Source organism: Pipistrellus kuhlii, unplaced genomic scaffold (assembly GCF_014108245.1).
Source record: "Pipistrellus kuhlii isolate mPipKuh1 unplaced genomic scaffold, mPipKuh1.p scaffold_m20_p_12, whole genome shotgun sequence".
Lineage (NCBI taxonomy): Eukaryota > Metazoa > Chordata > Mammalia > Chiroptera > Vespertilionidae > Pipistrellus > Pipistrellus kuhlii.
Genome location: NW_023425427.1, coordinates 719,235 through 791,323, shown reverse-complemented (window position 1 = coordinate 791,323; position 72,089 = coordinate 719,235).

The window sequence follows — 72,089 nt, the reverse complement described above, 5'->3', positions numbered from 1 at the left end:
TGGGAACATTTTGTAAATGTTAAAGCAATTTGTAAATATTAAGTCAACATAGAGTTCCTGTTTTTCTACTGAGGTACCCAATTTATTATGATTTTTTTTTTAACCAGAGGAAATTGGCAGATGTAACTACCAGAAAAAGAACACGTTTCTTCTCTCTCTTTTATTCCAAAGTCCTCCCGATGGCAGACTCTCTACTTTCCCACCCCCAGCTTTATAGAGGTATAATTGAAAAATAAAATTGCATGTTTTTAATGTGTACAATGTAATGATTTCCCATGCACATATATTATAACACAATCAGATTAATTAACACATCACCTCACAAAACTACTTTATTATTTTTAAATGTGTTAAGAAAAGTTAAGGGGTTCTATCTTAGCAAATTTTCCTCTGGCTTAATATTTAAGATGCACTTTGGCTCATTATTTCATTGCAAGGCTTTGGCATATTGTTGGGCATTTTAGAAATTATTTACTGAAACCACTTATGAATTGGAATGTTTGCTATCTAGTTACACATGAGTATTTGATCTTTTTTTTTTTTTTCCTTGAGTGTGGAAAAAGTTCATCTTGTGCATCCTTTCCTATGTATTCTTTAGATTCCTCATGGTTTCATAGTTCTCAATAGTCAGTGTATTGAAATTAGATTGATATATTGCAGATAGTCCTCAAGCTGCACACATGTTACCAGTGAGTAGTGGAATGTAGAGGACCTAAGTATGAGTATTGGACCTCCTACTTTCTGGTTCTGTGACACTTGGCAGGTAGAATTAATTCCTAAAATGGAAATATTTGCACTAATGCAAGCAGGGGAGAAATAATATCTTAAAATGTCTTCAAGTTAACTCATCAATCATCTATTTGACACATCCTTTCATGAATTAAGCATTTATTATATGCAAGTCTTATACTGGTATGCTATTGTGAGCAAAGCAGACATGTTCCCTGGAATATACCCAAGGCCCACCTATCTCTTAGAGATTGGACAGTGTTTTAGATTTAAGAAGTTTGTGATTTAGATATATACTAAAGTATTCTTTCCAATAATGGATTGAGATCTGCTTAAACACCTTTAATTAGAGTAAGTCTCTCCCTCACATTTTCTGAGGAATCACTGCATTTTTAGATAGTTCTTTCGTTTTGTGAGATCAATATCCCAGGGATTCCTTTGTGTTTGACAGGACAAAGTTTCGACCTAAGTTATATCACTTATTATGTGGCTCTTAACTCATAGGCAAAACTGAGACAAGCGAAACCAAAAGATCCTGGAAGTCAGTGGGAATTCAGGCTCAAAACAAGTTTATTTTCAAAACTATCCTGTCATGGTTAATTCTGTGTGTCAATTTGACTGGATCATGGGAAGCCTAGGCATTTGCTCAGACATTATCTTGGGTGAGTCTGTGACAGAATGCTGGGTGAGATTAATATTTCCATTGGTAAAGCAGATTTCCTTTCTAATGTGGGTGGGACTCATTCAATAAGTTGAAGGACTGAATGGAATAAAAAGACTAAGAGGGTACTCCTGCCTGACTGCTTTGAGTTGGGACTTCATTTTTTTCCTACCTGAGCATCAACTCTTCCTAGGTTTCAAGCCTGCTGACTTTTGGGCTGGAACTTATGGCATCTGTCCTCCTGGTTCTCAGGCCTTCATACTCTAACTGGAACTACACCATTAGCCTCACCTGGGTCTCCAGCTTGCCATCTTGAAACTTCTTAGCTTCCTTAATCATGTGACTTTATTACATATATATTGTATTTATACACACATATGGCAGGAAGTTTAGGAATGAGTTGACACCCTGTTACTTAGGAATAGTGTTTCTCTGCAGAAATGTCCACACTAGGCAGGAAAAAGTCTATTCGGATAGGAAACTTACAGGCTTGTCACCAGGTAAAGACACCTGGGACTATCTCCTCAAAGCATGGGAAGACTATGGAGGGTGTTAATCAAGGAATAGAGTAATAGAAACATTTCCCTGGCAATTATATGGGTTATGGATTGTAGGGAACTAGATTAGAGGTATTTGATATTCCAACTTTAATACATTGATTGATTAAACATATCCTGAATACTATTATGTGATGGGCATGTTGCTGAGTATTAAGGTTGGGACAAGGACAAAGAGAACACAGGAATAAATCAGGTGATTTTTCTGCCCTCTATGGATCCACCATTTAAGACAGTAATATAATTGTCATCTTTTCAGAAAAGATTTTGATGTTATTTCCAGGTTTAATCCCAAGGTCCCAGCAGTTTCTCAATAATGTGTGTGGACTAAATGATGGAGCAAATGACTAAATAAATTAAGGTATAGCTATCAGAGTCCTAACTATTAAGTGAATCAAAACTTAGCCAACAATTTTCAAACTTGTTTCCATTTACAAAAAATTCTCTTATCCTCTACCTCCCATGATTCTCAAGGAACACTACAAAGTAAATAACTTTTGTATTATATCCATTTATTACATAAGATAACTGAGGGTTTAAAGTTTTGTTATTTATTCATTACATCCTCTAATTTCAAGTCCATTTTTACTTTTATTAGTCTCTCTATGGCAGTTAGTAATATGCATCCACAGAGGGTAGGTTATAGAGGGACGTGAGCCTGGTAATGGTCTCCCCAAGGAGGCACAAAAGCAGAAATAGACAGAGGAGCCACTAGTCAGTGAGATAGCCCAGCACAGGTTGCTGAATCATGCCAGCACCACGTCTTCAGGCAGGTGACTTACTCTTCTGTAGCAGACTAATAAATCTTTTAAGAACTTAAATGGCTTCTTGACATAAACTCTCTTTATGAATACCAAGCTGTTCATTTATTCATTTACCTACTCATTCATTCAGGATGTCACCTGGCATATTAAAGCAGGTCAGGCCTGAAATTATGATCTCACCTGTCTGGAGTGCACAGACCCTGGAATGGGATCTGGCAGGTTTTTGATCGCCTGTAAATGTGGGTCCGGCAGTCTGAAAGCCAGCAAATCTGAACACTATGTGCTTCATACGTCTGTATGTCCCAAGTCTCCTCTGGTGTGGGGCAATGTGCTTGTCAGAGTTCTGGAAAGAGGAAACCAACTCAGATTCCACCTTCCTTGCACTAAGAAGACTCAGTGTAGTCTTCAAACAGATCCACTGATTCCCAATTATGTGAGCCACAAAGGGACATGTTAATAATGAAGAAAAGGGCTTTAAAGGGAAAACAATGTTCAAATTCCATACAGAACTTGGTGAGTGAACTTTACCAAATGACTTATCATCTTCAAATTTTAGTTTGCTTGTGTGAAAGATGGAGTAAATGTTATCCTTACAGGATGGCTGGGACTATTAAATGGAAAAGTAAAAGGATATTAAGAGCAAAATAATTCTGTGTATTAGGCCTATACTATTTATAATTTCTAACTGAAATCATGATATAAATCATTTTATGAAACCTGAGACTGAAGGATGATCCATGACCTTCCTAAAGGTTGGAACCATATAAGTGGCAGAATCCAGAATTCAAAGTCAAACCCGGTTCTGGTTCTACATCCCTGCCTATCAGCTTTATGATATATGTAATCTGTGTGCTCTTCTCTTCTACTGTTTTGCTATCTTTCCCCCATTCCCTACATTTTATTTCTTCATCACTGAAAATAATCATTTGGCTCATTTACAGAGAAAGACACTTTGGCTGGTTGTCTAAATCCAGTGCAACTGGACACAAATGTTCTGTGGTCTTCCTGCTACTGAGTCACCTATCACATGTCCGTCAAACAGTAAGTGTTCATCTTTAATTCTTTACAGTTGACTCTAAAGTAAAAGCATATTTGAGATGTTTCCCTTAGATGCCAGCAGATGGAGAGGATGAGCAGGTACTGGGCCATGTGGGCCACGTGAAGTTAGATTTACCATCTGGAATGTTCATTGCAGTTGGCATGTGTGTATCTGGTGGTGGCATTTGCCATCTGCTATCTCTCCTCCGTGTTTGGTTCACCAGCCTGCAGAGGACTGGGTAGGCACCCATACCAATCTGCCCTTAGTGCAGCTATAAGCTACAATTGATGAAGACCCACTCCACTCTTACTGGCACTTAAGGTGCAACAGGAAACCTTTGAGGGGAGCTGAACTCTTTGGGTACAGTTCCTTCAGCAAAGAGACTGTGATGGCAATTCACATCTGTTTTAACTGCTGGCAAATCCTAGGAACTGTGCTCTTGATGGTTTTCAAAATCCCTGACTCTCCAGGGAAGCCTTTCCCAGAGTGTGAACCACCAGTCCTTAGCATATCCACTCCTCCCACCTAAGCGACTGGCCTTGAACCATTTCATCTTGGTTCTGTGCATGGAGACTCACAATGCCGCTTGGAGGGTGAGACTGTCAGAATGGATATGGCTGCCTTAGCGATGATAGTGACCTACAAGGATTGGCTGTGGAGTCAATCAGAACCAGGTTGTCTGAGGCCCAGAGTTTCCATCTAACCTATTGGCCTTTGCAGGTGCTGCTTCCTATGTTTGCAGTACTATTTATTTCTTTCTCATTTACTAATTTTATTCATCTCCCTGCATTTGGCATTGAGGATATTTAGGTGAAATATGATTACAGTCTAATCATTGCTGGACTAGTTTCCAACATAAGCTGGAGGGTGGTTCTTTACACATTATCTTTTGAGAATCCTCTATCATTCACACACAGCATGTCATGTGTGGGTACTAACTGCCACAGGTTTAAAATGAAATATTCAAAATAACAGAACTGCGATTCGTGCCTCTGTGGCCCAAATACATTTAAAATACTACTGTGACACGGAGCATGTGAAAGAGGTGTCAACTTTTGGAGACAGACTTTTGAGCCTGGGTCAGCAATTTCAGCTTTAGAGTTCTCAGAAGGCTCTGTGAGTACCCGTGTCCTTTTTTTTGGGAGGGGGGGAGGAGAAACAAATGTGTGTCAATTTATCTGTAGAAGAAATATTTTAAAATAATCACTGTAAGTAAAAATAGGGCTTAATAAAAATATATATGTTAAAGAAATAATAAAACAGCCTATTTTTGGGTAAAGCATGGGATCGGGTATTTGTTAAACATGATCTAATTTAATGTTCATGAGAAAGATATTGTTTCCTCTACCGATGTGGAAATAGTCACAGACATTATTGCTCAAAGGAACACTTCTCTGAAAGGTATATCTGTCAGATGCCTATTCTGCTGTCATTTAAAGCCATTTTTCCAAAGCCCTTGAATTTGTAGCTCTGTGTAGAGAACAAAAGAGGAGGCAGAGAATCGAGCTGCTTTCCAGATGAATACTCTCAGACAAAGAAGTTGCCAGCCAAGGCTAGAAATAGATACCTGCTGTCTCAAGCAGGCCCACCTCTTGGACAAAGTCCATTCTATTCTCCAGTAGCTTCCACCTCCTTGATAACTTATTATGTCATAACCTTGTCAAAGAGATGCCCGGGCACCAGGAGTGCTGGATGAAGTTGTCTCGGGAGCCTGAATGCATGCCTCAGTGGTTACTTTGAAAGGAACTCCAGAGGCAGGGGACATGGGAAGATCTTCCCGGATATAAGGAAGACAGTGTGTCTCACACTGTTGTGTTGTCCCTCCCCTCCATCTCAGGCAGCATGCGCATGTACCAGTCTCCCTCAGCCAGGGGGACCCAGAATGTTAGCCTTAGAGGGACCACAGGAGGAGATGTTTGGCAGGTCTTTCCCTATCTTTGATTGCTAGGAAGTTGAATCCTGTCCCTCATCAACGTTGTGGTTTTGGAAACAGTATTATTAACTTTAAACTGGCTTTATTTTATTTATTTATTTATTAGCCTTTTCTAAGATTCATTAGGTTGAGCAGTTTGTTGGACATTGTTTATATCCTTGTTCAAAGCCAAATGACTCCAGAGGTTTGATGTGTGGCCCAGATTTTTATTGTTGCTATTGTTGTACTTTTTCCTGTTTTTTTTTGTTTTTTTTTGGTTTGGTTTTTTTTTTTTTTTAGTTGTTGACACTATTACAGATATCCTCCATTTTCCCCACCTTTGCCCACCTCAAACAAGCCCCTTCTCCCCTTCTCTGGCCTTCACCACACTGTTTTCTGTGTCCATAGACTATTCATATACGTTTACTGACTAACCTCTTCAGTGCCTTTTATCCAGTCCCTCCCCTCTCCTCTGACAGACTGTCAGTCTGTTCCAAGTATCCATGCCTCTGGTTCTATTTTGCTCATCAGTTTATTTTGTTCATTTGATTCCACATCTTAGTGACATCATATAGTATTTATATTCCTCTGATGGGCTTAGTTTGCTTAGCATAATACTCTCCAGGTTCATCCATGTTGTAAGAATTCCTTCTTTTAGCCACAAAGCATTCTGTGAAAAAGTAGCACAGTATTTTTATTCACTTTGTCTGTTTCCAGTCCTGGCTATTGTAAATAGCAATTCTATAAACATAAGGGTGCATACATTCTTTCTGATTGGAATTTCAGGACTCTCAAGATGTATTCCCAGGAGTGGGATCAGTGGATCAAATGGCAGCTACATTTTTTAATTTTTTTGAGGAAACTCCATTCTATTTTCCACTGTGGCTGCATTCCCATTAACAGTGCACTAGGGTTCTCTTGTTCTCCACATCCTCTCCAGCACCTGTTGTTTGTTGATTTATTGATGGTAGTCATTCTGGCAGGTGTGAGGTGATACCTCATTGTACAATAGTTTTAATTTGTGTTGCTGATGACTAGTGACATTGAGCATTTTTTCATATGTCTTTTGTCCATCTGTATGTCCTCTTTGGGTAAATGTCTATTCAGGTCTTTTGCCCATTTTTAAATTGTATTGTTTGTCTTCCAAGTGTTGAGTTGTGTAAGTTCTTTATATGTTTTGGAAATTAATCTCTTAACAGATGTACCATACAATGGGTTCCCTTTTCCTTTTGTTCATGGTTTGTTTTGCTGTGCAGAAGCTTTTTATTTTGATGTAGTCCCATTTGTTTATTTTTCATTTGTTTCTCTTTTCGTAGGAAATAAAATGGCAAAAAATATCGCTATGACAAATGTCTAATCATTAGACTCTAATGTTTTCCTGATAATATTTTCTTCTAGGAATTTTATGTTTTCGTGACTTATATTTAAACTAGGGGCCCAGTGCACAAATTCATGTACCAGTGGGGTCCCTTGGCCTAGCCTATGAAACCAGTTCTGTTATATCCCCTGAGGGGTCCCAGATTGCAAGAGGGTGCAGGCCAAGCTGAAGGAAACCACCAGTGCATGATCGGGGTGAGGAGGGACGTGGGAGTTTGGCCAGCCAATAAGGGACTGCAAGAGAGCTCTAGGGCATGTCTGGCCCATCTCACTCAGTCCTAATTGGCCAGACCCCAGCAGCAAGCTCAACTACTGGTCAGAGAATCTTCCCCCTGGTGGTCAGTGCACATCATAGTGACTGGTCTACAGTTAACTGTCTGTCCCCTGGTGGTCAGTGCACATCATAGGGAACTGTTGAACAGCTTTAGCAAATCAGCATATTACACTTTGATTGATTGAATGGCCATCTGGACAGCTGGACACTTAGCATATTAGGCTTTTATAATATAGGACATTTTTATCAATTTTGAATTTATTCTTGTGTATGGTGTAAGTTGGGGACCTAGTTTTATGTTTTTTGCATGTACCTATCCAATTTTCCCAACTTATTGAAGAGACTGTATTGTATGATCTTGTCTCCTTTGTCAAATCTTACTTGATCATAAAGACATGGGTTGATTTCTCAGCTCTGTTTTGTTCTATTGATCTATATGCCTGTTATTGGGCCAGTATCAGGTGGTTTTGATTACAGTGGCTTTGTAGTATAGTTTGAGATCCGGTATTGTGATCTCTCCAACTTTGTTCTTCTTTCTCAAATTGCTGAGGCTATTTGGCACCTTTTTTTGGCTCCATATAAAATTTTGGAATATTTGCTCTAGATTTGTGAACTAATCCATTGGTATTTTAATAGGTATTTCATTGTATCTATAGGTTGCTTTGGGTAGTATGGACATTTAAATGATATTAATTCTTCCAGTTCATATCTAGATTTTTAATTTGGGTTTTGAAAGCCATTATCATTTTCCCGTTGTCTATAAGAGGATAAGTAGAGAAAAAAATTAATATGGTTTCCAATTGCAAGTGAATTAGACAAGGAAGGTGCCAGGAGGCAGTACTGCATGCTAGATCCTATGTCAGAAGAGACCCTTATTCAAGACTGCTAGCTCCCTGCCTGTGCCTGATACCAGCAGTGGAGCCAGACTTGCTAACAATAGGGAAAAGAGCAAGGTCTATTGCACACGCATGACAGTTTTAGAAGAAAAGGGGCAGGGGTGTTGAGAAAAGTCTCTCTGGGAGCTTAGAGACCAGTAGATCCAGCATACTTATTTTACAAATGAAATAACTAAGAATCTATACAAGACACAAACAAAATGATCTTAAAAAGGCATGTACACATCCTGGGTGGTGTTGCTCAGTTGTTAGAATGCCAGTTCATACACCAAAGTGTCATAGGGTCGATTCCTGATGAAGAGCACATATCTGGGTTGCAGGTTTGATCTGGTTAGAGAGCATGTGAATGGCAATTAATATATGTGTCTTTCACCTCTCTCTCTCTTTCTCTCTCTCTCTCTCCCTCCCCCCTCCCTTCAATCCTCTCTCCCTCCCTTCTTCCCTTCTGTCTCTCTAAAGTCAATGGGAAAAAATATCCTCCAGTAAGGATTAACAACAACAAAGTAATGGAGATACATAAGTCATGCAGATACATGTGAGGATTTTAATATGCCTCCTTTATTAATACTAGTACATTCATTCATTCAACCTCATGGACCCATAGTTAATAAGATAGAAACGGTTCTTAAAGTTTAGTAGGGATAACAGACAAATAAAAATAAACAAATGAATAATAATCTATTACAGTAATTACTGTGAAGGAATTAAAAATAAAGCCAGGGTGCTGAGAGAAAATATTGGGATAAAAGAAATCTCCCTAGACAGAGTTGTGGATGGGAGGCATCTCTGAGAACTAAGGATGCGGGGGGAACAAAACACGGTTCAACCTGCCTATTCATTGTCGGTTTGATTCTCTCTGCCTATATTCTCAGATGTGCCAGGGGTTGGGCACTCTCAGGGAGGACTCCTTCTTTATCAAATAAGGTTATTCTAGGCCAGGCCCTATGGTCTGTACTGGATATTCAAGGATGATTGGGACATAGTTCTTGACATGTTGAAATAATCCATAGTGAAAAAAATCTCAAAAGTGCACAAATATAATCTCTCCTTAAAGAATTCATAAAAGTTATTTATTCATTCTTCAAATCTTTATTGAGCACCTACAGAGGTTCAGGCTCTGGTCCAGGTCAGGGAATTCACTGGGAAACAAAACAATCAAAATCCTGGCAACATACAAGAAAGTGCTTACCAGTGGAACCTAATAGATTTCAATAACTGACAGTTGAATCTAAATCAGAAATAGGTTACTAAGGGTCAACTATATGTTTAATATTATTATAAGTGCTATTCCTGCTCTCCAGAAATATCCTAACAGATGTAGACTGTCCCCATTCTGTAGGAGAGATATTTGGGTTGCATTGGTCCACTAGATTTGAAAATTCCAAGGCAAGAATCCACCTGACTTTTCTATTAGACCATTTCCAGGACTCAGGTAGGTGTCCACTTAACTATAGGCATCTATAATAGACAATCAATACTTTTGAATAAAAAGAGTGAAAGTGTCCAAAAATTTTAATTTATTTGATGCCTTTGACTTCCCTATCACATATTCTTCTGAAATATTGTTACTAAATGATTTTTAAATTTCCTCGAGCTAGCATTTGGCAAAACCAGTGATTCTAACAGCTCAGAAATCAGGCATGACCTCTGTTAAAGGTCTACTCCTTGGAAGTGCTACAGGACACCCCATACTTCTCAGCACACCACTCTAAAATATAGAGAATGTATGTGTCCAAGTCAGGTCCTGCCAGCTTCTAAAAGCCTCTGGGGGATTAAGAATTTATTAAGATATACTCATGGAGTATCTTAGAACTCTTGCTAAGCATGTCCTGGAGCATATGAAAACAATTAATGGAATATATACCAAATTTTACCTACTCTAGGTATTAGGTTTCCTCTAAAAAAGAATTCCAGGATGGCTGGTTTGGGGTAATTTCTGTCCACTTTCTATAAAGAGAAGAACTGTTCTTTCTAGTGTTACTTGTCTGAGAGGCAAAGGCTCATCAAGCAATATTCTCAGATAGGAGAGATATGTACACAATTTAAAGAGCACCAAAAAAGCAAAATTATCTTTATTCACCTTATATTTCAGTACCCTGATGATCAGAGCTTTCTTGGATATTTTCTTCAAATGAAAAACATTAGGAGGTGGTCTCTGAGCAAAAGTAGGAGCATTTCTCCCCATAAACTTTACACAACACCTCATAAATATCAAATCAGAATAGCAGAACCATCCCCCAACTCAGGTGGCCTTATGGAAGGACTTGTTGCCAGCTATATTTATTTATTGTACTTTTACTGTCTCTACAGAAACAATGTTGTGTGTTGAGTGAAAGCCTGGGCATATTTTGCCAGGATCTCTGTGGGGTTCAATGCTGTTCCTTATGATTATTGTTTACATTGGCAGTGCAGTTAGATTATTACAACCAGAACTTGCAGTGGCTACTTGCTGTTTGAAGAGACTAGACACCTGGAGACTGAAGGCTTGGGCTCTTGCCCTGGCTTCCCTACTCCCAGCCCTTAGACCTTAGACAGAACTCCTACTCTCTCCTAGATACTGTGTCCCCCTCTTTATCATGGGCACGATAATGCCCACCTCACAAAATTGTGAAAGTTAACTGATTTATAATGATGTAAGAGAAATCTCAAATAAAAATAAAAGCAACTCATGATGTTATTTAAGAATTTAATTGAATTAAGGGCTCCAAGCTACCTGTGTTATTTGCTCAGGACTCATGAATTTAAGCAAATCAGTGTGCATACTATTAATATTTCCTCTCTCTTTCATAGTCTATTTCCTTTGCGCAATAATCATATCTTTTCTCCCCCACCCCCTTAAACTGTGATGCCCAGAATCTGAGAAGTGTGTTTTCTTCATCTCAATGGGTGCAGTCATGGGCACCAAAACACATTTTATGAATGTGTGTTTAGTTTGCATCTGCCATTGACCAGAGTCATAGACAAGCTAGTAAAAAAAAGTAGAGCCCAGATTTTCTAAGCCCAGTTCTGGTTCTCTTTTCATTGGAGCTTGAAAGTTGACTGACTTTACTTTTGACCTTGAGTGAGGACACCTCTCCTGTCCCTGGATGTTATGAGCTGTCAGTGAATGGCTTGATGTAAAGCAAAGGATAATACCATCCCCACTTGTCCTCGGTACTTGGGAGGTCTCACACTGCAGCCCCAACCGCAAAGACCAAACACTCCATCTGCCTGTGTGTCCCATCTGGCATTTTGAAATCCATAAATGCCTTCATCAGCCCAAACTTCTGCTGGACAAAACACAGTTTCCACACCACACCAAGTTGTCCCTCTTATCCCACCCATCCAGTTCTCAGAATAGTCATGTAGCAATAATTGTTTCTCACATCGCCTGTCGCCATCTGAAATTTAATCATGCCCAGCTGGCAGGGACAGACAAAGATGCAGAGCAATTAGATGCAAGACAGAAAGACACATTTGCCCATGTCCAGTTCTTAAGACTCAGTACTAAGCCTCAGTATCATACCTCTTTTAGAGGTGTGTGGGATGTTGACATGAATCATGTGCGATTTGAAATTAAAATATTTGCAGTTTCTAGTGGGAATACTATTGGATTTGCCTGAGAGATATGAAGAATAGTCACTCTTCTCTACAACTGTAGCCCCAATGTTTGCGCTTCCTGGGTTTTGGAGGCTGGCTAAAGACAGGTTTGAAAATATTCATATGAGGTCCTTAGAATTTTTGTCTCTTGACAAACCTAGAAGAGGCTTTTCCACTATCTGATATTTGGTTCCCCCAGATGACTTCTTGAGAGTATTACTTCCATGGAATGTTAACAGGTACTTAAAAAAAAGTAATGATACTAAATACATGTGGAAAACCCTAGGTTAAGCCAAGTCTAACCATCTTTGATGCTATTTTTTAAGTGAGGAAAGCCCATATTATGATAATACTAGAGGCCTGGTACAGGAAATTTGTGCACTCGGGGGAGAGGGAACCCCTCAGGCTGGCCTGCACCCTTTCACAGTCCAGGAGTCCTCAGGGGATGTCCAACTCCCCTGGGGAGTGGGCCTAAGCCATCAGTCGGACATCCTTAGTGCTGCCATGGAGGTGGGAGAGGCTCCCACCACCACTACTACATGTGCTAGCCTTGAACCCAGTGTCTGGCTGAGCAGTGCTCCCCTGTGGGAGCACACTGACCACCACAGGGCAGCTCCTGTGTTGAGCTGTCAGTCTGCCATTTGGTCGATTTGCACATTAGTCTTTTATTATATATGATAAGGTATGTTGTAATTGCCCCAGAGAGCAGACTGTGTGGTTTATTTGACCATTAAAACACTTTCTAGATCTTTTGGACTGATTTAATGCTTCCCATAAGGGCAGCCAACCTGGATTCCTGATCCCTGTGGAATGAAAGCACAGGGCAAGTCATGAATATCCTCAAAGCAGTCTCTTCATTTACTTCCCTGTTTTGTATACATGTGATGATGATTGACTCAGGTCGCCCTGATGTGAAGCCAACTAGTGAAACACATTGGCTAATGTCATCCTATCAATAACAGAGTCATGATGGTACGTCAACACTTCTCAGATGATCAGTTTAGATACTTGAGCTTTATTCAAAATCAACAAAGTTTCAAGCTCTGACTAAGACTCCTTGTTTGGGGGTGTAGCTTAAGAATCATGCTTCATTAGGGAATGAGATTAGAAAGCCTTTTATATATTGAGATAATTAGATTTTATATATTGTCTCCAATATTTGGCTAACTGCTTGACCCTGAGCTTTTGATTCTCTCATATTCCCACTTTATAATTCAGAAATAAAGACTAGAGCCTCTCACATAAGTACCAGTTTGCCACTGAGTGGGAGGTTGAGGTCTAAAAGGCAAACTATGGAGAAAGTTAAAATTTCAGGGAAACAAGGAAGTGGCTGAATGGCTCCCTGGTTCTTGTGGCTTGGTTTGTGTCAAGGGTTTTAGAACCAAAGGGTCTAAATTAAAACCCCATCTCTAGGTCTGTTGCTGAGCCCTGGCTATCCATGCACTACACTGAGATGGTAACATGAGCAACTCTGATGATAAATGTGGAAAACATTTGCACATGGGAAAGTGCTGTGAACATGTGAATTGCTGTATTCTACTGGTCTGGATTCAGAAGACAAGTTTGGGCAAATGGAAACTGAACCAAAAAAGCAGCTCCTCCAGCTCGGGCCTTGCTTTAGGCCCCTTGCCCTCCCCATTTTCCCATTCTCACCTCAGGGCTCAGACCAAGGGAATAGGCCCTAGAGACCGGTGGTTTGCATTAGAACACAGGCTCCATGGTCCACGGCCTCAGCACACATTGGCCTCAGCACACATTGGCCCAGGCTCTGTAATCTCCCACACTGTTATCAGTCCCCACGGGCAGGCTTCTTGCAAAGTGTTGTTTTGTCTGTCCCCTGTTACTGCCACAATCCAGAAAAAGATTGGTTCCAATTCTCTAAAATGGAGACATCTGCATACAATTTTTAAAATCTTTGTCAGGGTTCTCATTTACTGTTTTGACCAGCTTTCTCTGACATGTGGACAGTCCTCAGAGCAGTTCAAAGGGAAAAGACCTCTCGAGGCAAACAAATGCTCCCCGTAAAGGCAAACAGCCTGGATTCTGTCCCCTGTGGAATGAAGGCACAGGATAAAGCCATGAATACTCAGAGCCTGAATTCAGACCACGCCCCAGCTCAAGAGGGAAAGTGGTCAATTCAAAAGGCTTAGGATAGAACCCCTCGAAGTTCACTTCTGGAAAAGGGGTTTTCTCCTAAAAATTATGTTCCTTACACATGTCTCATTCTGAGAAGTGACAGGAGGTGATACTGGACAGTGGGAATCTTGGATTTTGGTTTTCATTGCAATTAACCATGTGAGCTTCTATGTAAGAATTATATTCCGGCGGAAACCGGTTTGGCTCAGTGGTAGAGCCTCAGTCTGTGGACTGAAAGGTCCCAGGTTCCATTCTAGTCAAGGGCATGTACATTGGCTGCGGGCACATCCCAGTAGGGGGTGTGCAAGAGGCAGCTGGTCAATGTTTCTCTCTCATCGATGTTTCTAGCTCTCTATCTCTCTCCCTTCCTCTCTGTAAAAAATCAATAAAATATATTTTAAAAAAATTATATTCCAGACACCAGGTTCTTTTTGCCTGACATTGTGCTGAGTATAAACGTGTATTTAGTCCTGTTACTTTTTATATTTACTCTATGAAGTTTGTACTATTATTAGCCCCTTTTCATATGTAATGAAATAAAGACTTAAACAAAGGAATTGACACTTTTCAAATGACTAGCAAGATTCATTTTTTTAAATATATATTATTGATTTTTTTATTTTTAATTATTTTTTTACAGAGAGGAAGAGAGAGGTTTAGAGAATTAGAAACATAGATGAGAGAATCATCTATCAGCTGCCTCTTGCACACCCTCTACTGGGGATGTACTCGCAACTAAGGTACATGCCCTTGACCAGAATCAAACCTGGGACCTTTCAGTCTGCAGGCCAATGCTCTATCCATTAAGCCAAACCGGTTTCGGCAAGATTCATTTTTTAAGATTGCCCACTATTTCCTAATCTTCCAAAAGATTGACTACTCCAGGGTTTGGACACTAAACCTCTTCCTCCCAGTGCAATAGGTTTTAAAACTATGTATATACTAAACATCCTTAACCTTAAATCTACAGCCTGGATCTCTCCAGAATACTCTACACTCATATCTAACCACCCAGTCATCACCTTGATTTCAAGGCCCATTAGATATATCCAACTTGTAAAAGCCAAATGCCATTTCCCATTCCCCATTCCTCCCAGTCTGCTTCTCCCATCTCCAGTGATTTTTATCTTAGAAAATGTCACTGTCATTTAAGTGGGTTACCTTTTACACCCTGCGTACTGTCAGCATTAAATCTTAACCTCTTTACTCTCATAATATATACAGAAGCTTAGCACTTTTTACCATGTAAGTCTAAACTGGATGGCCAATAGAAACATACCACGAGCTGCACATGTAATTTAAAATGGTCCAGTAGCCACATTAAACTAATAAAAAGAAACTTCTGAATAACATATTTTAATAACACATTTTACTAACATACTAGAGGCCTGGGACACAAATTCATGCAATGGGGGGGGAGGGGTCCCTCAGCCTGGCCTGCGGGATCGGCTGATACTGGCTTTCTGACATCCCATGAGGGGTCCTGGATTGTAAGAGGGTGCAGGCCAGGCTAAGGGATTCCACGGGTACACAATTGGCAGCCAGGGAGGGATGCAGGAGGCTGGCTAGTGGGGGAGGGGCTGTGAGAGGTCTCCAAGGTGTGTCCGGCCCATCTTGCTCAGTCCTGATTGGCCAGACCCCAACAGCAATCTAACCCACCAGTCAGAATGTCTGCCCCCTTATGGTCAGTGCACATGATAGCAACTGGTTGACCAGTCAACTATCTGACCCCTGATGGTCAGTGCATGTCATAATGAGTGGTTGACAGGCCTTAGCATATCATTAGCATATTACTCTTTGGATTGGTTGAACAGACAACTGGACACTTAGCATATTAAGCTTTTATTATATAGGATTTGATAATATTTATTTGAGCAAAATGTTATCCTTAAAGCATGTGATCAATACAATATAAATATTAGTGAGATACTTTACATTCTTGATTTCCTACTAAGCCTTTGAAGGCTGATGCCTACTTTACACTTGCAGCACATCCCAACTTGAATAAGCCACATTCCAAGTGCTCAGTATCCACATCTGGCCAGTGGCTTCTGTGTTGGACAGTGCAGATCCTAGATAATCCCTCTGGAATTCTATAATAGCTTCCTAACACATCTTGGTGCTTCTACTTTTATTCCCGAGTCTATGATTCAAAGAATAGCTTCATTGATACTTTTAAAATGTAAATTAGGTCATGCCACTGCCTTGCCCAAAATATCTCAGAGCCTTCCCATTACCATTAAAATAAAAGTCCAAAGTCTTTCTATGATCTGGCCCCTGGCCACCTCCTCGCACAGGTTTCTATCCCTCTACTCTTCCTCACTGTGATCCCTATGCTGGGTCCAAAAGACGCAGTGGTGCTCCACCCAGATCACCTGGGATTGCCCTTCTGGTTCTCTGAGCTCATCCCCCATCTCCAGGAGCCATATCCTTTCATAGCTGACCCCTGCAACCTTTTTTAAAGCACTGCCCTTGCATGCCTGGAAAAGCCCTCTAGCCTATCATGACAGAGTCCAGAGAACTTGCCTTCCTCCTTGGCTCCCTATAGTGTAGTCTGATTTCCAGGAAAGATCAGGCAAAGGCCAGGATCTGGACTGAATTCTCATATCTTCTATCGCCCCTATTCCCTTAGAGCAGGGGTAGGGAACATTGGGTCCACGGGCCATATAAATCCAGAGAATTCATTTGGTCTGGCACTGGCAAGACAACCGAAGCCGGGACAATAAATTCAATAAAGCTAGGAGCTTCTTTTCATAGCAGCATAAATTGATATTAAGTGAATTATATTAAGGGAATGATGTTATAAATATCCAAATGGTCATTGGCAGAGAAAAGGTTTCCCACCCCTGCCTTAGAGGTTCCTCCTGAGAGCATTTCCTTCATGGAATCACTTCCAAGGGAATCTAGGCCTAAGCCACTGCCTATGCCAGGGCTGCCTCTGTGTTTGCTGCTTCTCAGCTTGGAAGTCTCTTCTCCCAGAGAGAAGCTTGGCCTTTGGTCTTCACTCTATTCAGGTCTCCACTCAAATACGATGGCCTCAGAGAAGCTTTCTCTGATGCACCCATCTGTTCTTCTCTCCTTCCCTGCTCTGTTTTTCCACGTACTTATCACCATCTGAAATGTATTCTAAAATTGGATTTTGTTGGTGTTGCTGCTGCTGCTTCAATCTGTTTCTTTCACTAGAATATAAACTTCATGAAAAAAAGGACTTTGTTTTGGGCATAGGAGCCCAAATGTTCAGAAGCGTGCTTACAGATGCTGATAAAGATTTGTTTGTAAATGAATGGATGAGCAAACTGATGAAGACAGGACCCAATTAGACAGTCTGATTCCAGAGTTCACACTGTATGTGTTTGATTAATCAGTCTAATTGTTAGTGTTCTAGCTGGTGTTTCAAGCTATTAGTTTGCACACATGCTCATTAGGAAACATCTGGCCTCATTCATGCTATAAGCCCTGGTGCCTGTTTCTGAAACAAGGGAATCAGCCTGTTTCTTAGGAAAAAGAAAGTAGAAGTGGCCAGCTGTTAGGGACCTGAGCTTCTGACTTTCCAAGCCCAATTGCAACTACAACCGATAATGCAAACAGCACTAACCAAATGTCAGACTGAATCCATGAAAATTCAGGTGAAATAAATGAAATAAGTGCAAAATGCCCAGCACAGTTCCTGACACAGGAGATGCCTTCTTTTCCCCAGCAGCTATAAATATCACAGTCATTATTTGCACCTTGACGTCTTCCTGAACACCCGAGTCTGTACCTCATTTACATCACTGTGAAAGAATGATCTGGTGGGAACAGGAGTGATACCCAGGGAAGCTGACAAATTATGCAGCGCTGTATTTCTCCTTGCTCACAATCAACCCCTGTATCTTGCCCAGCAGAGGCAAGAAGTAACAATGAAGGGAAATGTAGGATTTCTCAGAGGAAAAGAATCATCATCTCTGTGGCTTTCGTAACAAGGCTATTCAGTAAACTTAGCTGGTAGTTTGCAGCCTGTCTGAAAATACTAGCACATTCTTCCAGAGCACCAGCCAATATTGCTTTTGGAATAGAGATCATTGGCAGATGTGAAAAGAGGACTGAAATAGCTTAGAAATTAGTTTTCTCCTCATTTGCTAATCACCCCAACCTTTTCCTCTTTGATGTAGGGAGCATGCACTCTCTCTTTAAATGTCAATTAGCTGCGGAGTCATTGATTCACTAAGGAAATGCAATCAAATAATAAAATGATGATTGCATTAAGATGGTTAGTATTAATATCAAAACCACAAGCAACACAGCAAATGTCAAGACTTTCCTGGGGAAATGAGTATCAACCATGTTCCTGCCCTACCAAGAAACTGTGCGAATAAGTTCCAGTGCACACACTTTCCTCCCATGCCCTGGATGTCACAGGCCTTGGATGTGGTGCCAGGGCCAGGAAGGAATGGTGAAAGGGGAAGCTTGAGGGCCATAGTTAATGTCCGTGCTGTCCTATTGCTATTGTAATGAATGAGCGCAAACACCAACACTTTTAGTGGCTTAAAATAAACCAGCATAATTGTTGGACTGATCTGAATGTCCTAAGTTCAAAATGGCTAAAGGGCAAAAATCTGGGTGTTAGCAGCATTCTTCTGTAGGCTGTAGGGGAGAGTCCATCTCTTTGCCTGATCCAACTTCTAGAGGCTACCGTTATGCCTTGGCTTTGGCATCTTGCCCATCTTGAAGCTCAGCAACATCTTCAGATCTCTCTCACCTCTCAATCTCTCTTTCTCTCTCTCTAACCTCTGCTCTATCATCGTATATCTTTCTCTTAACTCCCTATTATAAGACCTAACCAGATAATCCCAGACAATCTACTCATATCAAGTCTTTAACTTAATCACATCTACAAAGTTCCTTTTTCCCAGTAAGATAACCTATTGACAGTTTCCAGGGATTCTAGGAGTTGGCCCTATCTGGGGGTCTTATCCTAGCTACCATACTCTCTTACTCCTTTTTAATTTATAGTTCTTTCTTCTGGGAATTCCAATATGACACAAAGGAGTTGCCCAAACACTGTGTTAAGATATTATGCCAAATGTTTGGCTTTCACCTGCACTAAGCTGTGTCGATAAAGATTATCCCAGCCCCAGTGCTGAGTCTGCTTAAGAAGATGTAAGACTGCCAAGTCCCAAAACGTACATTGTCCCAACCCACCTCCCATACCATTTTCAGTATTCTCCATTGATCCTTCATTCCCACAACCGCCCCCCCCCCCCGTCCTTTTTTGTTTTCCTCCTTTTCACTTCTCCATATCCCAGTTGTTCTTCATCTGTTACCCTTTGAAAACACTTTCTTTGAGTGGGAGTGGAGCTTAGTTTACACTGTAGTCTCCCTCCTCTACTAGTCATCTGAATAAAATCTATCTTTCCACATTTAACAGGCACCAAGCTTTGTTTTTACTTTGGCACTCTCTATCATAGCAAACACCAGAGAAGAATCTATTGTAACATAGCCTTTTTTTTTTTACCTTTATGGGATTTGGAGTCTCTATGCTATTTCACAGAAACCTGGGACAGAGTTTTGGAGATACTAAGAGTTTGACCTAATTAGTAAAGGAGAAAGTGGTTGACGGGCAATGTCACACACTTGGTCTTTGCACCAAGCTAGGGCATGATGAGGACTAGGTGTCATAGAAGATTATCAGAGAAGTCCCATGGAAAAGATGGAGTATGAGTTAACACTTGAAACATTATCAAAATCTTTTGGTGCAGAAATGAAAACAAAGAAAGGACAGAGGGGTGGAAAGATGGGAGAGGTCTTAACAGATTCCAGTTCTGCCCAGGTATTGAAACAAGAGAACCAGGAGACGCATTATAAACCACCTCCACAAGGATACCTGAAAAGTTCTCTTCTTTTTTGTGTTTTTCCCCCAAGTGTCATATCCTTTGCTGGTGAGTTAACTTTTAGAATCTACCACACCTTATTCTCCTGTGTTCTGTTGCTCATTGTCCCTTTATGATGTCATCCTCACAAGGGTACAACCAACCAAACTGCTTATACTCTTCACCAAGATACAGTGTTTAGTGATGCTCCCACCACATAGACGCAGGAGTCTTCAAACTACGGCCCGCGGGCCACATGCGGCCCGCAGAGGAGTCTGATCCGGCCCGCCAGGTTTTTTGGGCAGTGAGCGCAGCCGAGGTGTTACAGTAGGAATTAGTAGTTCATATAGTCCGGCCCTCCAGCTCTCTGAGGGACCATGATCTGGCCCCCACTTTAAAAAGTTTGAGGACCCCTGAAGGGACACCAGTGTCTGGGCTCTGGTTACTTGTGCTCTTCCTCACTGCTCCCAATTATCTCATTTAAGAATCCAATGAAGTTTAATATTATTTGCTACACCTGAAATTCTAGGAGTAGAAGGATGATTGACTCTGGGTCTGCCTTTTTCTGCATATATATATTTCAGCCCAAATAGTCCTCCCATGGTCAGAAATAGAGGAGAATGATAAGTATTACAATTATAGGCATGACTTTTCTAGTCAAGACTCTCACAGGAGCAAGGTTTATGAACAACCTCAGTCCACAGTTAGAATGGGATCAACCTTCAATTGAATATTTTATAAAATCTCTTGCAGTTTTATAGCCTGGCCATCAACAAAGACCCCAGTCATGGGCTTTTGCCTTCTTAATGGGCCAAAGTTTCTTCTCTCAAATGTCCTCATATCTGAATGAAGGACAGCTAGTTGTTCACAAAGAGATATGTATTTACTAAGTTTTTAAAACATTAACATAGAATCATAACTGTGTATAAAAAGAGTAAAGAAGATTTTTTACTTCCTTCTAGTGCCCATAGTCTTTATTTTATTTATTTATTTATATTTTTTTATTAAATTATTATCTATGTACATATTTTAACATTGCCCCCCCTCCCATACATACCCTCTCTCCCTAGACCCATAGTCTTTAAACAAAAAATGATCAAATAAACATAATAACAAACATTTATAAAAGCACAATCAGCACATAGGAAAAAAAATTGCCTAGGCAATCAAGGAAGGTTTTCCCAAAAAGCTTATAGTTAAAGTGATTCTTCCTGGTAAAATGGTATGAGTTGGCTATATGCATAGGATTTTGAGAGAAGGGTCATTACAGCAAAAGGAGTAGAATTACAAAAGAGTAAAAGAGTAAGACATATTTATGAAATGCCAAGCAGTTCAGTACTTTGCATTTTTGGTGCAAAGGGGTCCTTACATGAGAAATAAAATTAGCAAAGGAAACTGGTTGGATTATGAGAAACTCTGCATGATGCACATGGAATTTCAACTTTGTCCTGTATGTGATGGGAAGCTTTTGAAAAACTCAGCACAAAGAATGACTGTGCCCAGACTTATAACTGAAAATGATGGCTTGGTCAAGCAGTGTGAAGGCTATTGAAGAACATGAGAGAGTATAAGAACATGAGAGAATGAAGACTGTCGAAGAACATGAGAGAGTATAACAACTTGGATTGAGTTGTTAGGAAACATTGATGCTATCAACTAAATGAGAAGCAATATAAGTAAAGTTTTATTCAAGTATCGATGTTAAGTTCAGGTTGGTTCTAAAAAAAAATATTCATGAATAGGTTGAGTATAGTAACATTTTCATTACTTATATGGATCTTTGTTAAGATGCTATGAATCACTTCCTCAACCTATTTTCTCTATGAAAATGACTTCAACTCTTCAAAGATTCTGAAGTACTTTTAGAAACCACAATATTATTATTATCATTCTCACTGCTAATATTTATTCAATGCTTTATTCTATAGAGGCTTAACATATAGAGTTGGTTGAAATAAGCTTTTATAGCTGTGAATCCTCCATAGTTATTGGAAGGCTATGACTTCTTATAGAAGTCTTGTAGGAAGCAGTCCCCTCCTTGATGCCTTCAGTGCTTACATGGATGGAAATGTTCAAACAGATTGTCTGGAAAATATTTCCACATTAAAAGTGATCTAACTGTGAAAGTGTCTATTTGGAACCAGCCACAATCCCCAAAGCCTTTTCCACTCAAGAGAAAATTGAAATAAGCAATATTAACTTCTTTCCCATAAGGTCAAAAATTTTGCAAGAAGAAATGCTGGGAATAGCTAATTCATCTAAGAAAATGAAGACCAGCAGAGATGGCAGGGATCCATGACACCATTACTTCTAAAACAGAAACAAACTTAGAATGAAATCTGACTGGAGAACAGTCTTCCATTGGCCTGATAATGTGAAGTCCTTTGATTGGTAACTGAGACAGACAATGGGAAGAAAAGAGACTGGCCAGAGGAGCAATGCAAAGGGTTTTTCTGACCCCTTTAAGTTAAGTGGATTCATTTCAAAATGGAAAATAACCAAATCCCAGAACTAGGTCATAGTTTGGAGATGAGCTTCTCTAAATCTCATTTTGTACAAGACAAAGTTGGAACCTAGAAATATTAAGAGATTTGTCAAAGATCAAACAGAAATGTGAAGGTGGAAACTGGTTGATTCACATGATGGACAAAGTTTGAAATACTTGAATTAATATATAACTGAATGCCTATAAATGAGTAGTATTCATTGTATACTTGCTCTATGTAGGATGTATCCCAAACACAAGACATCTCAAGTATCAATGATAAGTTTAGGTTGGTTCTAAAAAATATATACATATATACTACCAAAAACACATTTTGTTCATTTCAGACATCTGTAACTGCTCTTCCATATGATGAAGGGGAACTTATTAGTTTCCCTGGAGAATTCTACTGAACATTTAAGGAAGAAATAACACAAAGTCTACATAATCTCTTTTTTTAATTTTTTTTTTATTTTTTAAATTAATTTATTTATTGTTTAAGCTGCAGTACACTTTTGGCATATGTGTACCCCTTCTATAATTTTCGTAATGCTGAGTACCCCTCGTACTCTTGAGAAAGTAGAATTAGGCTCAGCTAAGCACGGTGCAGTGCATATCCTCACCAAACTCCGGTGCAACTCGTACCCCCACCAAACTCTTCCCGTACCCCAGGGAGTATGCATACCACACTTTGGGAAATACTGGTTTAAGGTATTACGTGCCCTCACTCTCCCACCCCTCTCCAGTGTCTTGCATCTGTTGGTTTGTTTATATGCATACATACAAGTCCTTCGGTTAAGACAATAAAATAGGAGGGTACATTCCCATTGATTTTATGCAGCTTATATTGCCATCTGTGAAGGAAAGATAGACTTTTTAACAAACTATGCTGTGCAAATGGAGATCTAGAGATAACAAATATACCTCAATCAAAGTCTTACACTTTGTATGAACATTAACTTACAATGGATCATGGACTTTATATAAAATGTAAACTGCAATCTTTAAAAAAGAACAGGAAACAATCTTTATAAATCTATCAATGTAATCTACCATGTTAACATTTTGAACTGAAAAATCACAGGATCATATCAATCAATGCAGAAAAACCATTTGACATAACACAAAACTGATTCATGATTTTTTTTTTAAATCTTAAAAGTTTGGAATAGAGAACTTTCTCAAACTGATAAAACATATCTACTAAGAAATCTACAACTAACAGCATACTTAATGCTGAAAGACTGAAGACTTTTCCCCTTACAATTAGGAAGAAGGCAAGGATAGTTGCTCTCTCAATGCTAGAAGTACTAGCCAGTAGAATCCTATCTAATAAAGAGGAAATATGCTAATTGACTGTTCCACCTTCAAAGATGGCAGTGCCCACAGCCAATAAGGCGGGAATATGCTAATTGACTGTCCAGTTCTCAAATATGGCAGTGCCCACAGCCAATAAGTAGGGATTATGTTAATTGACTGCCAAGCCCTCACAGATGCAGTTCCCACAGCCACAAGATGGCTGCCCAGTTCTCTCATCCCCTCCCAGCCACCCAGGGCTGCCCAAGGCTTGGGTAACCAGGCATAGGCCAAGGCCTGCACTGCCAGCAGTCACAGCAGCAGAGGCATTATGGGAGCATTGCCTTCCCCTTATTGCCAGGTCACCTCCTTCCCCTGAGGGCTCCCAGGCTGGGCTGAGGGACCCCCCCTTCCAGTGCATGAATTTTCATGAACTTGGCCTCTAGTAAAGTAATAAAAGGAAAAAACAAAAGTATAGGTCAGAAAAAAAAAATACAGAATGGGAAAAATATAATGCAAGCTACATATTCAACAGTACATCAAGAATATATAATAAACTCTCAAAGCTCAACAGTCAGAAATTAAACAGTCCAATTAGAACATGGGAAAAAGTAATGAAGAGACATTTTATATTTTAAAATAGATATTTGGAAGGGAAATAAGTATATGAACAAATTTTAAAATCATTAGCAATTAGGAAAATGCACATTAAAACCACAATTAGATATCAACTAAGCACCTATAAGCATAGCTTAATAAATAGTGATATAAAATGCTAGATAGGATATGAAGAAATTGAATCAGTCATAGGTTGAAGTTAAAAATGTGAAATGGTATAGTCACTCTGGAAAATTTAGGAAGTTTTCTTAATAGCAAAAACAAAAAAAAACTAAACAGTCAACTACCATATGACCTAGCTTTTACACTTCTGGACATTAAATCCATGGAAATAAAGATTTATATTCACATAAAAACTGTATAATGTTTATAGCAGTTTAACTCATAATAGCTTAAAACTATAAACAACCCAGATGTCCCTCAGTAAGTGAATGCCTACACAATGTGTATTATTGAGTACTAGTTGGCAGTAGAAAGGAACAGATTATTGATACATGCAGTCATCTGAATATAGTTAAATTATACCCAGAAAAAACAAACAACAATAACAACAACAAAAACCCAACCTCATAAGATTACATATAGTATTTTTAAATTCTTGTAACTTGTTGAAATGATGAAATTCTAGAAATAGAGAACAGAATAGTGGTTGTCAGGGGTTAAGGAGGAAGTAGTAGATCTATTCTATATCTTTACTGTTTCAATCTCATTATTTGGCTGAGATATTGTCCTATAGTTTTGCACAATGATTAGAAAATGGGTACACGAGGGTCTCTACTATTCCTTATAATTTCATGCTACAACTACAATTATCTCAAAACAACAAAATAATTACAGTGTATTGCTAAGAATGTGTATCATAATTCCATGAAAATTTATAATCTGCCTGTGACATGTGTTCTATATTAGCATGAACAGGTGTTCCCTACTGTGATCTCAAGATAAATTTCTTCTTCTGCAGGAAAATGAATTTATCATCATGTGCATTTGGAAAATGCAGACTAAAAGCATTTATTTTTCTCAGGAATTCTCAAAAGCTTTATTATACTTACCTGTCTTATGATTTTTCAAGGGATTGATAGAATAAACATCATTCTTCCTAGTTTCTTGTTCATTAAGACTTAGCTTTTATCCTTCTCCTAATAACATGTCATCTTGATAATAAAAAATTAAGACACTGATTTCATGGAATTTACTTAAGAAAATTTCATTGTCTACAGCATATGCTAACTGTTATTTTGGCTTAATGATGGAAGTAAGGATATTTTGAGCAGAGGCAGTAACTTATCACATGGCACAAAAACATAAAAGAGTACAGATTCCTGGGGTCAAGACTGAGGGCATGGGAATGTGCAGAAGACTTGAGGTAGGTACATCTGGAGGAGTGTCAAGTGGCCAGATTGTGGAGGGATTTAGTGCCAAGCCAGGGAATTGGAACTTTTTCCTGGAAGCTATAGAGTCTCTACCTAGACTCATAGGTCCATCCTTTTGTTCTAAAAATGAGAACATTGAGATTGGATAATCAGAAATCCACTTAACTATAGCTGTCTAGATTTCACTTCATGAATTCTAAAAATACAATCAGAATTTACAGACTATACCACTAACCTTTGACTTCAGTGATTAATAAGAAGCATATGTAGATAAGCTTAAATTCAAACCCTGACTGCATATATTCACAGGATCCTGTGTGGACCAGTAGATGGGAAGTCCTTCATCCTCAAATCTTATTTTACAAATGGGCAACCACTTTAGAATAACATAAACAAGAAAGAACCCAATTTTGTCTCTCAGCACAAATCTCTTTGCATTCTCCATCTTTTTTTAACCTTCACATACATATAACCCCTTGCACCTGAACTTCTGGGAGAGGGGGCAAACCAGGGTTAATTAAAACCCAGTGCACTGATTAAAAGCACCCCTAGCAAATCAGGCTCAGTTATGGAAGCTTTTCATCAAGCAGCCTCAATTAGAAACATTTAGAGCGCAGCTCCCATTTGCAACCTGAATTTGAAGAACAAAAGAGCTGATCTGCCTGGAGGGAGGAGAGGTGGGGGCTGGCAGCAGAGATTGTTTTTCTGTGGCTTTGGTGTAAAATAATCTGGTTTGAATTGTTGTAAAGTACAAAAACAAATGGCATTCAGCCGTAGATTTTAACTCAGCATATCAAGAAGAAATGTTATTTTCCCTTACAGCTAAACAGAGCATCATGCTGGCAGCTGGGCCCCATTACTGGAGTCCCCACAGGGAACTGCCAGGTCAGGCATTATTTGCAATCTCAAGTTTATTCTTTGGCTAAGGACCCTCATGGCTCCATCCACATTTCAAGTGACAGGCCTTCAAACTAAAGTCATGTACACTCTGTCCTGCCACATTGTTAGCTTTCAGATCTTAACATCTTCATTACCAGAGACTATGATAAATCTTCTCAACCAAAGCCTTATTGATGAGTACTGGAGGTTTCTGTTAACATATTCCCTGACAAGGAACAGTATGCAATATTAATTAATTCATCCAACATCATTGTTAATATTTAAAATACAAGTAGGAATAATTTCAAACTGGTTCCTGCCATATAGATGGCACCAGGTGATTTCAAGCAAGCCAGAAAGGATGCACACACACTACATGCCATGGTACTGTCATATCTGCACATAAGATCGTCTGAACATACTGAGTCTGAGAGTTTCCATTGCTGTTTTTATCTGAGTTTGACCTCCTTGGACAATGAGGCTGACTGATTCTAGAAGAACCAAATTTCTTACATAAGGCTGTCTTTATGACATTATCAGAATCAGGTTTTATCAAATGTCATGTCTTTCTCTAAGGTCTTCTTAGCATCACATAGCCCAGATAGAGTCAGGAAGCATGACTAATAACCACAAATTCCTAATTCAAGCCCTAGCCTGTAGCAGTGGTTCTTCCTAGACAAGTTACTTTACACATTTTAAAGGTATTTCCTCAGGCATAAAATGGAGTTGTTGTGAAGATATGGGATTGTATTTGTAAAAATTCTGACATTATGAAGAATGCTCAGTACATAGCTAGCCTTTGTCCTCCATCCAAGTTACCCTAAAGGAAATTCTTACAAATCCCTTTTGCCTATAATTCTCCATATATTTCTATTGTTTATATACATTATTTATGCGTACACCATGAGCTTCTTGAAGATAGGAGTAAATGTGTTCTTCCCTGCTTGAAACTCAATGAGTCTTATATAGTATGAATTCAACAAATGGAGTAATTGAAGGAATTAGCACAATTCCATCTCCATTCTGTGCTCTGGGTTCTAAGGTAGAGACAGTGTCTTATTTATCTTTGTACTCCTATTCCTAGCACACTGGTTTGCATATCCTTGGTGACCAATAATGCATTGCCTTGAATAAAACTTCCTGGGTATTTTTTAGTTCACTTTTTCAACTTCTGATTCTGTGCAGGGTCTCAAGGAATTGCTCAATATAGTTCAGCAAATTCTTTCATTAATGAACTGACAGAAACACTCTAGGAAGTCACAAAGCTTATCACTCACTTAGTGTGCCATTTGAGAGCTATGTGTACACACCATATTCATTTCTCATATCTTCAAACATCCCTAGCTTATGTTGCTTTAATTTCATAGTTTCAAAGACAAAGAGGTCAAAAAATACACTCAAATCATGGTAAAACCATCATTATATGGCTTGTTATGCTCTTCACAATTGTTCTCTCCATGGCTTCACCTCCCTGGGCAGTTCCCATGAACTGCACTGCATTCCAGCCACACTGCTCTCTCTGAATCTATGAACTTGTACAGACATGTCAGTTGCCTGAAGTGCCCACATGATCTGTCCACCAGAGAGCCCAATTCCTCCTGCAAAACAAGATATGTTACACTTCTGTAAACATCGTTCCTCTGATTCCTAAGCAGAGTTAGTCAGGGTCCCCTCTCTCCATTCAGCATGACCCCCACATCACACTTCATAGCACTTGTAGCTTCATAACCTGCTCTTTAATAAAACCATAAACTACTTACAAACCTTATTCTAGGGCTGTGGTTGGCAAACTGCAGCTCTTTGGCCCCTTGAGTGTGGCTCTTCCACAAAACACAATGGCCTGGGCAAGTCTATTTTGAAGAAGTGGCATTAGAAGAAGTTTAAGTTTAAAAAAAATTGGCTTTCAGGAGACATTTCAATAGTTTTACTGTTGATATTTGGCTCTGTTGAATAATGACTTTGTGGACCACTGTTCTAGAGCATAGCAGTGCTTGACACATAGAAGATTCTCAATAAAATTTTTCTAAATTCAGGGGATCATAACTGAGTAGTCAGGAAGATGAGGAAAGAGAAATTATCTCAATAAGAAAGAAAATGTGTGAATAAGGGACACATTTTAAAACTATTAATTTCTCAAAGGCCAATTTGCTACCTTGTTTCTTTTTATTGATATGAAGTAATGAAATAAAGTTATACTATTTACCAATAGATAAACTCCTTAATTTAGGGGGGCGGATTTCTTATACTCTACTTCCTAGCAAATTTCAAAATTTGAAATTAAAGCTCCATTTCCAGAAAAGCTTTCTAGCCTGCTTGTAAATATTTTACTAAGGTGGAGATCAAAAAGCTTTTAAAAACTGCTATGTAAGGTAATCCATCCAAATAAAAAAAAAAGAAAGAAATCCTAATGTCTGCAGTTAACTTTTACTTCTGTACATGTTTTAAGACATTTTCCAAACCATCTAAAGAGAACTCAGTCAACTCAGTCATATTGTAATTTCCAAGTTCCTAGTGCTAGTCTCTCCCCCATTCCTCCCTCTCTCTCTCCCTCTCATTCCCTCTCTCTCTCTCTCTCTCTCTCTCTCTCTCTCTCTCTCTCTCTCTCTCTCTCTCTCTCTCTCTCTCTCTCTCTCTCTCCCCCTCTCTCCCCCCCTCCCCTTCTTCCTGAGTCTTCTCTAGCTCGGAGCACAGGAGCTATGGGAGAACACCCTTTTCCCATCTTTGACATTTCAGTTCTCAACTTTAGAAACCTGACTGCTGTTGGATGAAGTTTAAATATGATGTCAGGTTTTCCATGTCTTCATGAGAAAAGCATGTCTCTCCTGAGCTTAAGTAAGTCTAATTGTGCTTACCTTTGTGTAACTTTGGGGAATTCCTGGATTTCTTTGCAAACTTGGAAACAGCCATATCCTACTATAGAGATAAGGAGAGGAAGGCAGAGTGATAGTGTCTGCTAGAAGCTGCAGGTCCCCATGAGTGACTTTGCATAAATTAAGAAGAGTTGAATTGGAGAATATAGAGATGTTTCAGACAGCATTTTTGTTGGGGGGAAAATGAAAGAACAGTTATTTTATGAACACTGCATCTTTTGCATCTAAAATACTGCATATAGAAATTGTTCAACAAATATTTGTTGAAAACACACACACACACACACACACACACAAGAAAATAGGTGATGCTGCCCCACCAGGTAGAGATTAGTATATGTGAATGTCAAGAACTTGAGAAAAGGAAATCTTGTATGATAATAGAAGATATCCTTTCAGTTTTCCATGAAAAAAAGTGCTTTTGAGGAGTACAAAACTGTATGTACCTCTTCTCACATAACACAGAATTGCATGAAAATCTCAGCTCTGTCATTTACTGGCTTGTGATTTAGTGCAAAGGTCATTGCCCTCCTCTCGCAACTCCCCTTTTCTCATAAAAGTCACCTCCCCCACACCTGCCACACCAAACAGCTCTGAGACCTCAGGCAAATTCCTTGAAATCACTGTAATTAGTTATCTTTTTGTACGTGAGAAGATGGAGTTCTTCTCTTTGCACTATTTACTTTTCCCCAATCTCTCTTTGATCATGAGACTTTATTGAAGATAGTGACACATCAGTGTTATGCTCTGTGAAATTATTAATAGCGCACTTGAGTTTCATTTATACTGTCCATGAGCCAGTCTAAAGAAGTGAGGTTCCAGGCTAAACCTAGCTGGGCAGCCTGAAGAAAGATGATGGAGATAAAATGTTTTGAAATCCTGAGGTGAAAAGGAAGAAGAAGAAGAAGGAAGAGGGAAGACAAAGAAAGTGAGATTTATGAAGGTGCAACTCCAATGATCTGTGGAAAAGAGTAAATAACTATGGTGCATATACATACTTGTGAAGGGTTACAAATAAGACTGAGTTCATTCTGGTCCTGTGTAATCTAGACCTTTCAGGAAAGCATAAGGCAGAGATAGTTATGTAAAATGGAGGAAAGAGTACAAGCTTACCATAGTAGAAATTACCAATGCTTACCATATCTGATTTTCTTCTCTCTTCTGGGAATACAAGATGACTTCCCAGATTTCTGTGTAATTAGGCTGAGGTCATGTGACAAATTTCATCCAATGAATTGTGACAATGGTCATTGCCAATGGGAGGCTTTTTGAAGAAAGGGGAATTCTCTACACTTTCTCTTCCTCTTCTGTAATAATCAAGAAAAAAATACATCTTGATGGCATAGCCACAAAGTAGAAGTGCTGTTTCCCTCTGTATTGCCACATAAAAAGCTAGTTAGAAAGTTGCCTATCCTTCATCATACTTAGTATGAATAATAAAGACACTTCTGTTGTGTAAAACAGTGGAAACTAGGGGTATATTTTTTCACTGCATCACAGCCCAGCCTATTCTAACTGGTTCACTTAACTAGTTGTTATAAGGATTATATGAAAAAGTATTTGTCAAGTGTTTTAGAAAGAGAAAAGTATGATAAACATTAGCTGTTAATAATTTTGATGGAAGGCTTTCTTGTAGCAAGTTTTTATTACCAATTAGGTCTATAAATGAAAAAATGTTCTAGATAATACTTGCTGTAGTTTTTTTGCTAAGCAATTATGTCACATTTTGGATCAAAATATCTATGGTGGCATAATAAGAAAGATCATGCACTTTGGAGTCCAATGAACTTGCATGAAAATCTCAGCTCTGTCATTTACTGCCTTGTGATTTAGGTCAAATTCCCTAAGATTCATATTTTTCACTTGTAAAATGTGGTGGTAGTGAGTATGAGGGAACAGAAAAATGCTTGATTGTATCATTGTGAGAATTAAATTATGTTTGCTGAATAAATTCCAGTGCCCTATACATAGACCAAAATACTTGCAGTATTTACATTAAATATTTTCTGATTAGTATAGAGTGAAGGATATTTTCACTCTAATTAACATTAAATATTTTCTGATTAGTATAGAGTGAAGGATAAAAATAAATAATTGATAAATATATTTAGCCTTTGAATAATCTTATTCTATGGAAGACAAAGAGGGTCCAAAAAGAGGGTCAGTTGGAGATTCTGGTTTTGACCCACCTTCAGAGAAAGTTTCAAAAGAAGATACCTATCTCTCTATTGGCATCCCATCAGCCAAGTCCAATGTTGACATGATATGGTTAATACAATTCTAAAGTTTGAATTATATTCGGGCAATTAAAACCAGCCCAGTTGAGTGATGTGAATGAAGATCGTCCTCTAGGGCCAAGAAGTAGTTGTCATCAATCATAAATAGACGTAAGCCCAGGATGGAGTGAACTTTGACAAAAAAAAATATTTATGTCGGTTACTATGCACTTGGGTTTTGTGGGATATGTCTATTTTTTTCCAACAGTGAATGACATATATTAATGTGCTCAAGTTAACGTTTGACTGTTTTTTTTTTTCTTTCTTTTTTCCCCCTCTTCTTTTCTTTTCTTCTCCCACCCTCTACCATCCTTTTTTCAGTATAATGGCCTATTCCCATATATTTTGCCTACCTATCTCCAGATTCAGATGCATGAAATGGCTAACACTCTTTGATTTCCACCTGGATTTATATTTAAGAAACACTTTATAAAATATCATGATAATCCTTAGCTGCTTAGTTGTATGAGTTCACTGTCCCTTATTGGTTTTCAACTCTAGCTCTGGATTCCAAAATAATTTTAAATGTTATATTTAGCTGATATGCTAGAAATAGTGAATAAAAACCTTGGAAAGTTTCCAGATTTTAGGCACAGTCTCTGAACTAGGGAATATCAAAATTGTTTTTTTCCTTCAAGTAACCAGCCTGTGCCATCTACTTCTCAAACAAAAGTAGGGTAGAGAGCTTCTCAGTGTCCTCACTGGGGCCTGGAGGGAGGATTTTGCCTCGACTCCTCTCAGGGACAAAGACATCTTTAATTGTCATAATTTGGGGAAGTGGTATTACTGGCATATAGTAAGAAGAGGCTGGGGATGCAGCTAAACATCCTGCAGTGCAAAAGGGAACCCCCACGACAGAGTTATACAACCAAAATGTCAACAGCGCCGAGTGAGTCTTCTCTTGCCTAGCCTACTGCAGTAGTAAGGAAAATACCAAGTTCAATGCTGAGCTCTGCTGTTCCTAAAATGGGTGCAGAAACTGAGATTTCATTTTATTTGATCTAGGGCAACTGAACTGACAGAGCTAAGACTCATCCTAATCCTCAATGACCCCATGTCTAATCATAATTAGCCATGCCTGCATCATTTACAGGGTAAATGTGGTTAAAATGAGCAGGCAATGAGTGAGAAACATTGTTTCTTGATTCACTTTTCCACATAATAACCTCATAATTTCTCAGCTCAATACCTTTTCTAGGCTAAAAATGAAACTTTTTTGTGATTTTGCTGTCCTTTATATTTTAAATTATTTTATTTGTGATGATCTCCTAATAATATCCCTGGATGGGAAAAGAACAGAAGAACCTTGATCAGGGAGGAAAGAGAAAGTCACAATACCAAATTTTTGAGAAGCAAGAAGAAATAATTGTATCAGCTTTTGCCTAGAGCTAGCCTAACACATGTAATAACCATATTCATACTTGATTTTATTTATTTATCAAACTTTTTTACTAAGTGAAATCATTATTCTAGGTAAAACAAAGATGATTAGGGAATGACTAGAAATGTCTGGGACCTTACAGCAAAGAAGTTGGTCTGTGTCTTATCACTTAACTAACACAATGATCAAATAGAAAACAAAAACCAAACATGCTTATTAGTACAAGTGATATGTACTCAACACTCTCAGGGACTAGAGAGATTGATTTAATGGGGAAGTGAGAAAGAATTTTTTGAGGCTCTGACCTTTAAACAACCTTTTAGACTTACGCAGCAAGGGAAAGGAATTTTGAAGCTGAAGGAATGTCATATATAACCATCTATTTAGCATCTTACAAATGTTTCTTGTGCTCTTTTTGGAGCACCAAAGATATAGCAGAGATGACATAGTCCCTAATCAAGGAGTTTTCTGCCTCATATAAGCCATTGGAGAAAAACATCAGTTTAATATGAAGTAGCCAGGAGTGAACTAAAACACTTAGCTCTGGACAGATGGCCCATCCAATTCATTATCTATAGATGGTGCTTCTTGGATTATATTCATATTCCCCCTCTCCGCTCTCCCCTCTGTCCTCTCCCTCTCTCCTCTCCCTTCTCCCCTCTCCCCTCTCCCCTCTGTCCTCTCCCCTCTCCCCTCTCCCCTCTCACCTTTCCCCTCTCCCCTTTCCCCTCTGCCTTCTCTCCTCTCTCTTCTCCCCTCTCCTCTGCCTTTCTCTATTTCTCTCTTTCTTCCAATAAGCATAAAGGAGATAGCCTTCAGGGAGCAGCCTTTTTTGTTCTGATCTCTTTCCCCTTCCTTCCACTTTATGCTTGGATCACAGAGGTGACCAGCTAGAGAATGAGTTTTCTAGTCCTCCTTTTGCCAGAAACTATCCACCTTAAGCTTTTATGGTTGGAAGAATTGTATTCCTTGGGGCCTCCAGATCAGGCTCCTATTGGTGAGGAACTATTAATTAGGTGCTATTTTTAAATAGCAGATTCCGATTATGTGGTTTGTGATTTGTTCCCTTGAAGTCCCGGTGTCTTAATACTTTGTGACATCAGAGAAGGCCAGTTCCTCTCTTTGAACTGTAGTTTCCCTACCTGTGAAGTAGAGATACCTTCATGTCCTTCTGAGCAAAGGGAATTGTGGGTTATTTTTTTTTCTTATGTGTGCATGCATGTGTAATTGTGGAGGGGAAATGGCTGCTCTAGAATTAGAAAATATCGAATCTATCCCTGCTGTGTCCTTATTTTGTGTTGAGAGAATTATGTTATGCTTTGTAATGCCTGGGGCTCATATTTAAGGGAAATGCATGAAGATTAAATGTAAACCTGGCCAGAAATATAATCATGGAAGGCAAGATGGTGAGGGAAGGATAGAAACAAGCCAGTCAGTAAAATATGACTGATGGATTATTTGACTCAATTGACCAAATTAATCAGAACCATCCATCTAGTAGCCAAGTGTGTGTACACATATCAAAACAATTTCAGAAAAGGATTTAGGAACATCTGCACATTTGGACTAGTGTAGACAAAATATGGTCGACTAAACACTTTCATATCTTTAAATCCCAATTGAGACTGTTACAAACAAAAGAAAAACATACAAAAATGAAATCCATGGGCTTTATTAAGTCTTGGAGAGTCCACAAAATTGTGTTTCTACATATTTATTTAAAAATCATAATGTCCCTTCCATAATCCAAATATAATCAGTCATTTGTGTTCTTGTTTTTTTCCTTAAATGAGAGCAAAGGGACAGTGACAATAATAAAGACAGCAAGGAAGAAGCAAGGAAAGAGAAGAAGCTCTCTCCTTCCTTTCTGTCCACTTAGCATGCCTTAACTCATTTTCATTAATGTTGCCTCTCTCCAATCCTCCTCCAGACTAACTTCTGGGTTTGCATTTCTTGAGGAGGAAATCATCTTTCTTTCTCTTTATTCACTTTCCAAATCCCCACAATGCCCTCTGATGGCTCAACTTGCATTACATCCTCAACATGGATTGAATCATCCATGACCTTCAACTAGTTTATAGCTGCTGGGACTCTTAACATGTAGGTAGATAAGAGAAGAAAAGTTAAACCTAAGATATATCTACTGCAAGCCATTTGACTCTAGTTGCAAATCAAAGTCACTGTGGAAAAGGATTTGATCTCAGGTCTGTCTGGCTCTGAAGACTAAGATGCCTTTACCACACAATAAAGCCATCATGGTTATTAGTTTGAAGAAAGACCATAACAATTTATTCAGACATAAGGGTACCTAGACTTTTTAATTAGGGAGACTCAAGCTCAATCAAATTTAGGCAGGCTAGGTATTTTCTCAGATTAAAAGTGTTGGGTGTCTACTTCATGATTAATATGCTGGTAAGGATAATAATACCAATGATAATATTAATAAAAAATCCACAATTACAAAACCCCTAGTTGTGTCAAGCATTCTCCTAAATTCTACCTGCATTAACTTAATCAGTTCTCTCAAAACCCTATCTGGTCAGTATTATCATGTTCTTACATTTTACAGTTGAGAAAACTGAGGCACAGTAAGGAAAGTAGAAGCTCTCAGCCATTTTCTTCTCACCTCATCCTTTATTGTAAATTTTAAAAAGAACACTTGCTAAAGAAATTGTAAACAAGACAAGGTAAAATGCGATGTTCTAACTGTTATGGTATAAGGACATTAACAGTTTCCTCATATACAGGCTTACAGTTCACAATATGCTTTATTTAAAAAAAATGTTCTCCCAACAATCTCAGGAAGATCAGAAAGAACACCCCACCCCCTTTAATAAAATCCCTGAACACTAAGTCATTGTCCCCACATTTGTGGGGTCAGTTCTCAAGCCTGTAGTATTGGTCTCTTATGATTTCAGAAGAGGGACGACATCTTGCATTTGAGTAGTACATATGTTTTCTATGGCTGTTGTAACAAATTACCACAGATCTGCTGGTTGAACTCTGTTCCTCCTAGCTTGGGAGTCCAGAAGCCTGACATAAAGCACTGCAGGATCACACTCTCTGAGAGCTCCAGGAGGGATCTGCCTGGCCCCTTCCAGCTTCTGGTGGCTCCAGACATCTGAGGTGTGGCTGCTTATGTTTCTCCATCTTATCATTGCAAGAGGAACCACTTCTTTAATTCAGGCTGATTTTATCTCACAGTCCTAACTATACTACATTTACAAAGACCTTTTTGCCAAAGAAAGTCACATTTACCGGTTTTAAAAAATGGACATTAACAGGGAAGTGCTCAGGGAAGTTCTTTCAGGTCTTTCTATAAGAGACTTAGTGGTATTAAAAAAAAAAAAAAAACAAACAAAAAAAAAAAAAAAAAAAAAAAAACCACAATGCTAGGCTGTAGCCAGGTAGCTCAGTTGGTTAGAGTGTCATCCTGATAAGCCAAGGTTGTGGGTTTGATGTCAACTCAGGGCACATACAAAAATTAACCAATGAATGTATAAATAAGTGGAACAACAAATCTCTCTATCCCCCCTTCCTCTTCTATTTTCTCTCACTAAAATGAAGAAATAATAATAATAATACCCACAACCCTACATAGTTTACTTGCAGTGAGGTAATTCCATAGTTCTTCACAATGGAGCTATTACCAAATAAAGGATTCTGACCTTAGGCAAATAAATGGTTTTGAGCCAGGAAGAAGCTGGTTTTGACTTAATAGAGCAAGAATAGAATAATAGACTTGTAAACTTCCACTTTTCCTTCTCTCAAATAAAATATAACTTTTTAAACTACCACTTGGAATTGGCAAAACATTTACTCAACTTGTTAAAGTCATATGTTCTTGTTTTTCCTTTCGACAGGCTTAAAAACCTTAAGATATGTAAACAGGGCAAAAAGAGGAAAATACTGTTGGGAATATGAGTAGAAAGATTTCTAAATAATTAGAAAGTAAAATACATTTTAATGAAAAAGATTTGTTTATTACTTTGTAATATTGGAACATGCATTCTTACTTGTTTGCCAGCATTTTTTAAATCACACATCTCTGAGTATCAGAGATCTTAAAGTCTCAAAAAAATTTTTCAAAATTTAAAACTCAAAATAGCTCAAGTCCTTAGAGGAAAGATGGGGTTGAGCTTGGGGGAATAGAACAATGCCTTTGGGAAAAGACCTGAATATTTATCTGAATAACTCTTGTTCTAGACTAAATGTTTGAGTTCTCCATAAAGGTAATGTGAAATCCTAACTCCCAGTGTGATTATATTAGAAGGTGGGGGCATTGGGAAGCAGACTTGCTTGGGATTAGTAACTTTATGAAAGAGATCACAGGCAGATCCCTCCCTTCTTTCACCATGTGAGGACACAGGAAGAGGATGGCCATCTATGAATCAGTAAGTGAACCCTCATCCCCAGCACCTTGAACTTAGACTTCCCAAGTTCCAGAAACATGAGAAATAAATGCCTATTCTATATAAGCCACCCAGTCCATGGTAATTTGCTATGCAGCCTAAGGAACTAGGATTTGTGTGGATCTCAAATTAGAATAGTCCCACAGTACGTAGTGAGAACTTGGCAAGATTCTAGAGCATTTTGTTCCTGGTCCTAGGGAAACAGCATTTCCCAAAGTGTGGTTTATAAAACAGCTTTAGAATATCCAGTTCCTTAATTCTAACATATTCTACCCCTCATTTCAATGTCTCTGAGATAAAGCTGCATGTTATATTGTGTCAAATGAAATTTGTTAGCCATTAGGTCTCCATTGGGCAAATTTAGCTTTACATGGATGAGGCATTTTCATTTGATGATCAAATTTGTGCAGTTATTTGTATTTGTTATACTTTATATAGTTAAATTTAACTTGGGTCCTCAGTTTTTGCTTATAAAATATTACTTTCACTGTTGCATTGAAATGAAACATTTTTACGAAGGCCAAAGAGTGACAGTCACAAGAGAATACAATTTAAGGTGGTAGACATTGCCAAGTCTCTTGAAGTGGGTTATACAGTGTTGAAAGCTGAAAGAGCTGATGTGATTTGTTTAGGCATTGAACTGTCAAAGGCTTCCCGTGGAATTTCAAGAGAAACTGTTTAACTTCTAGAGATACCTACTTAAATTAAACGTATAATAGGAAATACAGATAAAATTCTCTGAAAGCCTTTCATAATATATAGAATTGTAATATCAATCCTGCAGATGCTCAACAAGCCAACATGATGAACACAGTTTATGAAAAGCAGTGTGTCAATCTTTAGATAGATAGATAGATAGATAGATAGATAGATATAGATAGATATTATTGATTTTTTTCTTACAGAGAGGAAGGGAGAGAGATAGAGAGCTAGAAACGTCGATGAGAGAGAAACATTGACCAGCTGCCTCTTGCACACCCCCTGTCGGGGATGTGCCTGCAACCAAGGTACATGCCCTTGACCGGAATCGAACCTGGGACCTTTCAGTCCACAGACTGACACTCTACCGCTGAGCCAAACCGGTTTTGGCGAGTATATCAATCTTGTGCTATATTGAAACCTTAGGATGATGCAAGCCTTCCTTTTAGGATATATAGCTTTATTACTTTACTAGAAGCCTGATGCACAAAATTCATGCAAGAGTAGGCCTTCCTTCCCCCAGCTGCCAGCACCGGCTTTCATCTGGCATCCAGACCCAGGCTGGCTTCCCGCCAGCTGCCTGCAGACACCTGGGACTCAGGCTTCCCTCATGACCCTGGCTTTGTCCTGAAGGACATCCAGTCTAATTAGCAAGTTGTACTTTTATTATTATAGATTAAAAGCTCTTCAACATTCTATAGTAAAGAAATCTGATTATCTTTGATGTTACTATTATTTCTAAACATATATGAAATTAGAACAATTCACCACCAATGCCACCACACTCACACACCCATACACTCACACCCGCCAGCTACTATCATTTGCCAGTGAACATACTTTAAGGCAAGTTACTCCAAGGAATAGATTATGATAATTTACCTGTTCATCACTTTTTATTTATTTATTTAATTTTTAAAATATATTTTATTGATTTTTTACAGAGAGGAAGGAAGAAAGATAGAGAGTTAGAAACATCCATGAGAGAGAAACATTGATCAGCTGCCTCCTGCACACTCCCTACTCGGGATGTGCCCACAACCAAGGTACATGCCCTTGACCAGAATCGAACCTGGGACCCTTCAGTCCACAGGTCGACGCTCTATCCACTGAGCCAAACTGGTTTTGGCTGTTCTTCACTTTTTAAAATGATTAAGTTCCAGATACAATCAGGAAAAAAAAAAGCTGTGATTCAGAAGATCCTACTGCAATTTTCATTTTTGCTTCCCAACCATGTGCAGGTCCCTTCCCCTCCTCTTAGCTGATATCCCCATCTCTTCAGTGAGTAGGATGTACAAAATAATCTACAGGTTCCTTAATGCCCTACCTTTCAGTGCCTGCAGTAAGGTCTATTGTGTGGGAACAATTATCAGTTTTGGTTAAACAAAAACTTTTCCCATTTGTAAAACTTTTCATAAAACATAAAACCACAACTTACCCTTCCAATGACACATTGTGAGAGTGCTATGCCAGCCACCACAAGAAGAACTGTGAAATAAACTGTACCTCCTGGCCACATATAACTTTCCTTTCACATGCTGGCCTTGTGCTTTGCATTGGGTAGAGTCAGCTGAGGCCACCAAGAGGCTCTTGAACTCTTGGTGGTGGTGGTTCTCCTTTTCCTTCATTATTGCGATCATCATCATCATCATCATCATCATCATCATCCTATCTCACTTCCAACCCATCTATTTTACTTCCTGTAAGATTTGACCCTGTATTCCCCTGCTTGACACTTTGGATGCTTTTCGTAAACCCAGGAATGAAGTCCAATCTTTTTGCATTGTTTATTAAACACTGGGTACACAAAGCCCAAGTCACTGTGGCAAATGCCATGCTTTGGAAATGATCCCATTGCCCAAGGAGCGGCTTACACTCCCAATACTCTTATGTCATTTAAAGATATGAATTTATCTTTACTACTAGCTTCCCTTTTACTCATATATCCACTCCTGGGGTAATCATTGTGGGGATCAGAACCAGTGACCAAGTGGGAACAGTTCCCGAAAGGCTAACAGTTCCTCAAACACAACAATTTAGACTTAGCCATCAGCACAATGTTTGGTGTCATGGATTTTGGAGACAGTGAATTAAAAAGCAAAAGCTGATACTTTTAATGAATCCATAAGTACGAAATAAGTTCTTTCTATTTACCAAGCACTGGGAAAGGAATATCATGCTCACTAGCTTCTTGAACTCATGCCTCAGTTTCCTCATCTGTAAAATAACATAACACAATCTAGTTCATGGAGATGTCAGCTCTATAGGAAATGGTGCCTTGACACTTCTGAGAGTAATGCCCTGTGATTGATAGCAGCTATCATTTTTGGCCTCTAAATGTGACCTTTTTATCTCATTGGATTCTCACAACAATCTTGAGTAGTATTTTTATTATCATAATCCCCGTATGGGGGGTGAGGGAATAGAATAGACTCATTCTCTCTCCCCACCTGTTCTTATGGATGATTTTAGGCACCTTATAGGCAAGCGTAGGTGGCAACAGGTATTCATCAGTCCTTCCCGAGGGGTCTTAGAGATGCTGAACTATGTAAGTTTCCCAGCCACTGCAGAGGAGAATATTGTCCCAGTTGTTTCTAAATCGCCCCTCCAGTGAGTCCTAGAGCACCACAAATGGCCATGTGAATTTGCTAGGACTCTAGAGCTGCACAGAGATGGCAAATCTGCCAGCCTTGGCCTTATCCCTAGGAAAGTTCTGCCACCACTTGCTGCCAACTCATTCGCTTGTCCTATTATTCACACATGTGGTAATCTTCCCCAAGCAGCCGTTGCCTTCCTAACTGGCATGGATACAGAGGCATGGGAAGCCCAGAAATTCAGAGCAGCAGTGGCAGAGTCTGGCATGCATTTGGGGCCTGCTGGACTCATCAATGCATGTCAATTCTGGACAAACCAAGAATGATCTCCTAAGGCTGGCATCCTGGGGCCAGTCTATCAGTCACACCAGGAAAGCCAAGCTCTGTGCTGTGTGGGGATGGGAGGGATGTGTCTTGGTCTGCTGGGCTACCATAACAAAACACTAGATGGCTTAAGCAACATAAATTTATTTTCTTTTATCTGGAAATTGAAGTCCAAGTTCAGGGTGCCAGCATGGTTATTTTCATGTGTAAGTGCTCCTTCTGACTTACAGATGATTGCCCTCACATTATGAAGAGAAACTGAGCAAGCTCATGGTACTTCATCTTACAAGTTACTAATCTCTGCCCTCATGACCTTATCTACACCTAATTACCTCCAAAAGGTCCCATCTCCAAATACAATCACATTGTGGGACAGAGCTTCAACATATGAATTTGGTGGAGGATACAGTGCAGTCCCTAGCAAAGGATAGCATTTGATAGCATTTGGAGTCTAGTCAATTTTGGCTGATGTATTTCAGTAAATCAGTGACAAACTAGGAAGTACAGAGAAGAGAATTCATAATAGTAAGGGATCTTAAAATCATATTACACAAGAAAAAATAAGACTATAACTCAGCAATAAAGGAACTCATTAGTGTAACAGGAGAAAACAGTTACAAAAGTACAAATTGTTGGGGTACTAACAGAAAGATAGGAGGGTCCACATTTGGTGTTTTATAATTTTAGGGTATATGTTATATGGTTAGAGTGTCAATTGCAAATGGTATGATTGGATGAGCATTTAGTAATTAGCATGCTAAAATTAAACCCTTCTGGTCAATCTTTCTAGTAATAGTCAAATGATTTAAGCAGAACTTTTTATTTATTCTACACTTACAGGTGAGCAGTCATATAATACAGTACTACTATTCAATACTGACCTTTCATGGCAAATAAATCAAACCCCAAATGAGTCTTTATACCGGGGTGGGACCGGGAAGGGCCTTACGCATTTGACTGGGGTTAAGAACCACTTTGAGGAGCTGAGAAAAGCCATAAAACCTTTCCTCAGAAAATACATTAATGGACAGTCTTGATATATAGTTTCATAGAGTTAAGATCCTCTGACTTTGGTAGTGTCATAGTTGGTTCTCAGTGATTACCTGTTGAATGACCTAATGAATGACTAAATGGATAAATATTGAAACCCATTTTATCTTGGAGTAAGGAGATTTCTTATGCATATCTTGGGGTAAGGATTTTTATTCACATATCTTGGGTAAGGATATTTCATATGTATAGTTGGTAACTACTTTTCCCTTCTGAGGCAGAGACTCTTTTTCAGATATTCCCAGGTATGCCTGTGGCATCAATTGAACTCTGTTGAACTGTGTTGAGGTTTGCTTTCAGTTTTAGGTCTGGGTCAAGCCTGTTCTTTCTGTCTCATTCTGCAGCCCAGGCTAAAGGGGCAGTGGACAGAAGCATGTCATACCATGTTGATGACAAGTAAATAGCCCAAAGTCATGGGATGGAATGTACACTTCAGTTTCTTTGAGGTCATAGCAAGAGTGTAGATGGTTAATATTATTACAGGGGAAGGAAGAACTGACACCACCAATTCAATCTTACAAACCCCTTCCCTTCCAATTACTTCACAGAAATAAGTTTTGAAGGAAAAACTGAAGAGGATAGGGGTAAAAAACTCAGGCTAAGAAAACAAAGATGAAGAACTAGAAATAAATGAATAAACAAAGGAAACAAGAGGGAATAAGAGAAGAAGTCTGAAAAAACAAACTTGTGGGAAATTTTGATAAATATTATTGATGCCTGAGGCAAGCCTTTCATTCCTTTAAGTTCTGAGACCCTGAATGGGAAGCCAGAAATCCTGGATTTAGTTCACTTACAATACTGTGGGCACTTTAAGTCCTTCCCCTCCCAGTCTTGTTGCTCCATTCGTAAAGATCAAGGATTCGGCTGAGAAAATGAAAGGCCCTGCAGCTTTGATGGTGCTCAGATTCTCATCCATCTGGAATTAGATGGGACTCTCCTGGAATCCCCTCTAAAACCTGGAGAGAAGGAAAGGAGTGATTAATGGGCCATGCATCTGCCAGCATCACAGTGAGGACAGGTTATAAATTCCATTATGCTTTGCAAAAGGGAGGACATCCAGTCTGGGAATGCTATGCTGGAATGCCCCCTCCAAGATGGCCCCAGAATCCCTGAGGGTTCAGCATTCTTACCTCTAAAATGCTGAAGGAACAGGAGAGGACAAGCCTATATCTGATGCCAAATGCATAAAGGCCATTTCACTTAGTTAATGAAATCCACAGCTTGAAAGGAAAAAACTTATTTTTGCAAGAAGCATTTCTGGGGAGTCAGTGCCTCTGTTTTCATTCACAGATGATCTCAGGTCAGCAGAGTAGGGTACGGACTGCCATGGCTAAAGCCTTCAGTAGCCAAGGCTAAGGGGACTCTAGGGAAAAGCTTTCAAAGAGTTCGCAGATATTACTCACCAAGTCTGCCAGTGAAATGTTTGACTAAAGTGGAACAGGATTGCCAGGTCAAGTCAAGCACTGGGAAGGGTGCAGATGCAGCATTAATGGCCACTGACTACAGACACTTCTCCAATGTGCTTTTAGGAGGCCTGGTTTGGCTGAGGGGCTGTGCTAGGGAGAACCATTCTGCCTAACTTCTCTGTAGAGTTAGGGAGGCTGGAAAGTTGAACAACATTCTTACTGTCACCCCAGCAACAGGTACCAGGGAAGACACCTGGTGTTCTGGCTCTGAATCAGCCCCTCCATTCCTGGACTCCTGGGTGATGTTGTGAGAACACTAAGGTCTCTCTCTGGGCTTTAGTTTTCGCACTGTTGAAATAAGGATTCTGGGTTATCACTGATGCTTTGAAAATATAGAGAAGTGGTCTTTGCTTTAAATAGCTAATATGTGACTGAAAATTTACTGTAGGCTGCTTTGTGTGTGTAGTAGCTTTATTATAAAGAAAACGAAGGCTGTGAGATGGGCATCTGCTAGGGCCAGTTCAGGTGGTAAATATGGCTAGACATATGGCTATGTCAGAGAAAGAGGAATTAATAAATCTCAGTTCCTTCTCTTGGGGAGCTTCCAGTTGGTGGGAGGACAGACCTGTACAAAAATAACCATGATGCAAGGTGGCAGGAACAACAGAGAACCTAACCCAGCTGATTGGGAGAAAGAGAAATAAGGCAGAGGCAGTAGGTACTCCTCAAGTAAGTGGCAGGAGGGAGACTGACTATTGAAAAAGAATTCTTATAGGATGATTAGGAGTTGTCTTTAAAAATAAAGTGAGTGGGCCCTACTGGTGTGTCTCAGTGGTTGAGCATTGACCTATGGACCAGAAGTTCAAGGTTGGATTACTGGTCAGAGCATATGCCCACGTTGTAGCCTCAGTCCCCATTAAGCAGCATGCAGGAGACAGCTGACCAATGTTTCTCATCACTGATGTTTCCATCTCTCCCCTTCCCTTCCTCTCTGAATTCAATAAAAATATTTTAAAAAATAAAGTGAGTAGAAGTGGCTGAAGGAAAGGTTAAGGGAAGGTTTTCCAAGACAAAAGGCAAAGAATAAGGCATGGGCATATGAAAGAAATAGTATAGCGTGAGATGGAACTGAAAACCATCAGATTAGCTCAGTGTCATTCAAGTGTAAAATAGGACATGAAACAGTGAATAATCTGGGCTCCAGTAAATTCTGCTGAAAGCACATCCATTCTTCATCCATGAAACCAATTTACCTTTTATTTTGTTTTGTTTGAAAATACCTTATAAAATATCAATGTGCAAAATGTTGTAAAAATAAGATAATTACTTTCCATAAACATACAACTCAGTTTAAGAAATTCAAACGTGCTCAACATGCTTGGATATTTCCCAGCCAGAACATACCCATGGAGGGCAGATTCATCTCTCAAGGTTGGCATCACAGTAACTGAACTCTTGGGAATGGGTCTAAAATTGGGATTTTAATTAATTAATTTATATTGCAAAATCTGTCATATGAACTGGAAAATAACTGTCCCTGAAGTCAGTACATTCTTTCCCTGTACCATGCTGCAGGGTACACCACACTTAGTCAAAAGCCAATTTGTAAGTTAACAGTGAGAATTTCCAGGCAGTCTGACCAGTTTATTCTTTCCCAGTGGCTAGTTCCTCATGAGATGTCAAATTGTAGACAGATGTTTTCTTGGTAAATCTGCAGTCAGATGAATCAAAAGTTAATGGAACAAACTTAAGGTAGCCTGATTCATAGGTCTCTCTTCTCTTTGCCTGCCTGCCTGTCTTTTTTTTTCTTCCTAGGGTAGCAAGATACAATACAGGATACCCAGTTAAATTTAAATTTCAAGTGGTAAATATAAAATAAATTGTTAATGTGTTTCCCAAATATTACATGAGACATACTTATATTAAAAATAATTAATTGCTTACCTAAAATTTAAATGGAACTGGGCATTTTATATTTTTATTTTCTAAGCCTGAAAAATCCTATATACCCTTCTTTTTGTGACAGATATTTATTGAAAATCAACCACGTATTAGTGAATCAGCCATTTTTCACATTTTCTTGCTACACAGCACCTTTTCAATTCCCATATTAGCTTTCTGAGTCCTGTCTGACAAAGGTAGCATGGAAAGAATTCAATTCCCCTGGTCTCTCTGAGGCTGAGTCACAAGCAGGTCACCTACTCTATCAATGAGGTTCACCCTTGCTGAATTTTGATGGGGAAGTTAAAAGCTATGGAAGGAAATCCCACTCAGAATTCCTTTTGTTGGCAAGGGTGATATCAAAGGCATCCAGCTTTTGGTGGTGGGAGTATTGTAATGGTCAAGTGTGGAGGTTCCCTCTATAGACCATCATCACTAAGGCATCAGTAAAGACAGACAGGTCCTCATCATTTCAGTTCTGCTGCATCGTTTGGGGCATGATTTTCTGGATGTTCAGGCCTCAGCATGATTCTCCAGCAGTTACTTTCAACAGTATTAGGAATGGTGACCTCTTAGTCTTTAAACAACTAGTTTTTGCTTAAGCATCCAGAGTTGGCTTTTGTATACCTACATATACAAATGCTGTTTGTGCTAAGAGCTGTCTAACTAATGAATATTCACAGGTCCTGATCACATCACACTTAGAGACTCATTGAGGAGGCAGACATTAATGACATAAATACGGTTTTATAAATTGTGCTAATTTATATTTATCTTTATGAAGAAAAACCAAGTGTATAAGAAATGATAATATGAGAGATCTAACATCAATTTCAGGGATTCTCTTGCCGCCTCCAGGTATGATGGAGCAGAATGAATATTTATAATATCTTGAGGACAGTGAGAAGTCATTGACAGGTATTAGATAAGAGTATGCCTGATCTTTTGTTGTTGTTATTGTTGTTGTTCATTCATTGTATATAATAGATTTGTATTAGGGTCAAAAGTGGGAGTAGACAATTTCTCTTCCAACTTCCATCCCCCACCTACCATCTTGAAGGTGGTATGTACTTAGTGATTCATATCCAAAAAGTAGAGTGTGGAAAAGGGAAATATGTTCACTTTACAGAAAAGAAATCAGGCAAACATATTCTTTACCAAATGGTCAAAGTTAATGTCACTAACTGCTCTAGATGAAATAATTGTATCTCTTCCACCCCCCTCAAATAACAAATCATATGTTGAAACCTCATTTTCAGTGTGGTGGTATCTGGAGGTGAGGCTTTTGGGAAGTAACCATGTCATAACGGTGGAGTCCTCATGAATAGGATTAGTGCCCTTATGAAAGTCCTGGACACCTGTCTCCTCACTCCAGAGAGCTCCCTTCTGAATGAGGAGACAGCTGTCTGGGAACCAAAAAGTGGGCCCTAATCATGGGATGAATTTTTGGTACCTTCATCTTGGACCCCCAACCTCCAGACTAATAGTTTGTAAGCCACCCAATTTATTATATTTTGTTATAGAAGTCCAAGCAGACTGAGACATCTGCAATAGGCCATACTAGCAAGAAGTAACTCATGATAGGATAGGATAGGATAGGATAGGATAGGATAGGATAGGATAGGATAGGATAGGATAGGATAAAGAGAGAACTTCATTTCTCTGGAATTCCCCCACCACATACCCAAATCCATAACCTTAGTCTAATAAAGAGACAAATATCAGACAAACTCAGTTTGAGGAATATTCTAGAAAGTACTTCACCTCTGCTATTTCTCAAAACTGTCAAGGCACAAAAAATAAGAAGAAAAAACTTAGACACTATCGCAGATCAGAATGGACTAAGGAGACAAGATGACTAACTGTAATTGAGTATCTTGAATTGGTTTATGGAACAACAACAAAAAGACTTTAGTGTAAAAATTCATCAAATTTTAACAAAGTCCAAAGTTTAGTTAATAGTAATGTACCAATATCGGTTTCTTAGTTTTGATGAATGTGCCAGAGTAATGGAAGACACAATCATTAGGGGAAACTAGGTCAGGAGATCTCAATTAGAAACTGTTCAATGATTCTAATTTTATAATAAAAAGTTTATTTTGTAAAAGCAGAACCAGGGTACCCTGTAACAGACTATTGCAGACAGTCATTTAGGGAATATAGTGGGCTCTAGTGAGGGCATTGAAATAAACGGAGACAGAGCTTATGCTGGAGGTAGAATTGACAGTTCCCATATGCCCTTCAGACATTATGGGGAAGGCTTTCCAATGACAGAAAAGCAAGGCCCATAAACAAAGCCTCACCCTGGTAAGTGTCTAAGTGCCCCAGCTACACATACCAGATGTGTGCATGTCCTAAGTCCTGATAGATTTCCAATTCTCTAATTCCATGAAGAATCAAATCTATTTTTTCCAAGTCCCAGAAGCTCTCCCTCTAAGCTTCTTGTTTAGCTGATATATAAATGTTTGGGTTTTCATTTGCATCAAGTAAATTGTTCCCAATAGTGAGCTGGCGTTTCTGCCTGGGTGGGAAGCTCCCTCTTGTCCCAAGGCCATGTGCTTGCTAATTTGTCATGCTGTGCTTATGGCCTTAGGAATTCTTTTATTTATTCTGTAGTTAACTACAGTAGTTTCATGTTCAATTGTTAAAAGGCTGGGTGGAACTGAAGAATTTGTCTTCTTTCTCAATGCAATACGGTTTTGATGGGTAACTGTGGAAAGAGACCAAAGACCCATAGAGCACTGCATGTAGGGGGTGATGAAAAGGGGTGAAGACATATACTTAGCAAGTTTTTCTAAAGCCCAAGATTACTTCTTTCAAGGAGTTTGCAGGTGATGGTAGTATTTTAGCCATAAAATTGTTTTTAGATGATGATGATGATGATAATGGTCTGGATGGCCAGGAACATGGAGATATTAGGAATTATAATCCAATAACAAAAGAGTGTAGGGTACCTAGGTTTTGGCCTTTTCCCCCCTTTCTTATATTTATTCTATAAGGTTTGTGTGAGGCTGATTCCAGCCGTTGGTAATTGAGAGCATTCCATCCTCCTATCCACAGTGTGATATATTGTGTCCTAGGATGTGTTAAGGAGTGTCATACCTAGAAATTTTGCTGAAGATATTATAAGAGACATTCTTTCCACTGAGGTTGTCAGTTGTCAGAGTACCAATTCATTATCAGAAGGACATGGTGGGGGGGGGATAGTTAAACAAATGCTGGGTTTGAGGTAGGATGAAGGAGCCTTGATGATGAAACAATTAGCAGGTTGTAGCCTGACACCTCTGGGTTCTCACATGATCTGGTTAAGGTCCATGGCATGATAAAACCAACAGATCTGAAAGCAGAGTAAGACAGGAAGACAACTTGAGCTCTGATTACCCTGGATCCAGCCATGCCTGAAGCCAAATATGCATCCTTGAAAGTTATATGATTTAATGAGTTTCATTTTACTGACTTTTAAGCTTTATATCAATTCAAAGAGAAGTAACATCTTCTGAATGCCTGTGAAAGGTATTTTACACTTTGACATATTACTTTTAGCAAAAAGAAAAAAAGAAAGAAAGAAAAGAAAACGAGCGAGAAATAGCAGATACAGGAAAAACTCTGTTCTTCCTATATTTGCCTAAAAGCAGGACATCGCTGTATAATGGTGCCCCCTCTCCCTTCTACCAGGAAGGACAGAAGTTAATCACCAAAGACAACTCTAGACTCTCATCACCCAGGGGTGGCACCAGAGGAATCTACATAGCAAACCTTGCTTAACCTACCCCTTCTCTACCATTAGCTTTGCCCTATGTTGACCTTACTACAATTTGTCAACATTAGAAACTCAAAGTCCTTTTCCTTTGTCTTATCATACCTCTACAACTTTATAGTTTTTGCTAAAATGATTTATAAGCCCCAAATTTTATCACCACTCTGAGTTACTCATCACTCAATACTCCTGTGTGTATGCACAATGTATGTGTTAATAAGCTGTTCATTTTTCTCCTATTAATCTGTCTTTTGTCAGTATAATGTGCAGAGCCCTAGCCAATGAACCTAAAATGAGTAGAGATAAAAGGGAACCTTTTTTCTTTAGACCCACTGAACAATCCACACTAACCCTGCTAGGTGCTCATGTATGATTTCCCCTTTAATCCTCATAAAAACATTGTGATGTATATCATTCACAGGTCAGGAAATTGAAAAATAGAAAATTTAAAAATCTACCCAAGTTTACAAGTGGGTTAAGCAACAGAGCTGGGATTATATCTGAAGTCAGCCCTACAAGCTGCAACCTTCCCCTGCTGATTTTTTTCCATAAGTATCAAAACTGTTTACAGTCTTTGGAATGCTGTATTTTGGTTAAACTAAAAAGGTACCCAGTTCTGTGGGTTACAAACCTCTGCAGAGTCTCCCAAATATTTTTTCCATCTGCATGGCTAACACAAACCTAAGACAAAGCAGCCTGCTAACCAAGGTCACTGCTCCTGATTTATCCACCCACTTTGTTTTCTACCCTGCATCCAGGATTCACTCTAATACATTTTAATCATAAATTTGTGTAGTATTGTTTTATTTATTTATTTTGTTCTGCTGTGAGGTCTTTGAGGAACAAGAGTTTGGTTTAGTTTTCTGTGCTGGGTTCCCAGTGCCTAAAAATGTTTGATGCCTCTCCCCCAGTATTTTCAGTTTCTTTTTCTATTTCTAAATATCTTTTGTTGGCTAAATGTCAAATTTATGTGTCCAGATCTCAACTCTCCCACATCTTCCCCGTGGGACTTGGCTCATGGAAACTCATCCTTCCAGGTGCACAAGCCAAACATATGACATCATTCTCTGGACTCCCCACCTGTTCTTATACATCACTTCCAGTCAATCAGAAAATCTTATGGGTCTCATTAGAACTTCTGACCAAACTCACTGCTCTTGTTACATCCAAGTCACCACCTGTTCCTCTTCCTGGGTTACTGTATTGGGCTTCTAACTGGTTCCCCTGCTCTGCCCTTGCCCCATCTCAACTGCTTTTAAACCTGAACATTTCATATCTCTGCTCAGAACAATCACGTGGCTTCCCTTCTGGCTCAGAGTAAGAGTCAAAGCCCACACCATAGACCATAAAGTCTGTCCTCCCCAAATCCCACTCCCCCCAGGCCCCTGGGCTTCCTCGGTGTTCTTTAAACACACCAGTTCTCCTGCATACAGAACTTTACCGTGTCTTTTCCTGTGTCTAGAATGTTCTTCTCTTTGACAGCCACATGATTTATCCTCTTGCCTTCATATTTTGGCCCAAATGGCATTTTCTCAACAAAGCTCTTCTTGTGCACTGCATCTGAAAATCCCACCTGCTCCGTTAGGCCAGCATAGTTTGTCTGGCTGTTGATCTTTTTTATTTCCTCTACTTTATCTCCAATGCCTGTATGTGCTCAAAAAACATTTGTTCCATAAAAAGTACTGGATGGTACATATCAATATTTAATGAATGAATGCACAAATAAGTAAAGGTCACTTAATCATTGATGACCCTACAATAAAGTTCAAATTTACTGGAGGACAAGGATTTCCAGAATTTCAACATCGACTCTTTCCAGCTTCATCTCTCAGTTGTCTCCACACCACAACCTGCCTGCACTCAAATACCTATGCCCCATCAACACTTCAGTATCTCCTTAAAGTGCATACAAAAATTTGCCTCTGCAGCCCATTGTGATTTCTTACTTGGTCTATCACATCGCCCTTGGTGGAAAAGGTGACTGACCTTTTTGGGCTTCTCCAGCGCCTCATTCTCCTCTTTTGTAGCACTGACCATGCTGCATTTCTCTGCAATAATGTTCTGCTTCTGAGAGGTCTCTGCAATAAGAAGCAGACATCTCTGGGGACATAGGACATGTTTTTCTGGCCACTGTATCTCCAAATCCAGCACAGTAGTTACAACTGTCTACTTGCTACCAATACTTTTTTTTCTGTGCAAAGAACTGCTTCCTTTTCCTCTAATTTACCAAGATGGCAAGGAACCCATCTTGGTCCGATTTCAAGCCTGTAGTTAATCTCATCCTTATTTTGTTCATAGATGAAAGTGGTAACAATAAAAAAAAAAATGAACATTTCTATCCTAAGCAAAGACAACTACCAAAGTTTAAGTAACTTTTAATATAAAAATTTAAATGTAATGTGTATGATTCCGTTTTACTTGAAAACTGAGTTGATTAGTCATTACCCACATTAAAGTCACTTTTATTGAATCTATCAATATACATAGCAGACATATGAATAATTATGCTTTTATTTAGAAGGATTAAAACACTAAAATACACCAAAAATGTCAAGTTGGATAAGCACCATTAACAGAAGTTATACAAGATGCAGATGATATTAACTGGCTTAGTCAGATTAAGTCTTGAGAAGCGATTAACTTTTCCTCCCACAAAGGATTTCCCTTACCGCTGGAAAGGCCTCTCCTCTCAAAGCCTTTGATCTGTGCTCTTCCTTGAAGGTTTAGGACATTGGAGACACCAGCTCAGGTCACATGGAAGAGGCAACACAGTTGGGAGCTGGGCACCCAGAGATGGCAGTGCTCCAGAGACATGCTGGGGAGGAAATGGCTTTCTCTGGTGGGACCACTCTGTTGGACACTGGGTGTTGCATCAATTAAAGAGGGGGTGGCAGAGGATGTCAAGAAAGCAGAGTCAGCACTAAGTGTCTTCTCTGGAAACCCTATTAATTGGCCCATCAGTTACCTCCTTTTCCAATTCAGATCCTTGGCTTTGTCACAGAGAATTCAATAATGGAATGGGAGGGGGTGGTGCACAGCCACTCCCTCCCATAGGTTTATGGGAAAGAATATTCTGAGTGGATTTGTTCATTTGTTTATACCTCTCCAAGGTTTGGGTTCACCCATGGCAGTCTAAGAGACTTGTGCCTATGGCTGGCCCAACATATGTATTTAAAAATTTCTCCCAGTTGATGTTTCCAATCATTGTTTTTAAATTGCTGATGGGTTGAAATATCTCTTTGGGGTGTCTGCAATTTGTCTTCAGAAATGCATGAAAATTGTTCAGTCATTTTCATAATTGATGCAAAGATAAGTCCTGGTCTGCAAGAACAGTGCTCTAGTCATAGTTTTGATTTTTCCAAGCTGGTGCTTTGTTGTTTTAATGAAATTGTCATGAGATCAGGATTCAGTAAACTTGTTTTCTCAAAGACATTTTTAGCTTTGGGAATTGTTTACCCTATATTATATGTTCAGGAATATAAAATCAAATTATTGTCTTAAAGCTATAGAAAATTGGGCATAAAAAAGAATCCAGTTACTTGTGGTTATGACAAACATCTTCCCTGTTTCCTTCATCCTATAGGAAACAAACTTCTGAAAACAAAAATAAAGCAAAAGTCCCTAAGCTCTCCATTATGGGGGCAGCTTTCTTTTTCATATCCAAATGACATAATCCAAGAACCAATATTTAAAGTACACTGGAAGGCTTGCTGATTTCCCAAGTATTTCTAAGAACCTCTAAGAAGTGACTCCATGTTCCATACAGATAGCTGGGTTGGACCATCTCTCATTCTAGGCCAACGCCCTCAATTTCTCTTCCATCACCTGTGGACATTTGCCAACATTTCTCTTTGCTGCTATAGCTCTCTATGTGCTCCACCTATGGAAAGAGTCATCATTTCACTTTGTTTCCTTAAGCACAGCTGAAACAGTGCACTCAAGTGCACAAACTTTACTAAGATTTGAGCTTGATGAGAGGAATGACAGAGGAAAAAGGAAACCCAGACCTGGATACTGAACGTCTCTCTCCTTGAGTACTCAGCACTTCTCTTTATAAGACATCCCTTATCGTCATCTTTCTCCCTAGCAGATGCTTGAGTTCCTATTTTGAGATGTTCTTAAAAACAGTCCCTTTCTCAAGTCATCTCTCTGTGACTATATGGCCTTAGCCTTTGGTCTCTGAACCTTGCCAGAAGAATGAAATAATTAAAATCAATCGACATCATCATAATCACCAAGAGATGTGTTCAGCTTACCATGACCATTATTTGTTGGAGAACCTTATAGTCCAGCTGAGCACAAAACTTTCCTATACTTACATTGGTCTAAACTTTCCCTAGAATAAGAAATGAAAACTTGCAAGGCTAAGCCCACAAAGGCTGACCCAAAAGCCTCCTCCCAGAGACAGATTTCATTCTTTTCACAGAATGCAGAAAGTACCCACCAACATTTCTGAACTAGCTTAATGGAGGTTGGGAGAAGAATGGCATCCTGTATCCAATGCTAGCATTTTGAGGGCATTCTGATCTTACGAAAAAGCAAACTGATACAGCGGAGTGTTTAGGTTTTGAGGATATAGCGGTTGACAAGACAGACTCAGGTTTCAGTCTAATAAGACCTCTAGACAAGAAACCAAGCTGCTGTGAGGAGCCATAATAGGTACCACCACAGGGCATCCCATCTGGGTGGAGTCTCAGGGGAGCTGCACTATTTTCTTATAAAGTGCCAGCTATACTCAAAAACTGTGGCTTGGAGGTTAAATTTCAATTAAACCCCTTGAGTCTTGACACTTGGAAATCCAAGAATTCCCTTACAAAAATAAACAACCACACCACCAGAAAACCACATACTCTACCTCTGAAAGGTCCCATGGCATCTTGGTTACCAAATAGTTTTTGTGAAACAGTTTTTCTTGGGAGTTAAGGCAACTTGAGATAATATTTATTTTAAGTTCTATTGATCAGTATGCAATTAGAAATAAAGAAAAGGAAATGCTTGAAAATAAATAATGATTGGGCCCTAAAATGATGAAATCGTTGTAATACAATTTAATATGATGTGTAGAATGTGTTTAATTCTGCGTTTTCTAAAAAGCAAAAGTTCTAAAAATATTTTTATTATAGTTTTCTTGTTTTTTGATATCAAATTTGTTATATATTTTTGTAGTATAGAAAAATAGCTATGAGCTTATGTTTGTAGGAGAAAGTTTATTTAAATCACAACTCAGTACCCAAAACAAATAATCCATTAAAAAAAATGGGCAGAGGACATGAATAGACACTTCTCCAAATAAGACATACAGATGGCCAATAGACTTATGAAAAGATGCTCAATATCACTAATCAACAATAACTGTAAATTAAAACCCCTTTCACTGTATGAGCTGGTGGTAAAGAAAATTTTGGGGGAAAGTGTTTTATGATAGTTGCAACATAATAGACTTACACAGAGATGAGATGAAAAAGAGGCTTTTATTTCCTTTTGTTTTGTTTTATTTTTTGGCATAGATTTTAAACTCAAAAGACTCTCTATTACAGGAAAGAAGCAAAGGTATAAAGTATGCTGGAGAGACAATTTACATAGGTCTTCCAAGTCATGGCTGCCCATAGCTCCACCTCGCGCACACTCTACAGGCAAGCAAGTCAGGCACTGAGAGGGAACTCATCTGTACCCTTTCATCAAAAGAGGCCTTTCTAATGAGTGATCACTAGTGCTTACCCCCTCTTTGAAGTGTCAGAACATTTTGCAGTAAACGACTGTTGATGAAAGGCATTCTAAAATAGTCTATGCACATCTCCTAGGATCCTAAACTTATTTAGGTTTTGTTGGTTCAGCAAGTCAATGCTGCATTGTGGGGAAGATAAATTTCTTTGTCTGCTCTTCTTTTATTTTTTCCTCCTCTATTCTCAAGCTGTCAAGTCTTCTATTGACATTTTCACTCTTCTTGACAACTCTTCTTCCTTTTTCAAGTCACTTATATTTAATCTGTTAAGCACTGTGGGGGAGCAGAGGGAGCGGGGGAGGCAGCGAGGGATAGCAAATAGCCAAACTCACTAAATAAGTTGTATTTAATAAGATTTCATGAGTCTCAGCAGGAGAGCCAGAGGGTTTGTGCCATTATTCATCAAATTCCATCTACAAATATCCCTTGGGCTTCCCTTGAGCAATGCCTTGCATTAATCCATGGGACGTGACTTTCTCTAGGCAGTAAAGCACATTGCTTAGGGGCTGTAATTTTTGAAACATATATTTCCATTCTTCAGGCTCTTTTCAAATATGTGAGTTTATGGCTAAATTATGAATGGTCAATACTATTCGCTTTTGAAGATTAATTACTCAACTACCCTGCCATATAATGTGGATTTCTGTGTCTCCCAAAGCATCAACACACATAATTTTTTGTTTTGATCCTGTGTTTGAGGTAAGCAAGGTTAGATCTTCATCCAATTCTTAGAAATAGGGAAAGGAGGCTCATAAACTGTTACTCATTTCAAAACCTTTAAAATATCTGACCGAAATTGACTCTCCACTTAGACAAAAAATTACATTCCAAACTTTTGTCCAAACCTCAAAGAAGGAGAGTTTTCCAACCTCTTATTGCCATGCCTAAGATCCCATGTTGGAAAGGGCCAGTGCCCAGCAACCAGGAGATGAGGGATTCTAGTCTGAATTCTGCAAAGAACTCCCAAGCAAGCATCTCTGGGTTCCAGGTCCACCTCTTTTCCTCTGTAAAATGAGACTAATCACATCTGCCTCACAGGATGAAATGACAGCGTATTTAAAATATTAGTATTAAGCCAGGTATATAACAAAGCCCACTGCTGCGTTTGACCTACACAGAGATAGAGCAAAATCCTTTTCTCCATTGTGTCAGGGTCCTGCCTGCCAGTTATAGACCCATCTCTCTACAAAAGACATCAGCAAAATCCCAAAGATAATGTAGACACCCAAAAGCTGTCTTATGGCTGTCTCTCTGGCCCAAGCAGTCAAATCATTCCTTCCACACTAGGCTGGGCAGGAGAGATTCCAGGAAAGACAGTCATCAGAGGCCTCCCTGGGATCCTCGGTGTGTTTCTCTCTTGCTGGCTGCTGGCTGGCCTGAGGTCACGCACAGGGAAGAACACCAGCTCCAACAAGACTCCTTACAAGAATTTCAGTGATGCAGGCTGAAGACTAACAGATGTGTGCCTTCACCTCCTGCACAGTTGGATGGCAGACACCAGCTCCCTGAATGTAGGGCCTCTCTCAGGGTTTCTAACAGCAAGCACCCAGCATCCATCCCTTGGTAGGTAGGACCACAAGCTATAGGCTTTGCCTTAAATCTGTAACGTAACAGAGAGATGGAGTGGTTAAGAGACTGGCATAGATGAACCTGGATAGCGTCTGGGCTCTGACTCGTAGCTATGTAATTTTTGTAAATGTACTTTCCACTTCTCTAAAAGGGGGATACTCATCTTCTGGAAATATTTAGTTAAATAATATCAGGTGCACATTAGTGTGTGGCACAAAGTACATGCTTATAATCTATCAGTTTCCCTTCTTCCACCAACCTACCTAGCAAATCCCATGGAAACCACTCTGTTCCCTGTAAGAGGTGGTGGTAAAGGACAAGTCCCTTTAACAGTTGCCCCTTAAAGAGCTTACAAAAATAAAGATGAAAAACAGATTTTTAAAAATTTTATTTTCTTGTTACTTTTTTATTAGCTTGTTTTTTTGGCATTGCCTCTGATAGCAAACTCATGAGACCACATAGAATAGATGACTGACCAGTATCAGTCATGTTTCTTGCTGCCCTGGTCCTCATGTGCCTGTCCTTCTATCTCCCCCTCACTGCTCATGGCGAGAGCAGAAGGGGAGGCGTATGGATAGGACAAGGCTGTTGCCTCCCCCATACCCAGGACAGGAGATAGCAGGAGTGGGTCCCTGTAATGCCTTCAGGAACCTATCCAGCCTTCCTGCTCGAATCCCTGAAGCAGCCTCCTTGCCTTGCTTGGTTCTGACCTTCAGGAAAGAGACCCACAGCCCTGCTTGCTGAGAGCACTAGGCAGTTGCTGGTTGTAAGTGTGGTATTTACAGGTCTATAAATGGACTTAACCGTGCTCTCGGGATGCTCTTTTCTGACTCAGGATATCTTTTAGGGGCAGTGGAATAAACAAAGTGGTTACAATATGAGTATTCACCATAGCCAGAGCATTGTGCTCCATGTTTTATGGCCACTACTGATAATGTAGGACACAAAGAGTAAGAGGGACTGTGCTGCATTATCAAGAGTATATCTGGTAAGTGACAAAAATCACAATTTCACACTCAGTTCTGGCTGAATGCAAAGTGATTTCCTAAACCACCAGCCAGGCTGTTGTGCGCCTCTCAACTGGCAGTGTTTTTCAGCCTCTAGCCTCACTGGCCTATAAAGCAGCAGAATCTGCAGAGATGTGGAGATTTCTTGGCGATTGCCCTCTGTGCCTTACATCTAGAGAGGCTTTGCCTGGTAATGTGGCGAGGTGAGAGTCATGTGACCTCTCTGAGTCTATTCTCCAGTTAGTCAGGGGGAGATGATTCTAGTACTGACTCCCTTCACTTTAATCTCCAACCTACTGTGAGTGATCCTGAAAAGATAACAAGATATTCTGGAATATAATATTCCCCGTGCAGTACCAGGCACATAAAAGGTGTACTAACCCCCTTCCCCATTTCCTGTGTCCAAGGGGAGAATTATTCTGGTTTCAGTGGGAAAAGTCCACTTTCTGTCTATCATTAGGCCAGTTAGGTTTCTGTGTTTGGGAATTTTCTAATAAATGATATTTGATTAAACATCACAAAATTGATAAAAAGATAAAAGGATATGGATAGGGTGGATGGATGGATGATGGATACATGACAGGCATACAAATGCTATATAATTAAAGCCTAATAAGCCTAATATGCAAATTGACCAAGTGGCAGAATGACCAGTCTCTATGACACGCACTGACCACCAGGGTCAGACACTCAAAGCAGGAGCTGCACCCAGCTAACAGGCCAGTCAAGGTGGTGCCAGCCGGGCGGGGGGCGGGGGGCAATTGCCCCACTGGTCGCACCACAGATCAGCCCTGATCGCTGGCCAGGCCTAGCAACCCTACCCGTGCACAACTTTCATGCACCAGGCCTCTAGTCTATGCTAATAAAGGTGTAATATGCTAATTAGACCAAGTCAGCTGACCATCTTCTGAATGTCCAACTTCCTTCCGGACAAAGCCTTGGTGGTGGGGGCTGAGGCAAAGGCAGTTAGGGATGAGATCAGGCTGGCAGGGGTGGGCAGTTGGGAGCAATTAGGCCAGCAGGGGAGTGCAGTTGGGGGTGAGATTAAGCTAGCAGGGGAGGGCAGTTGGGGATGACCAGGCTGACAGGGGTGGGCAATTTCCTAAGAAGACTGCCATCCACAAATTCCCACTTTTACTATGATTTTCATCAATAATCTTTTCATTTTTTGACTCTATTAATTTGCCTTTATAAAATAATTCTATTTTCTCTTGCAATCTGTCCTTATGAAGGAGAATTTAAATCTCCTAAAGGAAGTTTTTGGAAGGGTTTTCAGAGGCTATTTTGAAACCTCATTGGATATAATCAGTTGTTTGAATAGGAAAGTTGGCATCTTGCCCCAGGATGGGAGTAAGATAAACTTGGGCACAGTGGGAGGGAAATGAGCCCTCCAGGAGCAAGTTTTAGCCTGAAGACCCTTTCTAGTTCACCCAGAGCTTTGAGAACATCCAAAAAGGAAGTCTTCCAAAGAAATAAGTATTCCCATCTGTGACCGCCTCATTCCTGGCTCCTTCTTGGAACCCTGAACTTGTCACTGAAAGCCCAGGAGAGTCATATCTGGAGTTGTGGATAATCAGTTTCAGGGGCTTTCCTTGTTACCAGAGTGATATCTGAGCAACAATAGGCAATTTACTCAAGGACACGCCCCCTTTTCCTGTTATCTTCATCCCTCTGTTTTCTCAAATACAGCGGAGTATGGGAACAGACAGACAGAAATCACTTCCTCAGCTCCCTCCAGCACTGTCTCTACCTCACAAACCCTTTCGTTTTCTCTCTTCATGTTTCTGACCTGATAAGCCTCGAGTTCCTACTGAGAGCCAGGCCCTGCACTCAGACTTGTATGTAGAGTATCATTTAATCTTCATATATCTTATGGAGTAGGTTCTATAATTACTACCACTTACCACAGGAAGAAGCTGAGAGTCAAAGTTTAAGAGGTGTGTTTGAGTCTGCACAGCTATGAAGTGGCAGAATTTCCCTCATGATAATGCATACATCTATTTTCTTACATCTTCTCCATGAACCTCCTTTATCAGAAATTTCATCATTTCTTGGAGAACATTGAGGGATCTAGAGTATATCAAAACAGCTGTGTGATCTTGAGCAACCACTTCTTCTTTGGGTCTCAGTTTCCTTTTCTGTAAAATAATATGATGAGGATAATCTTTGTACATGCTCCAACATTCTTGGTCTCTAAGGATACAAATGATGGCAGCATCCGACTTCCTGAAACATCCCAATTTATAAACTCCACATACCTGCTTTTGCTAAGTCTACTGATAAGTTATCAGCTGCCAATTCTACAGAAAGAGGAGAAATTAGGGACATCTCAGCACACAGGACAAGAGAAATAAGTCCAGATGCATAGTTTAGTCACTAAACATTTTTCTGATTTTTTGAAAAAAGGAAAAGAACATTGGCTTTTCAAGGTGGTGCAGAAAAAAAATTGTGGTGCAGACTCTAGAATTTGGGAAACTCAAGTTCATGTTTTGGCTCTGTCACTAGCTTACTGTGTGATCTTGGGAAAGTCACCAAGCTCCATGGGACTTTATTCCCCACCTGGAAATCGAAAAACCATGCTTCCCTTCCAGGATCAGTGAGAGGAACTAACTGGCCTCACAGACAGGGTTAACCTCTGACTGGTCCATCACTGCCTGTGCACGTAAAAGTTCACAACTAAATAGCCAATGTGCTCCCTTATTTTAAGCCATAGTGGGCTGGCTTCTTATGGGTATAACTCTATACAACAGAATTAGTCAGAAAAGGATGGGAGGTTCTTAGCTTTCTCCCCCATCAGCCTGACCATTAATGGAATTAGCCAAGAGCAGAATCTCTCATCCCTTACATTTGCTCTTCCAAGCCAGCAAGATTCAGGAAGTGATGCCCATGCAAGATACCAATTCTGGTTTTGTTTTGTTTGCTTGGTCCAGTAGTTTAAAAATACTTATTTGATCTTGAGTTTCTTAGTTTTGGACTGAAAATTGTTTGAAAACTCCAATTAAATTTACTGCTCTCTCTTGAAGCAGATTTGTCTGGATAACCTTGAATAAGAATGGCAAACAAAGATTATTCCAAAGCCCTGCTTTATTTTCCAAAGCAATGGCCCCTGGTGGGAAAGTAGTCTTGACTTTTGAGTCTGTGTCTCTAGGCACAGAGGGAACATGCACCCATAAATGTGCTTTCCCAGCATGCTTTGCTCCAGGGTCAGACCCTCTTTGGTATTAGTCATTATCAACTCATAAGATCAAAACTAGAGCTACATAAAAGCTAAAAATGGGAAATTTGTCACCCAGCAAGCACCAATAAAATGTAACCTCATGGAAAGATGCTTTAAACCAAGCCCATCTTTCTCAGAATGATAATTCCTCTGATGTCTCACAAGTTACCATGTTTGTTTTCCTACAAATCCCTCCTGACCCAGAGTCAAGCCCAGCCCTTCATTCCTCTTTTATGAGCCCACTGGGCTCTTTCCTCAGAGGAAAATATTGTTGCCTGGTGTGTGTGTGTGTGTGTGTGTGTGTGTGTGTGTGTGTGTGTTTGAAAAGTTAAGAATTGCGCTTCCCGCTTTGATAGGTGGCTTGAATCTGAGTGGACCAGGATTGGTACTACTCCCTTGCAACTGCTACCACACATAGCAAGCACACTTGATAAAAATGTTAGTCATCTTTCTAGCCCCCAGCCCCTAATAAAGACCACCCAGATGGTTTCTAAAACAACTGCATGCTCAAGTTTGTTTCCTGAGGCTTGATCTTCTAGACACGATAAAACCCATGTTCATCTTTTCAAAAGGTTATATCATCTTGCCCACCTGTCAGTTTTCACCATGGAACCACAGTCCATATATACACTTTGAGTATGGGTATTTTTATCTTCTGTATTACTTAGTAATAGGAATACAAATGATAGGAACACAAAATAAAGCAATTATGAACACTAACACTAAACAATATTGTTAGATAAACAATACTAAATTCATGTTTATATTAGTAACTAGAGGCCTGGTGCACGAAATTTGTGCACAGAGGATGGAGGTTCCTTCAGCCTAGCCTGCACCCTGTTGCAATTTAGGACCCCAATGTTCAATTGATGGTTTAGGCCCAATCTGACAGTCGGACATCCCTCTCGCAATCCAGGACCACTGGCTTCTAACCGCTCGCCTGTCTGCCTGATCACCCCTAACCACTCTCCTACCTGCCTGATCGCCCCTAACCATTCTGCATGCCTGTCTGATGCCCTTAACTGCTTTCCTGCCTGTCTGATCAATTCAAACCACTCCATCTGTCTGCCTGATCACCACTAACCACTTGCCTGATCACCCCTAAACACTCGCCTGCCTGCCTGATTGCCCCCAACAGCTCACCTGCCTGCCTGATTGCCCTAATAGCCTCTGTCTCAGCCTCTGCCACTGCAGCTTCATCTGAATGATGTCCGGAAGGTCATTCAGCTGTCCAGTGTAATTAGAATATTATGCTTTTATTATTATTAGATAGTCCTGATGCACATATTAAAAATTATAACACAACCTTAAAAGAATAATATACACCATATGTTGAAAGCTCACTCTGTATAAAACACTGTGCTACACATTTCTCTTTCACCAGCTCTGGGAGGTGTGAGTGTATCTTTCAGTCTTCATTATTATATACAATATAAAGAAACTAAGTTTCCAAAAGACTATGTAACTTGCCTATATCAAACAGCTCATAAAAGCCAGGGCCAGGATGGATGCCCAGAGCTGACTAAGAAGACCATATATTTAACCACTCTGTTCCTCTTCTCATCCATGGAGTCAGGTAAAATCATACATAGGACCTTTACCTTTGTGGAAGAATCAACATAAGGGATGATCTGAGTAGAACCTATAGCTTCCAATTCTATCTTCCCTCCACTCTCACCAATGCACATCTAATCATTTTGCTGTTAGTAGTTATGGCTGAATGAACCAGTATCTAGATACTTTTTGAGCCAAATAAATTATGTGCCAATTCTATGCTTCCCTTCCAGGATCAGTGATACCATACCATACCATAAAATTCACTAATTTTCAAATGTAAAATGATCAGTGGCTTATAATAAATTTATAAAGTTTTTTAAGTTTATAAAGTAAATTTATAAAATACAGTTTTAGGGTTGACCCATCAAACCTAGACTATCTCTCAGGACCACTGCAGTCTCTCCCAATGCCCAACCCTAGACTCAGGCAGCACTTCTCAGCTTTCTTTCTCTACAGAATTACCATCTCTGGACATTTTATATAAACGAAATAATGCAAGAACATATTATTAATGTCATTGTCAAAATTTCGTACCTATTTGTTATCTGAAGGAACTATTTAAGTATAATCCTTTTATTGTATGACTTACCAGCCCTTTGGCCTCCATTTTTTATTCTGTAAAATGGTATTTGCCATATTCCCACACGTGATTAACTTATTTAGTGCAATGCCTGGTATATAGTGTATGCTCATTAAAAGAGATAGGGAGATTAGAAAAATAAAGCCATGGAAACCCCCACAAATGACTCATTAAAAGGAGAGGAAATATTTCCACATAGATTTTAGCAGAAGAAAAAAAAAAAGAAAAAGAAAAAAAAAGCTTGTTTCTATTCCAGGGCTCTCTGTTCACATTTGTTCTTTGGGACTAGGATGTGGATAGAAGTGAGCAGCCATCTCATTCACTGCTGATTTACTGCCAAAGGAATTATTCTGGAATCTGAGTAGATGTGAGTCCACAGAGAGGGTGTTTTCTGTTTTTACTAGAAATGAAAGAAAACCTTTAATATGAGATCCAAGTGACAAGGACAGGGAGCTGGTATTGCCATTAAGCAGACATAGTAGTGTTTTTATGGCTGGTTATGGCATATCCATTAAGAGAAAGTTTAAAAAATATCCATGTCTGTATTAAAACCCTTATGGAAATAAAAGATTTCTTTTTTTTTCTGAAGGAAATTATGTCTTCCTCTTTTCAAGCTAAAGAGAGAAAAGATATAGTTTGTGATTTATAGTCAGGAGCCAAGGACTGGTGCTGGCCCTGACCCGGGAGTAGATGACCTTGAGTAAATCAGTCCTCCTCTCTGGACCTCAGTTTACCTCAGAACCCTTTCTCCAAGGTGAGGCTCTGTAGTTCTAAGGCTCCTGGGTTCTTAAAATGAAGGCAGGGCTGATGATAGATGGCGAAGTGCACAGAACTTCGAATTTTCCTACAACATCCTGCATTTTATGGACTGAAAGTTTGTGTTGGACGAAACTTAAACTTCCTTGTAAATCACAGAACAGATAAAGTTTCTTTTGTCTAAATCTGGGGTGGCCAAATCCAGCCACCTCCTCTTCATGTGGATAATATTTTATTGGAACACAGGAACATTCACTTGTTTACATAGAATCTGTGGCATAACCTAAAATATTTACTGTCTGGCCTATAGAGAAAACAATTTTCTGATAGGTTTCATGAACCTCTCTAAATACAATTTAAAAATAAGTTCAGTATATAATTGAGCAGTTGCTGAAAGCCCTGGGTTGTAGCTAATATGAGTGAGTATGCTATAGTCACAGAGATAGTAAAAAAAAAAAAAAAAGTGTAAGAAAAAAGAGCCAGTAAATGATGATGAATGTGATGATGATGATGATGATGATGAAGCAGACATTTACTGAGTATTCAAGCAAACAAGGCAATAACCTACATACATTATACTATCGATAATACGTTTAATTCTTGTCATAATTATTGTAAATTTATTTACAATATAAGGCTTCTGAGTTAAGAACAAAGTCATAATGTTGAAAATAAGGCTTCTGAGTTAAGAACAAAGTCATAATGTTGGTAAGTCATGGCTTGGGATATGGGACTTTATGACCTGTTATAACTTTTCTCATATCTATTGGAAAGCAGAAATCACAGAAGAAAAGGACTCATGCAAAGACCTTTATGACAAAGGAAAGGGGACTCAGGTCCCAAACACCATGACCACTACTCCATGCACTAGTGTGTCTGCGAACTCCTGGGAGCTCTATATAACTACAGAGTATTATCTATCTAGTCGACAGACACTTTCAGGCTATTAGCTCTAAGAAGTCAAGAATCATATCTTCTTTTTCTTTTCCTAGGGCCCTAGCATATGATAGGCATACAGTAAATGCCTAGTTATAATGGATAACAATTATTTACTGATATAACATGAGGTTTCAAGAAATTATTTTAGCACTATTCACAGATAGCCATAGAATCTACCACTACTGGGTCCTTAAAACAGTATTTTAGGCTTTCTCGTTCGCTGTAAACAGTACATGCAAATGTTTAAAATGAGGAAGTGGAGACTCATAAGTTCATTGATGTTTCCGTGGTCTCATAGCTAATGAGTGGTAAAGCTTGCACGTGGACTTGGGAAAATAACCATGTTCTCAGACTGTCACTTAGCACAGTTTATTAGGGGTGTGAAGGCACCTGGGAGCTGGTGAGGATGCTGAGTGTCGGGCCTGCTGAAGCATGACCAGCATATTAACAAGGTCTTCAGATGAGTTGTAGCCATAGTAAAGTTTTAGAAAATTCACTCTAAAACAGCGTGTTATATAAAACAAGGGTGAATGAATGATTGCTTTCTGTGCAATGACAAAAGGCAATGTGGTCAGATGTACCTGTACTCTATTGGAAGGGATCACAGTGTCTATTTTATAAATCAAACCTATTCCTGAAATGAATGCTCTTTTTTGCAGATTCCATTCTGATTTGCCTGCCCCTGAAGGTTCCTAAAACCATCTCACTACAAATGTCTGAGATCTGTATTTATACTCTTGGCTGCATGATAACTACAGAAGCAAATGCTTCAGACTGAGTAATAGTGCTATAAGAGGCTGGGTTCTGCTGGTGGTGCAACCAGTGTGTGTATTTAGGCAAGAGCCAGAGAGGAAAGTGCCATCTGCTCAGCAACCTCTGAGTTACTATTTCCTGAAAAGCTAAGTTTTTCCCAATTCCTTTAACATGAGTAAAAATATAAACTTAGGCGACAGTCACTTTTGCCCTCTGAGAATGCCTGGTTTTTTAGATCTATCCCAAATGGCAGGGGCTCTGTGGACTCATTCAAAGTGATAGAATTATTTTGTGCTTGGTTACCTTTTTTTTTTTTTTTTTTTTTTTTTTTAGAATTTTAATGCAAATTATTGCTAAATAATAAAAATGAGTTTTTTGGCCTAACTTCCTTCTCTTCCCGAGGCCTTAGAAATGCCTCCCTACCCCCCGCTCTCTTGTGCTAAGATTGACCCTGAACCATGCAGCCCTTGTTCTTAGTGATGACATACACCCAGAGCAAGATTGTTCAGGTCTCTTGTAATTCTATCTCTAGGCATTATATCTATTGCTAGCCTACCTTTGTCTTTGAACGTAAACTCCATGGGGCTAACAAATGTGCCAGCTATGAGCAGGTCCAATCTTATCTCAGGAGTGAAAGGTGACAGCTAACCCCATTCCAAACAGTCACCCAAGCTGAGCTACGAGTCACCCAGAACATGCCTCTGCCAGATTCAGCAGGTGGAATGCCAATAGCTTGATCGTTGACTGTGGCTTATGAATTCTATCCTGACCTTTCATAAATAAGGTGACAGTCAGCTCCCTTTCTTGAGAAAATGTAAATTCTTAGGAGAAAGGACACATATGCAGATGCCCTCTTCATTTTTCCTCTACTCTTGGCCATTTATTGAAGAATTAAGCACACACATTAAGAGAATAAAGTGGATTGAACTCTATTTTAGGCTGTGGGGATCTAATGATAAATAAGATGCTTTGGAATAAATTAATCCATTTTAAAGAAAGAAACAGATATATAGGCAATTCAATATACCACTATTTTTTTTACAGACGTCTATTCCATGCCAGCCATTATACATATGCCTCATTTAATCCTCAAACCAACCCAACAAAGTTGTTTTTTTTTAAATCCCAATGCTCAGTATCCTCACACACAAGCTGTACCATGCAGAACTAAGATCTCAGCAAAAGTCTGTTTCATTCACATTCACTCTTGTTTATCCTCTCCATTGCCTTCTCATTTTACTTATGGGAAAAGCCAAAGTCCCTACTATAAAATAAGCATCCCTATTATTATTTGTCAAATTTATAGGCACCCCCAATCTGAGCACATTATAGGACTGTACTTTCTGATTCTTAGTTTGAATCACTTCCAGGTTGTGGATTGCATTGCCAAGGTGAGACCCAGCAGAGATCCCTTTTTTTCCTTTTGACAAGGTTACCAACAATATTACAGATATTGGCATCCATCAGTCTGAGCTCTAGGGTGGATATGTGGAGCAGAGGCTCCTACTGGCTCATGATGGACATTAGGCTCGTGCAAGAAGTTACTGAGATCCCAAAGTGGTTGATTACTACACCAGAACCTAGCCTTTCCTAAACAATACAGGTGCTTTTATTTTTAACCTTAGTAGCTCAAAATTTATGTTATATAGTTTATTTAATTATCATGGCATTTTATCTTATGAACACTAAAATGTTAGCTTTGTGACAGCCAAGAGTTTTGCCATTTTGGTTCACTAATATATTTTCCATGCCAAGAATAGTGCATGGCTCACTGGAGAAGATCAATACATCCTTATTGAATGTATGTGAGAACAAAGCGACCTCATTACCTCTGTTGGTATGAGACAGTGAAGTTCAGGGTGCTTAATAGAATATAGAGAAGGCACTGATTCAAAATGAAGTTGGACTCATCTTTCCCCTGTTTGACACAGTATTTGGTGAGTGCCTGCAATATTGTGGGAAATCAGTATATGATTGTTGAGCTGTTACAATAAAGAGCTTCTACTGTGATTTTCACAACCAACTGAGTCACCATGCACATACATTAATAATTGCTTTACTCTCCTGCTAGTGAGACCTTCATCCATCATCCTGAAGGTCTTAGTCATGCCTTAATCATGCCCAGTGACTCAGCTCCATTCAGCTTTTCCCCCAGTGTCATTCCTCATTTCCTTTCTTGTTCATTCTCCTCTCTTTTAATTCACACCCCATGCAGGTGTGTCTTGGACATTGCTGCCCAGAAGACTCCTGCCTCCTTCAGGAGAGAGTAGCTCTTTTTGTGCCTATGTCACTGGAGGTATTTTCCCTAGACTTAAGTTTCAGTAAGCTGTCATGGACAAATAGACATATATCTGTCAAGAAACTCTATAAAGAAAAGACATGCCCTTTTAGTCAAAGTTCTTTTTGTTCTGGAAATAATGCCAACGTCTGTTTATCTCTGAATGAATGTACTTCTAGTGGCTGGCTCTTTAGTTGTCTTTCAGGCATCTAAAACACAAAATTCCAAATCAAACTCATCTGTTTCTCTTCCCGAATTCCTTCCCTATTTTGCTGTTGACATCACTTCCAGAGACCAAGTTCTCTTTTATCCAACTAGCTATTCTTACCTAAAGCAAGAAAGTCAAATGCCATTTGCTGTTGAAACCTTTGAATTAGTAGGGCTCTCAGAGAAACAAAGAATAGGAGATATATGTGGCTCACATGCATGGCTTGGTGGGGAGGGGTGAGAGAGAATCTGAAATTTGCAGGGCAGGCCAGGCTGGCAATGCAGGTAGGAGTTGACATTGCAGTCTTGAGCCCACAATCTATAAGGTAGGCCATTAGGGTGGAACCTGAGGCAGGATTTATATGTTACAGTCTTGAGGTAGAATTCCTTCTCCTCTGGGAAACTTCAATTTTGCTTCTAAGGCCTTCAACTGATTGGATGAGACATTTTTATCAAGAGTAATATCCTTTATTTAAAGTCACTGGTTATAAATGTTCATCAACCAAATACCTTCAACCAACAGCTAGACTATTGTTTGACCAAACAACTGCACAGCTTGGCCTAGCCAAATTGACACATCCCTGTATTCTTTAATCCCTAACAGACATTATTAATCAATCACTTGATTAATCAATCACTTGATTGATTAATAATGTCTGTTAGGAATTAAAGATGAGGTTTCATGATTCCTCCTCTAGCAGCACAATAGATCAACCATTACCAATGGATCAACTTTGGAAAGTCAGTTGGAATGCATCTCTGAAAAGCACTTCTAATCAATCTTCTGTTCTGCTGAAATGGCTCATCATTGCCTACGAGTCCTTATACAAAACATGTTGTACAAAACATCTATCTTACAAGATATGCTGTATATGAGATTTTGTGTTCAAAAAGGTTTATTATAATTGACTTCATGACTCTAGCCAAAAATCTTCAGGAACTCCTGCAAGGATCAATTGATAACCTAGCTTTTCCAAAATTTGACTACTCAAATCATTCTTAACATTATATTCATTACCACTGAGGAAAACACATTTTGGGAAATGCTTATCACTCAGAGCCTTTCCATATCTGATATCACTTATTTTTCCAAACTCTTTGAATCAAGGTGTTCTTTGCACATTGCCTACACTATCTGCATCCTGTTTGTCCCTCAACTTGTTCAATTAAAACATTTCCACAATATCCATGTCAGTATCTCGTGCAGCAGAAACAATGCTATGTGCTCAGTAAATCTCTCCTGTCCAGGACACACAGAAAGGACACATTTCCCAGCTCCTTTTCCAGTTATTTTGGCGTCCCATTATTGTGTTTGTCCACTGGAATGTGGGTGACATGGATGGAGTCACTTGGAGGCCTGTTCCCCAACCTTCCACCTCCTCCTCCACTTGCACCCTCCATTCCCTGCTCACATGGTAAGACACACAGGACTCCCAAAGAGTAGATCCCCATGATGCAAAAAGCCTGTATTCAGAGTCACCACTCAAAATAAAGCACTACCTAGACCCTACAGAAAGTGAAGAAAACATTCATATTTTGTTAAGCCAATAATATTTGGGGGCCACATGTCACAGAAGCTGATGTTAATTATCTTCACTATTCCACAAAGCCTAATATGATGCCTTGGCAGGAATATACTTTTTCTTTCTCAGACTCCCATAATTCTCTGGCCCACTCATACTATACTACTTATCACTTTCTACCTCTCATTCGAATAATTTATGTTGCTGTTTTATCTCTATTCCTAGACTTTGAGCTTCTTGAAGGCAAGGTTCATACCCATCTTATCTCTGTTTCCCCCACCTCACTTGGAGAGTGATGCGCATGTGGTCATCATCAGTGGTTGTGGGATGAAAGATGACGAAAGGGGTATTCACTTTCTAACAGAAAAATCTCACCATAGTAATACAATGCTGCAAGCTTAAAGGGAATTTAGGAACTGTAGCCTTTGGCAGCCTTCATAGGCTGATCATATTGACTCACACTCATCCTTATATAATTCTTTGGCACCTCCTGATATAGAAAGCCAGACTGAAAAGTAGAAAATGCTCAGATTTGGGGATTAGAGAGTACTTGGCTGAATCTCAGTTCTCTCACTCATTCCTCTAACTTTGGACAAATGGCTTTCCATTTCTAAGTTTCCTTGTCTTAAAATCCAACAATAATCCCTCACTCATGGGACTGCAAGGTGGATTCAATGGCATCTTGAATGTGAAGTACCCAATAGAGGCTCAACAAACAGCAGCTCCCTCCGCCAGGGCTGCTGCTGCTGACGTGTGGGCAGGGGCCATCGTGGCCTGAGAAGCACGCCAGAGCCCTAAAGGAAATTGGATGGCTTTTTAAGCAGAGTTTATTAAATATGATTCTGCAGCTCCTGCTCAGAGACGAACTGCAAGGGAACAGCTGTGTTGTTTTATTGGGGAATCAAGGATTGAGTGTCATATGAAGTCCTCTTAAAAAGACTGAACTAGTTATTGATGCTACTGAGCAGTTTGTTTAGTAAATGAAGCCCTGTCTCAAAGAGCTATGGCTAAATGGTGAGATCCAAACAAAAAGTAAATAACAGTTTTCTTTCCTCGCTGGTCCTGACAGGTTAAAATACATGCATCCATGTCCCTGCCCAGCTTCAGGCTGAGCTAATGCAACACTGTTGCAACTCACATTCTCAGTGGAAAACTGGCCTATTAGAGCAAAAAGCCGCCTAATCTTTGTGACATAAACAGATTAGAAATGGGAATCCCTGGATGGCAATTGAAATGGCAAAGGAACAATGTGTTCCTTTAACTGCCATCATTTTGCATTTGGAAGTTGTTATGGGGCATAGACGGTTAGTGAATTGGAGACATGACTGTGTGAGGCCTGTTTTTCGTCTAGAAGTGTCAGTGAAATGTGGCAGAAAGCAGATTAAAGACACCTGGGTTCAAGTCCCACCGTGTCCACTCCATCATCCAAGGTAAATTCTTTCCCCTCTCTGGCTTTTTTCCCTGACATAGAAAGGGGTCACATTGTGCCCTGCCTGCAATTCCACTTAGTTAGAATGTCTCTTCCATACACCCCTTGGGTTGATGGGGAGAAATAAAATGGTTACATAGGAGGTGGAATCTAGAGACCTAGTTTAAGAAGGAACATTTTAGTCTGGAAGGAAAATATAAGAACGTTTGGTTCGGCCCTAACCGATTTGGCTCAGTGAATAGAGCGTCAGCCTGCAGACTCAAGCTTCCCATGTTGGATTCCTGTCAAGGGCATGTACCTTGGTTGCGTGCATTTGCCCAGTGGGGGGCAGTGCAGGAGGCAGCTAATTGATGTTTTTCTCTCATCCATATTTCTAACTCTCTATCCCTTTCCCTTCCTCTTTGTAAAAAAATCAATAAAATGTATTTTTTTTTTGGGGGGGGGGAGAAAGAAAGAAGAACATTCCGTTCAGTTTTCCATTAAGAGATCACTGTCAAGTTTAATGTAATCAAATGGAATGAGAAGATGATGATTTTTAGTTTATTGAACTTCCTGGTGCCCATTAAAGTTGTTTTTCACAATCTCTAGATATGCAAACACCATGGCAGGAAGGATTCTGAACCAAACCCCACAAATCTCCTCTCCTCAGATGAGTGACAGCCAGCATTTGTTGAGTGTACACAATGTGCAGGCGCTGTGCTAAGTGATTTATGGATTTATTTCATTTTTCTCACCACAGCGGTAAGAAAGAGGAAGTAGTATTTTCATTTCACTAATTAGAGACAGGAAACCAATTGTCCAAGGTTATGAGGTCAGGGACTGTTCTAGAATGCAAAGCCAGGACTCAATTGCTTTGACAGAATGGTTCTATTTCTGCTAGGCCTCCTGCTATCCTTCATTCATTCCTTCAGCAGATGCTGCCCAAAGGCCTGCAACTGGCCAGGTGCCAGAGATTGAGTCTGAAGTGAGAGAAAAGAGCTCCTCTCCTTAGGGAACTCGTGTTCTCACTGAGGCGGCAGTAAATAAAGTCATCAATAGACATATTTATGCAGACATTGCCAATAAGAAGAATATGCAGATAGTACTCTTGGAGTAAAGGTAAGGAGGGAGTGGTGGCTGGTATACAATGGGTGGTTTGAAGATGTGAAATGTAAGCTGGGATCTTGGGAAAAGCATCTGCCTGCTCAGAGCTTCAGCTTTCTTGCCAGCAGTAGAATTTTGGAGAGAACCAGATGGGACTGTGAAAGTTAGTAGCTTCCTATTCAATAAAATCCTTGCAAATGCAAGAAGGTAACTCCCAAATACTGACTTCCAATATGAGGCGATTCTGCACTTGAAAATATACTGTTTCTCAGCATGTGACTGAGCCACAGTAGTGCAGGTACTGCTACTATTACTAATAAAAGTTTACTGAGTGC